Raw genomic sequence first — 72,089 nt, forward strand, 5'->3', positions numbered from 1 at the left:
ATTGTATTTAAATTATTAGTTAGCGTTATATTTTCTAGAAATGGTGTCTATATGCAAGGATGCCAACTGCTAAGATTTCTCCGAAATATTTTATTAAGTGGTAAAGAATGAAGTACCAAATTTAGATAATTTTGGTAAAATTTAAAATGCTTACCACGAGATAATTGAAATGAAACTGTCTTTCACACGAAATTTCAAATAATATATATATCTAGTGGCGGAAAAAATCATTTTATATCAAATTTACATAAACCAAGAATCAAACATTAAAGCATATATTTTGCTACCATAAGAAAAAAATTTCTCATTAAGCCAGTTCGCATTTCTGTACATCTAGATCAGGGGTTTCCAACTTATATGAGGCCGGGGGCCGCAATTAAAAACACCAGTCAAGGCTGGCAGCAACTTTATCAAAATTTTATGCAGGACTCTCTTATGTTTGAAGGAACATTAAATATTACTGTCAGATTTTTATCAAGTTGTACAAAACAAAGGTATTGAATTACAAATTAAAATAAGAAGTAGATTTTTAAAAATATTTCATTGCATATTAAAAAATTCTGGTCACAAAATTTACAAATGTAAATAATTTCGTCCAAAATGAGTGATTTCAAAAAGTTACATCGGAGAATTTCTTCGAGAAAATTTCTGCTACGCACATGCTAAATTATATTCACAAAATACAATAAAACGAATTAAAAAGAGCCACATACACGACAATCTTTGTATTTGTGTAAATATTTTCTTGGATACAAAACCTGAGAAAATTTGTTCGCACCGTTGATATGTTAAATTTCACAAAAACAAAGAAATTAGGATTTTTTTCTTCTTCTTTTTTTTCTTTCTTTTTTTTAACGAGGAAGAAGTATTTTAACCCCATATAGAGTTTTTACGAAAAATGACAAATAATATATTTTAGTTCGCAGGCCACAAAAAAAAGCTTCGCGGCCGCCAGTTGGTAATAGCTGAGCTAGATCGAGAGGTACATTTGCTCTCCCTTCTTATAAGGTTATAAATTAGAATTTATACTATTTTGTGTTTTTATTATTACTGTTTTATGACAAAACAATTAATGTGCACACTGAGTTTTTGGAAATAAAAAACGTAAATGTTGTAGAATTAAATACTCGTTGATGCATTATTATTAAAATTAATAACAACGAAAATTAAAAACATACGAATGTTAAAATTTCAAATGTTATTGGGAACATAATTTTTTAAGTTTCCTGAAAAATAATTGCGATAAATAAATATTATTGTGTATATTACGTAACATTCTTTACATTCAGCAAATGACGCCAACTATTGAGAAATGTTTTTCTTTCTATTTATTAATAGATAGATTTTGAGTTCAACTACTTATAAAAGTTCGATTTTTTTGGATTAAGGAACATATCATCTGTTGTTGACATTGCTTATTTTTTTGTACTCTAAGCCACAGAAGTATTATTCACTCACAATTTTTATTATATTTTAACGCTTTAAGTATAAGTTTCAATAATCCGTATACTTACAATTTGAAAAAAAAACGATTTTTTTTAATTTATAAAGACATGTTTGCTTTGTATTCTTAAATTATATTTAATATTTATAAAACACGCTTCCATAGCATCTCGGGCACAAAATTTTGTAATATTTCTCCTATATCTTTTCTTTTATTTCAGATTGCCATTTTCTTCCTTTAAAAAAAATAGATTATATAATTACAGTTTCTCAAATTTCATAAAGTCTTCTACAATATGTATCACTTACATTACACTTATAGTACTACAGATCCCATTACTTTAAAAAAATGTTATATTGTTTTTTGAAGGGTTCATAAAGTGTCCTTTATTTATATATTATATTTGTTTCCTATAAAATCAAAGTAAAATAGTAACAAAATAAGATTAAGGTTATAATATGTAGTTTATAACCAAATAACCAACAATCAATTGTTTCTCAAAAAGGAGTATCATTAAAGTGACAATAACAGTTATTTTTTCATTGAATAATATCTTTATTTTAATAATATTAAAAAAAGAAACAATATGCATCTCATGTATAGAAAAATTAGAGCTTGTTTAATTATGAAGCATACGCATTCTTATAATGTATTTTCATAAAGATACAAAAAGGCCTCTTTTCCCGAAATATTCCAATGATTTACATTTATCATTTTCTTGAATTTTTTTTTTTAAACTTTAAAAAGTTTTTTTTTTTTAATCTTTTTATGCAGGTTGGTCTAAATTCATGTTTGAACACGGAGTTCGGATTCCTGAAAAATCGAATTTTAAAAAAAGTCGCATATTTAAAATTTGATTTCTCAGGCACTATTCGATCAATTACTAATTTTGTATTTTATGTTAAATTACCTTCTTTTAAAACGATATAAAAATTCATGCCTTACAATTCAAATTTTTTTCCAACTATTATTAAATAAAATAAAAAGTATTTACTGCAAAATTATTTTCAGACAATTCACACAAGTATATACGACCTTTATAATTGTGCGCAAAATTTTTTCAATCTGCTTGAAAAAGCTCTCCAGTTATTTCTCAGATTGCGGCTACTCCCTATATTTTGGAGTCAAGAAATTCGAATCTGTCGAAAAAAAATGTTTATTCAGAGAAGGTACGTTTCAGTGTCCGATTTGGTAACTTAAAATATCGCCCCTGCAGTTATTAATGAGCATATTTGAAGTCTCCCCTGTGAACCATTAAGAATGAGTCCTAAAACGTGAAGATCTGATCATTAGATCAAAAGTTATCAGGGTGGTCCGTTTATTTATTATTTTTTTGCGCACTGAACGTCTAAAAATGCATAATTCAAATCTGCCTAATTTTTAATTTTTTTGCTTTATCTCTAATTTATTCTATTATGATGCTAAGAGGTTTTTTCATAATTTGATTTTACTAAATAGACCAGAATGTATTCTGATCTATTTTTTTACTATTTGCTTTTTTTTTCACTGTTAGTAAATTAATTATTCCTAGATATTCTTAAAATAAAACGTCAACTCCCTCTAATTTATTTCTCATTAAAGAATGTATTTTTGTCTCTATTTAGTCCAGAGTTTTGTGTGTAATTATGTGTATATTTTTTCTTATTATCTGTTATTATATGATGTTTGTAAAACTTAATTATATTAAGAGCTTAGGTTTTTTTATTGAACAGTAAATAAACTAACTAAAATACATAATTTGATTGTAGCTATTTTTTTGTAATTGCCATAACGAATCGTAAATATTTGCACTGTGATCTTTAATGAATTTATTATATCGCGATGATTTTACTGTTTTGATGCTAGCAAAGCATGATTAATTTTAAAAAATCAATTTCCTTCAGTTTTGATTTTAAAAGTTATTGGGTAATCATTCGGTTATTTTAAAGTTCTTCTTTAAACCAGAGCTACATTTGTTGTGAGTGCGTATTTTTGCTACCAAATTATACTTGAAAAAATTTAAAATATAATTGTGCTTATTGTCAAAATTTTTATTGACAACTGATAAAAAGCAATAGAATCTTCTATAAATATGATAAAACAGACTTTTTGTTTCTAATCAATGATGATTATGAATACACTTGAATGCATTACAATTAAAAAGAGACAATTTTATTGTTATAGTTAATTTTCATTTATTTATTAATCTAACTTCATTTAAATACAACGCAGTTTTTTTTTGAAATATTGCCAAAACCGTTAAATAGTTCAAAATATGTTTTTATTTCGTATTGTATAACAAAAGAAAGATAATATAAATATTTCAGGAAGGGCGCAAGGGCGAGATTTGCCATAGGCGCATCTTTCATAGATACGCCCAGGGACTAAGCAAGACAAATTCAGGCCCAAGGCCCACCAAATTGTCCTGGCCCATTATAAAATATTTTGAAATTAAATTTACGAAATATTTCGAGTAATCAGTCCAAAGAATCGAAAAGAATCTATCGAACTTCATGATTCAAGATGAACATTTTAAGAAATTTTGAAAGCAGACAATTGAAGATTATTCTTCTAAGATAAAGTTTACGTATCTATAAATTAAAGTAAAATATAAAACAACAAAACAATGTTGTGTCAAAATAAAAATAGTTTGATGACCACGAAAAACTGAAATCAGTGATTTTCGCTAGAAGTCACTGATTAGCTGAATTATTTTTTTTTATTGTAAGCAGTAATTATTTTTTATTTAGTACTTAAACCAACACAAAGCTATCCTACCTTTCATTAGATTTTTTACTAATTTTTGAGGACCGTCAGAAATTGTGGGCCCTCTAGGCCCATGCCCATTGGGCCTAGGTGATAATCAGGCTCTGAATACGCCTCTGGCCACAGGGTAATCGAATCTCGACGAAGATTTTTCACGTTCCCATCTCAAATGCCGGAGAACAACTTCTTACTTCATTGTACACTAAAGAACGAAGAGCCAGGAAAAAAAATTACATATTTGTCTAATATCGTGTTGGACCCCCGCGAGCACTCAGTGCCATACCACAACGTGCCGTACAAAGTATTCGCAGTCTCGTCTAATATTTGAAGGTATGCTGATAGGCAATCCAAACAACAATGACTCTGACTCTTTCAGGGCAGTCCACAAATAAATCGAAGTGCGTGTTAGAAGAGATCATTTTCATAAACAGCGTCTTACAAAGGCGTCTAAGATATGTCCAATAATGCTCAAGCTTGGAGATTTAAGTGGCCAATGGAAGTTTTTAAAGTTAGGAGAGTGATTCTGGAGAAACTCGGTAGCAATTCTCGACAAATGGGGATAAATATATGCGTGTTCGCATCGCGCAACAAATTTTTATAAAACACTCTGTACTTGTCATTTTTATGCCCTCTTTGCTATTCCTCAACAAGGGAGAGCTGTATTGCCGTAAAATCAAAAATTTAGTGTAAGCGACGAAAAATTCAAAATTGAGATTTTTAAACATTTAGCATTTTTGCATGATAGGCTGCATGTTCAAAAAAAAAAGCTTCCCTTTCCTTTTTCAAATTTTTTTTTTTTATAAGTCTTCTGATTTTAGCCGTGGAACGAAACAAGCAACTTAACCTGAAATTTATCGTGGAGTCTTTGCGACCAATGGCAACACCAGGCGTGCTTTCCGTACATGCGCTGTATAAAGCAACTACTTCAATTACTTTTATCTGGCGCAGTTTTTATTATAATTTTTTTTAAGTTTAAAGCAATAATTTCGTTATCAGTTTAAAATTGATTCAAACACTTTATTTAATTTTTTTTAAATATTTAAGCTGTGATAAAAAGTGGCACTAGACTTGGTATATATTTCGGACATTTACCAAAGGTGTAGTCATACTAGGTCTGGTTAAGTGCCATTGTCCGGTATACCCTACACTGATGTTTCTTTAAGATTCAGTGCCACTGTTCGGTATACATTTTCCCGGTATACCCTACACTGATATTTTTTAAGGTCAAGCGCCACTGTCCGGTATACCCTACACTGATGTTTTCTTAAGGTCAAGTGCCACTGCCCGGTATACCCTACACTGGTGTTTTTTTAAGGTCAAGTGCCACTGCCCGGTATGCATTTGCCCGGTATACTCTACACTGATGTTTTTTTAAAGTCAAGTGTCATTGCCTGGCATATATTTGCCCGATACTCCAAACATTGATGTTTGTTCTAATCTATCGTTAGTAAGTATTAAAATATCGAATAAATGTAATTATATCCACGAATAAATTAATACCAAATCGGATGTGATAAATATGTTTGTTTGGTCTNGCTTAATTTTTTTTTTGCTTTATCTCTAATTTGTTCTATTATGATGCGAAGAGGATTTTTCATAATTTGATTTTATTAAATAGACCAGTATGTATTCGGACCTACAACGCAATATGCAACGCAATTTTTTTGCAATGTTGCCAAAAGCGTTAAATAGTTCAAACTATGTTTTTATTTCGTATTGTATAACAAAAGAAAGAGAATCTAAATATTTCAGGAAGGGAGCAAGGACGTGATTTGGCATAGGCGCATCTTTCCATAGATACGCCCAGGGACTGATTAAGACAAATTCAGGCCCAAGACCCACCAAATTCTCCGCGTCCCTTACAAAATATTTTGAAATTAAATTACTGAAGTTTACATAATACTTTGAGTAATTAGTCCAAACAATAGAAAAGAATCTATCGAACTTCATGATTCAAGATGAACATTTTAAGAAATTTTGAAAGCAGACAATTGAAGATTATTTTTTTAAGATAAAGTTTACGTATCTATAAATTAAAGCAAAATATAAAACAACAAAACAATGTTATGTCAAAATAAAAATAGTCTGATGACCACACACAATTGAAATCAGTGATTTTCGCTAAAAGTCACTGATTAGTTGAATTATTTTTTATTGTAAGCTGTAATAATTTTTTATTTAGTACTTAAACCAACACATAGCTATCCCACCTTTAATTAGATTTTTTACTAATTTTTGAGGCCCTCAGAAATTGTGGGTCCTAGACCCATGCCTGGGCCTAGGTGATAATGAGGTGATAAAATTTCGTAAACAGCGCCTTACAAAGGCACCCCAGATATGTCCAATAATGCTCAAGCTTGGAGATTTAAGTGACCAATGGAAGTTTTTAAAGTTAAGAGAGTGATTCTGGAGAAACTTGGTAGCAATTCTCGACGTATGGGGATAAATATATGCATGTTCGCATCACGCAACGAATTTTTATAAAATATTCTCTACTAGTCATTTTGATGACCTCTTTTTGCTATTCCTCAACAAGGGACAGCAGTACTGCCGTGATATCAAAGTATTAAAAAAAAAGCTTCTCTTTCCTTTTTCAAAAATTAATTTTTTTATAAGTCTTCTGAGATTCTATTTTAGGTGTGGAAGGAAAATATCTTTCTTGCAACTTAACTTGAAATTTATCGTGGAGTCCCTGCGTTTTATTTTATTTTATTGCATGGCAGAATATGACTTTAATTTTTCACTCGCAACCAGCAATACCGGTGACGCATAGCAAAACCCTTTACCAATGGCAACATCAGGCGTGCTTTCACCATAAGTGATAGCGTGTGGATAGTTACAGGAGAAGGAAGTACATTAGTTTCTGTCTTGATTTTCAAACTGATGTAAATTTTTTTAAACTTCGAAACTACATGGAACTCAAAATTGCATTAAACATATTTCTTAATTTAAGCCTTATGAACATTATAAAAAATATTTTTGATAATAAGAACGGGAAAATATTTTGAAAGTGAAACCTTATAATACATTCCCATACATCAGAGCAGAGGAAAGTAGGGAGGCTCTAGACATGAAGTCCCACCGTGGACTGATCGTTAAGACACGATTCCCGGTAGAACATCTAAGTCAAGCATCACTGGTAGCGGTCAGTAAGCTGACGAGTTCCACTTTAATTAGCCTGAGTAGCAACCGAGGGTGCGAGGGATCGGTCCTCATTAAAACTGTTTTACCATTAAGTATTCAACTTCACTTGTAAGTCGTCGGGCTATTACAGCGAGGGACAGGGGCTGCAAAACCGGGGCCAGAGAAGGCTTTAAATTTTTTTGTGTGTATTAATTCTAAAAAAATGTATCTATTTCAAACGAGCTTTAATATTTCCTTGGTGATAACTGCTACAAAATCATCCCGGGGAGATTTCCGTATCTTGATCTGTAGCGGAATAATCGCCAAGTATTGGAAACTTCCGGGTAGCGTCCCGCACGAAACTAAAAAAAACATCACAGAAAGGGAACATATCGAAAGGTATAACTCGTAACCACCAAACATCCACATGTTTTTTTTATTTTTAAATTTCCAAGTTTAAAATCTATTTGGCATGGCGATTGTAGTTGGCGCGAAGGATCACGATACGAAAATATCCCCCGTTATTTAATTTAATTTTAAAACAATTCCATTAGTAGGTAGGTACTTTATTTACGTCGCACAAGAGCTGCACAATGGGCTACTGGCAATGGTCTGGGAAACATCCCTGAGCATGATCTGAAGACATACCATTGCAATTTTGATCCTCTTCAGAGGGGATGGCCCCCCTGCTTTGATAACCCGATGACCTATTCGCGAAGTCAAGCACTTAAATCATAAAAAATTGCTATTTTGGGAAGTTTAGGAAATTCGGACCGGGTTAATACAAATATATATATAGATATAGATGTTCATAGAGAGCTCGCCTCCCAATGAAGTGAAACGGGTTCGAATCTTGGCAATGGCAGGTTAATTCGAATTCCGTATCCGGCTCGCAACCAACCACAGTGCTGACGTAAAATATCCTCAGTGGTAGACTGATCATGGGTTAGAGTCCTCTTGACGTCAGGCTGACCATGGGAGATTTTCTTGGTTTTCCTCTCCATGTAAATGCGGGTTAGTTCCATCAAAAAGTCCTCCGCGAAGACGCATTTCTCTCAAAACTTGATCTAGGAGTTCCCTTGTTTCTGGATTGGATTCAAAATCACAAGGAGACGGAGGTGAGCATTGGTAGTCCTGAACTGAAAATTCGGTCGACTGTTCACCGACGGTTATAAAAGTAAATAAATAGCTGGGGAGATTTTCGTATTCGCAGTATAATCACCAAGGCTTAGCAATTTTCAGGCAGCGGCCTGCTAGAGACGGAAAAAAAANTCATAATTAAAAAAAAAAATAAAAAAAAAAACATCACAGAAAGGAACCAACTCGAAATGTGGAAAACATCTACTTGTTCTTTCATTTTTTTTTTAATTGAAAGTTTAATATCTATTTGGCACCTTGGCGATTGTAGTTGGAGCAACATTGGAAATAATCCCAAAAAGCTCATGGCGCAGCTCTAGTGCGACTTAAATATCTACCTTCCAATCTAGGCATGGAACCAGTCTTCTCTGCAGATTGCGTATTAGAGTGGTTTCAAAATTAAGAAGTAAAGTTCGGGGAGCAATTTCAAAATTTTACATGTTCTTGGTTCCAAACACTTTCAATCAAATTTGAAAAACAAATCAGGAATAGTTTTAGCATAAGATATTGCGAAGCGCCATCTGTAGGCTTTTTCAATAACGAGATTTGTATCCATTTTAGAAAATAAAAGGAGCCAATGAAGTTTCAGTTTGCGATAAAGAAATTCTGATTGGTCAAAATCCTTTTTTATTTTTATTGTGCCATTAGTGAGGCGAAGTGGCGGAATATTGTTTTGTTTACTAAGTTAACTGTCACTGCACGATGTGAACGACGGTTGCAAGAGAAGGAAAGTAAAGAGAAGATGCAAATGTCTCCGTTGTTATTTGGATTCATTTTCTTTTATGCAGTATTCGTGTGTTTATATATTCATCATTAACTAGATATAAAAAATGATTCATGAAAAAAAGAAGCAAAGCCTGCTATCTTGGGTGAGTAAATATCTGTTTTAATAATATTTCATAATGCAGTTTTTTCAAAATGTCTTGTTCTGTTTTATTCCTTTATTAGAAAGGTTATAAATCTTTGTTAAGTTATTCAATGTGCAACTTAAGGAATAGCACTTTGTTTACTATTTGTTTAATTTGTGCGACTGACAGTTTTGATGAACTATGTTTTAATTTCAATATGGCCAATCGCTTAGATGCCTGATTCGATTCGTGAATATTTTGACAGAGCAGTTGTATCTGCTAAGTCCTTATGCAGAATATTTTTTCTATTTTATGAGATTATAGGCCCCGTTTGTCATAATTGTGTGTGTTATAATAGTTTAAAACTAATTTTCCTGCAAATTATTTGTTTTTCTTTATGGTGCAACAGTTGAAACTTCTTGATTAAGGATATTTGTTTGTATTTTTTATTTACTGAGCTATCACATATGTAGCTTTATTTTATCACATTGTAGCTTTAATTGTCAAGATTTATTCTTCTAACACTTTTAAGTATTTTTAAATTTATTTTCTGTTACTATCTTAATTGAGCAAGAACAGGAACTGAAGGAATACTAGAACAAGAACAAGAAGCTTTTATTAAATTGCTTATCATCGTTTCATATTAACATTACAAAAAAATCTCAATGATTTATCAATTTATTACTTTTATTAACCTTCTTTAAGACATTTTGTGTACCTTTTTAGTATAAAATATATTATTCTTGATTTCATTATTATATCTATATTTTTGTAAAATTAATTATGAGTCTTGTCTGAATTATCAATGAAATCAGGGTGAGAAAATTAGTTGTACTTTAAAGTCGCATACTTTTTCAACAAAAAAAGTGATAATTTTCAACTGTAATGAGCAAGTATAATATTTCATATATTTTAATTTAGATATAAGAATAAGGCATAACTAAAAAAATTTATGGTAAAATTTTTCCCCTAGTGATAAAATTGGAGAAACAGTTTAAAATCACATGAAGTATCTTGTTTGTGTCTAATGACGAATTTTTGACATGAATTTGTAAGAACGAAGCGCAAATTCGGGTATACTTCGAGAACGAGAGACTCAAAGAAATATTCTGTAATAAATGCTTTGCCTGTAAAAAAAAAGTATAAAATTGATTGTTGTGTGTGTATAAAATGGAAGTATAAAATGATTGTATTGTGGTGAAAGTATAAAATTGATTATTGAAAAATAATTCTGAGCCTTTAATAGAAACAAAAATAATGTTTGTTTTCTCAATTTTTTAAAACTGATTTAGTGCATTTTGTCCCATACTCTGATTCGATGTGGTATTTTACTCCCCTTTTCTTTGTTTGGTTACAATTTTTATTTAGATAATGATTTTATTAAGAATTAATATTTTTAGTAATATATCATGAAACTGAAAATTTTGGATCCTGTATTTGCTACTGATTTTCATGCGGTCTTTAAAGGCCTGATATTTCCATGCGGAATTATTATGACTGGAGAAATTCTAAACATAAAAATTAGCACATTTAAATATTTTAAATTTGCTGAGTAGATGTTGTTTTTCGATCTTTTTTTCTGTCACATAATTTTTATAAAATACTGATATAATTGAAATATATTTCATATGATCTCGATTTATTCGATGGGAAATTTGAATTACGCATCTGAATATTTGCGATAATTTCTATTTTCTAGCAGCTGTTCGCTTCTGATTTTCACATAGATTTAAAAATAATTTATTTAATCGTTTTATTAAATATTTTCGGTAACATACTATTTATGAATGGGAACCTTGAAACGTGCATTTTATCCCTGTTTTGATGCGTTCAATTCGTGTGATTTCCTCGTAAATGTGGTTTTTTTTCAACCTTCCTTTTTTAGTTCACACTCTTGAATGTGAAGATAACAACTCATCAAAAAAAAAAAAAGGTAATTTCAAAAGGAATAAGTAATTTTTTTTCAAGATAAGGGTATATTGACCTCAATGGTAGTCAACCTCAATCATGTTTTTAAAGAGTAGTTAATTTTTTTTTTCCTCTTTGTTGCATTTGAGAGCAGTTAATAAGGTACTTAAAATTAAATCTATCCTATATTTAAATTTTTATTTTAAACATGTTTATAATTATATTTATTATTGCTCCATGCTATCCTTTTCTCACGCAAATTAGAACTTAAATTTAATATTTTTTAAAATATTAAGTAGACTATCTTTTCCTTGGCTAGAAATTAGAAATTCCTGACAAAAATGTTTTTCATATTGTCACTACCTGAAAAAAGTATTTGTTGAGAATGATCAAATTACTATTATTGGTTTTTGAAGATTTAAAGAAGAACCCTCATCAGACCACAATTAATTTCATGCCTTTGGCCTCTAGTTTAATCTATATATTTTTTTTAATAAAAAAAAACTCATTGTTTTCTTATAGGTGCAAAGTGCTGGAGGTCATGATGTGACATCTTTTTCTCAGCTTAGTGATGGGAAGCTTTTGAATGAACTAGTTGTGACACTGTAAGTTATTAGACTATAGTTATATTGCTATCATTATTCATTGATCTATTAGATGTATGGTTGGCTAGCTGTTTTAAACCAATTTAAAAATAAAAAATAAAAAACTACTTTTTTTAAAGAATTTTTTTTAATAATTAATCCCTAATTAGTGAAGTATTTACAGTTTGATTATAATTAAATGAAAAAAAGATCTATTTTCTTAGAAAAACTTTTTTAATTTGAAGCTTAAATGTAATTATTGCATGAATGTTTTTAATGTTTATTATTTTATATGATGCTGCATTATATTACAGGGTTCCTTAAAAGTCCTTAAAAACTGCTTGATTTTTATTTTGGAAAATAAGGCCCTTCAAAGTACTTAATTTTGGTTCATGGTTTTTAAAAGTACTTAATTTTGGTTCAAGGTTTTTAAGAGTCCTTAATCTTTCAGCATAACTAAGGTTGATAGGAATAATTTTTCAGTTCAAAGTTTTAAAAGTTTCAGTTATACTAGTAACATATCTGCTTATAGGAATTAAGTAAAACGCTAAGAAAAGAAGTATCAGAAATTTTTTTTGAACTGGAATCCATAACCATATCTGCTAACCTTCCATCCTTTCGAGGATAATTTTCCTCAGTGGCAGTAAAATGGAATTTAAATTGCAATTTTAGACAGAAACATTCACTGTAATTTGAAAAAGCTTATGCGGACTACCCTGACAGTATTACGTGCTTAACTTAATTTTTTTAAAAAATAGTGGTAGTCAAAAATATTATGAATTAAGTTTATAAATGTAAGGAATATATAGAAAGCATACATTTTACTACCACTTTAATGATAGAAATAAAGTTTTATGCCAAATGCATGAAAGTTGGCAGGTAGGCATAACGAAAACTATTTCCTAAATTCTTGAAGAATTAAATAAATTTGTATAATATTTCACTTTGTAATAAGTAACTGTAAACTTATAAAAAGCATAAAAATTTTTAAAATTCATGATTGTACTAAATATTAAACAGATTTGCAAGAAGCAGGGTTTGAAAAATCCCAGCCCATCTAGGTGTTTCATCAAAAACCTGAGGTTTATTGGGTTTTTGATGAAAACCTGAAGTTTTTTTTTTTTTCAAGAATAATTTGAATTTTTTTTCCTGAGTAATAACTAAGAAAGCATGATTTGCTTCAAACAAGAAAGTAAAATGTGTGGTAACTAGTTATAATTTGTTTTGTTGCAATGTAAATTTTTTTTAAAGTTTTAGATTGTTACGCTATTATTTTTATTTCTTAAGGATAAGCAAATTGTTACTTAAAAATTTAAGTCTACTCAACTATAAAAGATCCTTAGATTTTAATAATCATTTTATTCAGTTGACATTGCAACCTAATATTCTAATTTACATTTTTGTTCAATTTTTGGTTGTTTTAAAATTCATGCTTTTCGCAGAATGTTTAGCTACATAATGTAAAATTAATTTCTAATAACAAGTTTGGCTAGAAATAATTTTATTAAGGTTCATCATAAAAGTAAATATAACACATTTGCTGGTCTAGTAGCAAAGTATAAAAACTTGTTGAAATAGTTTTTTTTTTTTTGAAATGTTTTACAATTCCATTTAAATGAAATCATTAAAAATGGAATACAGATTAGTTTCATAAATTAAGTTTTACAATCTTGATAAGGTTAACTTTTAACAATCTGAAAATGTTTTTTAAAAAAACCGACACAGACTTGCGAAAATTGCCTGGTACTTTTTTGCCATGCCCTGTTAATAATAAAATTATATCAGTGCTTACATTATAATAAAATCGTATTTTATTATTTTTTTATTTATTGATTTTTTAGGAAGGTAAATAATTTGCACTGTCACTGGGGGCATATGTATATTCGATGGTAAACAATCATACTACTTTTAAAGTTCTTAATTCTTCAAAACAGTACTTAATTTTTTTAAAAAAAGTACTTAATTTTTTAAAAAAATTCTTTAAAGGTGCTTAAATTTTGCTTTGTTGAAAGAATGGAAGCCCTGTATTAACAAGCATATTTTCATACTTAAAGCTCCATTATGTTAAGTTGTTAAGATAATTGACAAAAGATCATTTTATTCATTTATTATTGCATCATTAGTACTAAAGTATGCTTTTATTATTTTAAGATAGATATTATGTAAAATGTTCCATGGTCTATTAAATAAAAATTTGTATTGAACTAATAAATAGATTGTTTCAAGTGTATTTAGAGCAAGAGGAAGAATTACTTTTTCACATTATGTTATATAAATACAGGGATCTGTCCAGGGCAAATTTACTGCCGTTAAGCGGTAGCTTCACAAATTCAATTTTAGGAAAAACGGTAGTTTCACAAATTCAAGTTAAAGGAAAACGGTAGTTTCACAAAATACTTTTAACATATTTNTTTTCACTAGCCGCAATCCGGAAGTTTCAAGAAATCATCAACCACATTTATTTATGAATTCTTGTATATTTTATTTGAAGATATTAGAAATAGAATTTGTACTTGGCATCTCTTATGTTTGTAAATATTTTTTTGGTAGAATAATAAATGTGAGATAAAAGTAAAATTATACACAACTATTCATTTATGCTGCATGTAATTTATTTAAAATTTCATGTTTTGAAGATATCAATGATTTAAATTTATAAAGACATAAATTTTTTGAACTGGGTCATTAATGATTTTACTCCAGAAATTTTTAATGATTTTACTCAAGAAATTTTCAGGATTTTTGAGTTGGGTTCACAATCACCCCTGAATAGAATCAATGATGTAAATTTTTATAAATATTTTTCATGCTTATTTTCTTTAGGTCTGACAAAGACAGTGATCTCTCATACAAAGCTGAAATTGAACCCAAAGAAACTAGTTCAGATAAACCCCCTAGAGTCTCAGTTGGTGATGAAGAACAACATGAGCTTACTAAAGAAACTGTTGACTCTTCCATTGAAAAAATGGAGAGTATCGGACAAGAGCAAGAAGTTGTAAACGGTTTTCACGATTCTGGTTCCAATGAGTTGGATTCTAGTGGCATGTTCAGCTGTTCCGACATCAAGACAGAAGAGGTCTCTGAAAATGGAAACATCTTGGAAAGTAATTCAGAATTAATGAAGGAAATAACTGCGGTTTGTCAGGTGAAAGCTGAAGATAATGATAAACAATGTATTTCTGTGGATTCCTGTATGGGTGTCTCTGTGAATGGCTCTGCCAAGATGGACTGTTCTGCTTCGCAGGAGGATTCGAACAGCGTCGAAAATGTCGACGATTCAGATGTTAACGATACGGCCGATAGTGCTGCCTCAGAAATTCAAAGCCGCTATAATGTTGTGCAAAGATTCATTGAAAGTAAGTTATTGTCATATCATTATTTTTAATATTGTTGGTCCGTACCAAACTCTTTTGAAATTTAGAAATAGAATCCGCGTAAGCGTCACACCGCTGCAAACACGTTTGGAATTTATATAAAATATATTCAGACTGGGTTATATTGTAAATTTATATAAATTGTTATTTTTAGCTATTTAAATTTTTTGTAATTTCACCTCAGTCTAGTTAATTGCTTTGGTTTTGTTAAATGAATTCAAAGTTTGTAACTTATTGACAATGTGATGTGACGACACAGTGTAATGTCACAAGCTCAATGTGACGTGAATGATGCATGGAGAATGACGGAGTAAACGACGACGTGTTTCGTTCACTTAGTTAAGCTTTATACAAATGCAGCAAGATCCTGACTAAGGCAAGGGGCAACCGGGGCAGTTGCCCCAGGCCCCCATATCAGAACGGCTCCCGAGTCGAATAGAAAATTTTTAAGTTTCCTTCTTTAATGAACTTTTTGTAAACAAAATATCAGTACAGTAGAATTCCAAGCGTAACAGAGGGGAAATCACCTGGGTATTTTATCCTAAAAAATTTATTAATTAAATGTGTGAAAACAAAAAATTGTGCCATAGTATACTACTTTAAGGTGAAATGTTTGATTTAATTGCACAAAGCAATAAAAGAGCCTCATAATTTAGTTGTCAGGTAATTAAAAGCGCCCGTAACTGAAGGGGACAAAGAATATCCCAAATTTTTAACATACACTGTCATTTCCGCTATATTCTGTGATTTGGAACATACTAAACATTATTTGTCATTTTTAATTTAATTATCACATTTCAAGGTGAAAAAAAATTCTTATAAGGCTTTTTAAATTGCTTACACATTTTTATTAACTTCAAAAATTGACAGAGGGGACATTTTGCAAATTTGACCAATAGTTACAGGGAAATGTCATGCCATTTAATTAAACATTGCACTTTAAAGTAGCATATTATTGCACTTTTTGTTTTCACATATATTTAATAAATTTTTTATGATAAAATACCTGAGTGATTTCCCCTCTTTTACGCTTGGAATTCTACTACTGGTTTCAGTTGGCATGGAATTCAACTATAGTGTAAAATCCGTCAGTTTTATTTAGCTTCTTCATTAATATTTCGTACAAATACAATCTATATTTCGTAAATCCATGGCTTTCTAGGGCGGAATTCATCTAAATTTTCGCAATTACAGTGAACAAATTTGGCTAATCAATAGCCTATATTTTTGCATATCGTAAAATGTACAAAAATACTGGCTTCTGATTGGCTTTATTAAGCCATAATAATTGCAAAAATTTACCTGAATTCCACCCCAATGGCAGCAAGGATATGAATTTTTCAGAGATATATGAGGAAGTAAACAATGACATTAGTTAAGATGACAAAAAAAACTGCATTCGACATGATGGACATAGAATTGTCAGAAAATGAATAAAATGGACAGAATGACATTTCGTATAGCTATTTTAGGTCCAGTCAATTTTCTTGTTATCTATAATGAAGTGAAAAATTTAAATATCTCCTTAAAGTTCGGTTCTTCATTACTGAAGTAGTGAAACAGAGGGGGGCCCAAAATAAGTTTTTGTCCGGGCCCCAATTAGACTAAGTCTGACCTTGAATGCAGCACTAAGTAAACACTATCTTCATTTGTTTTTAAATAATTGTTACAAAGAAAGGAAAATAATTGAGAGCATTTATTGGGACAGTAAGTTATGTGTTTGTAGAAATGTAATAGACTGAATACTTACGTTTTAGGTATGTTGGAGTTACAGTGTGAGACGCTAGTCAATTTTCCCCAATGTTTGGAAAGGAATGAACTGGAACTTGCTAAGTTAACTATCTTACTTCTCAGTGCCATGGTGCAATATTCTCTCTCCACTAAAAAAGATCACATTATGGCTTCTTGCTATAGCCTATCTCAGGAGGACCAAGAAGAAATAATGGATTGCTTAGAAATTTTCCTTAAAGAACGACAGTCTCCTATTGAACATAAAGAATTTCACAGTAGACTCTCACGACGTGCCAAGTTAAGAAGTAAGTACTTATTTTTATGAAATGTTTTATTCTAAAAGACAGGGTGCGTAGCTTTTTTGAGAAGTACTTAAAGGTCCGTATTTTAAATTTTTTTAAAAAGCCTTTAAAATTGCTTCTTTTTTACCATGTCAACTTTCTCCACAAAATACGCTAGGAGTGTAGTTTTTTCCATTGTTCCATTCAGCGTTTTCAAACTTTAATTCAACCACAATCCATTTAAAGCCTATAGTCAGTCTGTGCAAAATGAAAGCACTAATCATTTTAAGCGTTGCGAGTGGCAAGGATTCGTGATGGATGAGCTAGTTTCAGTGAGTAGAAATCTTACATTCCCATGTGCAAAATTTCCTTTGGTAATCTCTATTCTTTTTTTGTCATATATATATATATATATTGTTGCCTATGCTGTTCTGTCAGGGGTCGAGTAGCTTGGTTAGGAGGAAGTAAGAGTTTGATAATTATAATATGTTTTTATAATTTATTTTACAAGAGCTATATTTACAGACAATAAGTTGTTGCATCATTCTACTTATCAGGCTTACTTTCATTCTACTTATCAGGCTTACTTTCATTCTACTTATCAGGCTTACATTCTACTTAGCAGGCTTACATTCTACTTATCAGGCTTACTCTGTTACAAAATCATCTGTGTTACTATTACAAATCAGGGGTCTGTTTAGAAGAAAACGGACCCTTTGTAAAGTATCTTTTCATAAAAATGGACCCTTCACAAATTTTTTTATCTTCATTATTGTTTTGTTAATCGAATAAACTCTTCCCAGAGGTGGGGGGAGGGAAAGGCGGTTTGAGACAAACTAAGTTTTTCAAAGTTTAAATTCCAAATGTAGTATTCTAAGAAAATATTTCTACTTTTACAAACATCGTGTGCACATTCTTATCAATATTAAATCATTTTTTTTTTGTAAATAAATAATTAATCAATTTATATTCATAAGATTAATTAATGGAATATTATGTAAATAAAAATTAATTTCCAGCAATTTTTTAAATAAAATATTATAAATTTAAGAATTGTTTAAGTTTACTTAATGCGTAACGCATTAAAAGTGATACATTACTAAGTTGTGTTATTTAAAATTTGTCCATTGAAATGACTGAAAATTTAAGTGATTTTGTTTATATTATTCTTCCGAAATGAATATTCTGTGTTGAGCAGTATAGGCTAAATACCAAATAATAGGACTTTATTTGCACAAATTCACAGAAACAGGACCCTGGTTGAAAGAATGTAACTTAACGCTTATTTTATTTTGACAAATTATGAATAGTTTTTTCACAATTTTACAAAAACAGGACCTTTTGCAAAATGTCTGGTCAGGCCCCTGCAAATAATTACTACTGTTATCTAGTGGCTACTCATTTTCTTTTAAATTTAAATAAAATTAAAGCTTAGTGTTTATATATATATANTAATGTATATAGGAAAAACTTTCAACAATAGGAAGAAATTATTTTTGTTGTAAAAATACTTATTTTTTGTTGAAAAATTTGGATACGCAAGACTTATAGGACAGGTTGTCTCTCATTGTCTTGGAGAAGTAGGATGACCACAAAGGATGAAAAAGTTAATACAAATATATACAGTGAAACCTCCGTTAAGCGGACATTCAAGGGACCAAAAAATTTGTCCGTTTATGAGAGTTGTCCGTTTACGGGAAGGGTACCCTAATAACGAAATTTAACACCGTAAATTTTTAGAATATTCTCAAAGATGTAGAAACAATTAAATAATATCTACAAGGATACTGTAAATATCTACAAGAATACTTATTGAAACAATAAGAAAGATAAAAAAGAATATATAAAGAAGTTTGATATAAATACATAATTCTGGATGTAGCTACAGATAAATAAATATAATTTTCCTCTTAGCATAGATACTCAAGTTAGACATATAATACCAAATAGGAGCTTGCTGTCCTCAGTCCGTTTCAATCCTTACCCCTACTTATCATTTGATAGGGAACATGGTTAATACCTTCTTGGAAAATAAACCTCCCATGATTCAAAGAAAAAAAAGTAATGCATACCTGTAAGTCATGAGGACTTATGGAGATGATTATTCACAATTGATAAGCTAGCAAGTGTCTGAATAAATGTTTCATTTATATAAACACCTCGAAGATTATACTTCTGTTCTCTTATTTTTACCCCACTTGTGTTAAATATAGTCTTCAAATTGATAAGAAAATTAAAGAAATTTTCAATGGGGAAGAAGCATTGAGAGAAGTCATTTCAACTTGAGGGGTCTCATAACCTGTGTGGTCCAGATGAAAAGATCAAAAGATGCCGATGTCGGAATTATTTCAGGAGTGCAGTACCATTTTGTGTCCTTTCTTTACAAAGATAAGACAAGGTGACAGGAGAAAGATTGATTTTTCGGTGGTGAAATAGCTTAACAATATTTTTAGTTATGGATAAGGCAAAAATTTTTATTTACGTGCTTTAAAAATGGTGAAAAGTTGTATTTTTTTAGCTTGCAATTTATTTAGAAAAAGTAGTGTCCGGTTTGTAGAGATAAAAAACAACGTTTCAGGATCAAAATGACTGTCCGCGTCCGGTTACGGGAGTGTCCGCTTTGCGGAGAATGTACGTAATGGTTTATTCGTAGAAGATTCCCGGGGAATTAAAAATATGTCCATGTTGAGAGGCGTCCGTTTTGCAGGAGTGTCCATAACAGGAGGTTTCACTGTATTAGGTATTTATATAAAAGTCTGATATTTTTTCAAAAAGAACAGATTTTATAATGATTTCTTTTAATAAAATAGGTTAATTTCAACTCCAATGTCACATATAAATGTTTTGTAAAGGATGAGGTATAACCGAAGAATTAATAATAAAAATTTTGTTTCGGAAAAATGCAAGGTTTTTTTTCTTCACTGTTTGTGCCCAGCCTAAAAAGTCATTATTTACTTAAAGAAAAAAAAGTTCTGTCTTGCTGTCACAAGGAACCCTTCGGGTACTGGATTATCACCCTGACTTAACTGTGTTTGCGAGGATAGGTCACTTTGAATAGGAATGTGAGGTTAGTCATTTTACTTTGGTGCAAGTTGGCATTGAACTATTGACATTGAAAAAAAACTAACGTTTGGAATATTTTTATATTAGTTTGAAGTGAAATGATAAAAACTGATTCTGATATAGAGAAATCTTCTGAATAGCAGTGCAGTAACATAAGGCCATGGCATCAGGGGTCTGTCCAGGCCGAATTGACTACCGTTTAGCGGTACCTTCACAAATTCAACTTTAGGAAAAACGGTAGTTTCACAAATTCAACTTTAGGAAAAACGGTAGTTTCACAAATTCAACTTAAGGGAAAAAAAAATACTTTTTCTTAAAATTTTGATTTTGTATCCCTTAAGAAGCGATAAATCCATATTTTTACCATATTTTTGTGTTGATTTTTTAATATAATTTTAAATTTTTCACAAATTATGTCTAAATTTTCACAAAATAGGTACCTCTCAGAAAAACCTAGACAGACCCCTGGGCATGCTAATCAGGCATTATTGTGAATGGCTATTTGACATAGATCTGTTACTCCAATTTATACTGTACCTATTGTTTAATTTTTAGTAATTTTTTAATTTTTCTTCCTTTTATTTTTATCTTTCCAATAACAGAAAAAGACAGACTATTTCTTGTAGATTATAAAAATTCTCTAATTTCTATAAAATTTTAAAATTGTGCTGAAATGTGAAAGGGTTTCTAATTCAAAAGATCAAATATCACAATGAATCAATTTTCTTGATAATTAATTAAATGTTAAGTTTGAAAATAAATTTATAGTTAATAACAATAGTATAATAAACATAAAGTTAGTAAAGAATTAAAAAGAGACCTCATTGAGCTCAATTTAATTTTTAAAAATTGTTAAACATATTTTTTATGGAACACCCATCAATTAATAAATAGTGTTTTAGTTTAGTTAATTTTTTATGTAGTGTTTAATGTTAGAAACTTTTAGCCTTTTTTGTTTCATTTTAGTCATAATAAAACTTAACACTTTTTTTAATGCTGCAATTTAGATGGACAACTTATTGTTGGTAAGTCTGATGTTTTCATCTTTTTGGGATATATTAAATTATTGAATAATAAATCTCAATTAAGGAGATTTTTTTTTGTCATATCAATTTGTAATAATTATTTTGCAATATAAATTTTTTTTTTTGGTCTATGCCATTCAATGTTCTAAAGGCCATTAGGTAAATTTTTGCCTGTCTGATTGGCAATTTATATTTGTAATGCCATGTTTCCATAGCAGTGCAATCTGATTTGTACAAACCAATTGTACATTCTCTGTTTATGTCCATTATATGTTTCACAATGGCTCTGTTTTTCTTGTTAAGGAATCTTCTAAAATATAACATTTTTATGACTATTTTAGCAGGGTTCCCACTGGTCAGGGGAACAGGGAAAACCTGGAATGTCAGAAAAATCAGAGAATAGTCAGGGAAAGTTGTAGTATTTTTTTTTTTAAACCAAAACCTGGAGTATTCCTATATCCTGGAAAATAACCAGTTATTAAATATTCAAATGTTTGATTTGAATTTCCTTTATAGTCAGAAATATATCCAGGGTTCACACTCCACAGGGAGAACAGGGAAAACCTGGAAAATACTGGGAATTTAAAAATCTCCTAAAATAACAGGGAAAATGCAGGGAATTTTGTTTCTTATTTTTGTCTTTTAAAAAATGGTGACCACTCAAAGCGTAATCTATGGGATGTTTAACCATGATATTTCAGCTATACTAAACTATTACATTTATAGAATTATTTAAGTATGTTCAGCTGTTTTTCCAGCAATTAAAACTAATAAACATAGTTAGCCCAACAATAGCTCACACAAGAATCCAGTAATTAATGTTTTCTCTTAATATATTGTGCATAATATGTACAGGGAATTTTTTTTCCAGATTTGAGTGGTAACCCTGATATCGATTATTGAGGTATTTAAAAATGTGAAAATTAATAACTGACAAAAATTCAATCAACACTGCATGGATTTACGATACTCTCAACATAAATTGAGCATGTCAAAAAAAGGGTTATTTGAATGCACAATTCGAATTCTACGTGGAGAAATAATATCAGTTTATAAATAACCAAAATTTTAGAAACCCTGTAGAAATTGGTAGCCATGGCAATATTAAGCTGAAAAATATATTCCATTTCATAAGATTTACATGAATATAGTATTTTTCTTCTTTTGATTAGAAATGTTTCTGAATTATGCAATATAATCCATTCAATGAATGCACATCGTAATGGATAGTTAGGTATACTGTTAATGGCTGAAAGCAGATGATTCTGATTTCTGATTCTCTCATAGGAGAGAGAGAAATTCCAAATAGATATTTAATATCAATTGAAATATTCAATAATTATTATATATTGTGAACATTTTTAAGAATAAAATATTTTTAAAATTTATGAATAAACAAATTATTATTTTAAAAAAGGGATATTTTATTCTTGATACTGATTATTCCTAGCTCTTAAGAACAGGTTTTTTTACAACAATTTTGGACCCAAAAAAACAATTCTTTTAAGTTTGTATTCAGTGTAATTTATTTTACTATTAAGATTGCATATGGCAGTTAGTAAATATGAAAATAAATTATCTCAGAGAGAAGATTATTATAGAATTATTTGATAAGTACGGCAAAGTGAATTTTAACAATTATTTGTGAGTTTTTTGAGGAAATCACCTGATATTTTTAAATTGAAATCGTCTTCTCTTTTTAAATTGTAATAATACAGGAAACATTGAGTATAAGGCTTGTGAATCTTATCAACACTGATGTAAAGTTTAAAATAACACCAAGAAAGTTTCAAAGAGAGGGCATTTTTCTTTTCAATTCCAATTTTTATTTTATTTTTCTTCTCGTTAATATGTATTAAATCATTTCCTGTAGATGTTTTCAAATATTCCAAATGCCTAAAAGTATATTCATGATTTTACAAGAAGCAGTACACTACTGTAAGATCTATGTTGGATTAAAATTTAAACCTGTTTATTTACTTCAATATCAATAAATCAATAAAAAAAAATTATTATTCAAGGCTGTTACAAAAAATTTCAGAGAATTCAGAAAACTACTAAATCAAGTTGTAATAAGTTCAGGGTGAGTAGCATTTTCAAAAAAGTCCTTAAAGGTGCTTATTTTTGAATTACGTTTTTGAAAACCCTTAAAGGTGCTTTTTTAATTCGAGGTTTGTAACAATTGCTTAATTTTCTATCTTTAAAAAAGACATGGTGTGTAGCTTCTTTAAAAGGTCCTTAAAGATCTCGTTCTTTAAAAGCCCTTAAAGGTGCTTTTTTATTGAGTGTTTTTTAAAAGCACTTAATTTTCCCTTTTTGAAAATTAGATTTTTTTTTCTTTACCATGTCGATTTTCGTCACATACTATGCAAAAGCATGGTTTTCACATTGTTCTATTCAACATTTTCACAATTCATTAAAACACTGTGCATTTCGGCTTACCGTCCGTCAAAGCATGCGAAAGCGTCAGTCATTTTACATGTTAGATTAAATACTTGACGGTTCACATGTGCATTTACTGAGCTGGGTTCGGTTAGATTTTTGCACTCTCATGCGCAATTCTGCTGCATTTTGCAAGATTTTCTTAATTTCAAGCTTCGTTTTCGGAAAAATCTCTTATTTTTTTATTTTTACAATGGCTAATGTAATCAAGAAAAGATTTCTTTATCAGGAACTAGTTATTTTAACCTGATCATTAAAAGACTTGGAAGACTATTTCACATTTTGTTAATGTATATACTGCTTAAAAATATTCCTGCACAGATCCTAATTATGATTTTTTTTTCCCTTTGAAAGTGATTAGAGATATTTTTTGAGTGCTTAACAAGTGCTTAGAGAGTGCTAATTTAAAAAAAAAAAAAAAATCTGGCTACGCTCCCTGAAATTGTATCAAAGGATAAATTTTTACCGTCTTTAAATTCATTCAAAAAACATTTTCTCAGTTTTGTAAAAATGTAAACAGTTTTGTATTGTTTGTATGTGTTAAAAAAATGTGAATTCTGAAAGAGTTTTTTTAATCTAGTAAAATCTTTTTGAAAAATGTTTACAAAAAATATTTTACTATTCCGCTAATCTTAACGCTCCTGAAGCTTTTAACTTTCCTTTGTTGCATTTATAAATGCGAAACATGAATCTACAAGAAAAAAGAACAACTGATAATGTAAACTGGAAAAAGAGAGATGATTAAATACATCAGTGGGCTTGCTCTATTTGTGTTACAGCTCTATGGTAAATTCTTCATAGATGTTAATTATCTAATATTATTAATCAAAAAAAATTAAAAAAAGTTTTTTTTTATCAAAAAAAAAAACTTTGAAAATTAAAAAAATATTTATAATTGCAAAAGTGTTTTTAATGATATAAATGTCAAGGATCAGTTTTTAAAATAATTTTGGGAACAAAATTTGTCTGTAATGAAAAACAATTATATTTTTCTAGAAAGCAATTCAGGGTAATACAATTTACTTCAACATTCTTATTTTTTTTTATTTTTTATATAATATTTATAAATATTTCTTTTTTAATTATTTAAGATAATAAATAAAATATTTAAGGTTTTTTTTTTCAATATAACTTCTAGGAGAATATTCTCCCATAAGAATATTGTGGAGAGTTATACATCTCTAAACGTAATTGATAAAATTATTGCATTTTAATGTGTTTTATTTTTTGCAGTAAGTCCCCGCAAGCATTGCAGTTCTATGTCTACTCCACAGTTTAACAAACCTACAAAAAGAGGCCGTAAAAGAAAAGCTTTTAATGCCGTGGAAGAATTTCTTGACAAGGGTTTTGAATCTCCGATTCAGAACCTCATCCAATCTCCTGATATTAGGCATATAACGCCCAACTCAGAGGTTAGATTTAATTTTTTAAATTTATTTTGGTATTTAAATGTCAAAAATTTATGTCATCAGGAAAAGTAAAAGATTTATAAATTATGTTTAGGCAGTTCTCATTTAATCTCTTGCTAACATGTATGTATGTTATGCAGGCTCGAAATTAACAGTGGCCTGAGACTACTAAAATTTGACCAGTATCTGCAATAGATGTAAAGAGGTTTCATGATATGGTCTGCGGTTTTGCCAAAAAAAAAAAAAAATAGCATATCATATTTTATCCATAGCTGTAAATATTTCATCTGTATTGTAATTTTTCGTTTAAATTCACTTAATTAACTTTTTTAAAAAAAATCTTATAGAAATAAGTAAACAGACCAGTGAAAATGTGTGTGAACTAGTAATATCTTTTAGTAACTGGTCCTTAGAACTGATATTTAAATTGTCTACCCCTGTTTTGCTCGTAAAAGAATTTATTTAGCATGCAAAAAAAAAGTTTTTTTTTTTCTAATTTAAATTATTAAATAGGTATCAAATATTTAAAAAAAAATTTAAACTTTAAGATTATTTTAGCGAATATAATCTAAGTTTAAATTCATGTAATTTCTATTTGACTGACATGTAGAGTAGCAAGGGCAGAATTGATTTACTTACAGTGAATAGGAAGTATGTAAAAGAGTGCAATACTTGCCACCTGTATTTGTACTGCTCTTAGTAGTTTTGGTTGTAAAACAGAGGACAAAATTGATTTCAGACCTTTCTGTAAATTTTAATCATTATACATTTTTCTGTGATATCAATTACTATTGTATTGTCAAAATTGTTTCTTACTAAATTCATGGCATTAATAAATTATAAGTTTTAAAATATGAAATTAATTTCATTCAAATAAATTCAAGATAAAATAAATGTTCAAGATATCTGCCATTTATGCATTTTTTATAACCTTTGCAGCAGAGTTTGCCAAGGTGGGCCAGCTCAGAAAAACTTTCAGTTTGGGCCCACTTGAAAATACCCATCTTTATCCCCAAGTGGTTTTTCTCTCCATATTTTATCATTTCTGATTTTCTTTTCAATTATCTAACTAAATTGTTCTTTGCACTTATCAACTCATTGTTTTATAAATTTAACTTTGTAACTTCTGCTACAAAATTATTTGAAGTAAAACATATTTCTGTTATCTGTTTTTTTGCAAAAAGAATTTAAAATGTATTAAGTATGTAAAGGAATAATGTACATAATTAAAAAAGAACATTGCTAAATTGTAATATAATACTTATCTAGAAAACAAATTATTTGTAATACATAAACACTGCACTAATTACATAATTAATTTAGGGTTTGTTAAAATCTATCAACAGGTCCACTATTTAAAAATGAATATATTTTTAGACAAATAATGCAGATATGAATTTTCGGGTAAAAAAAGTATTTTAAAAAGTATTTTGAGCATTTTAAAAAGATAAGATCAAAATATCCCCATTTTATTTTACGATTTTCAGTATAGACTGTACTTGTTGCCATTTACTATTCCTTTTTACAAAAAAATGTCTTTTTAAAGTTACTACTTTATTGAACTCATATTTTTCAAGTTCAGACTGTAAAATCGTTTAAGAACTGAAAAGCAGAAATATTTTCTGTTATTAAATATTTCAATAAAAGGAAATATAGAGAGACTTTCTGATATTTTAACTTTTTAGTTTGACTGCGACTAAACTCTCTGGCTCTAATATCTTTCTGCAAGATACTTATAATAATAACAAGCATATATGTTACTAATTTAAAATAACAAATATGCTGTGTTTACAAAAAACAAAATTTAAAAAAAAAACAATATATTATTTTAATTGAACATAAATTTTTTATTCTAAAATATGGGTGATATTCTCTCATTTTGTTGGGGGGTGGATATGCACAAATTATTTGTGCATTTTTCTAAACCATTAAATTTTGTAAATAATCAACACAACTAAAAAAAATAATAAAAAATCGTGAAATCTGCAGTAGTAATTGCCCAAAAAACAAAGATTGGCGACGAAATCACAGGAATTGGACTCCTCAAATGAGGGTTTTGTTTTGAGATTAGATTGTTGTAATAAATAATATTGTATAAAAAATATCGGATTTAAAAACTATGGTGAAATTAATTTGCAATAACTGCCGAAATTTCTATAGAATTATTGCTTTAAAAAGTAAATACTCAAATACACAATTTGAATTTTCAATATTGTTTGGAATATATTGGGATATTTAAAAACCATGTAAAAATCTATATCAATAACTGCCGGAAAACAATCGGAACATTACACCGATTGATTGCAAAAATTGAACGCATCAAAAAGTGAGTGCATGATTCAAATATTTTGTGTAAATTTCTACCGAAAAGCAAAGTCAAGTTTTTTACTTTTCAAAAGAAAGATCTTTCTGCAAGAACTCTTAACTTTCTGCAATATAAATCTGTGTTTGATATGAATTAAGGATGTGTTTGTTATTTAGAGTTAATCAATAATATAATGGTTAAAGTCTGAATAAGTAGTATGAATCAGGATTACTTAAGTGATATGAATCAGGATTACTTGAGTGATATGAATCGGGTTCTCTAAATTATTTTTATATACATCTACCTTTAATATTTGATATTTTACTCCAGGAAATTACATGTTATTTTAAACAATTTTAAGAACTGTATTAAATATTTTTACATGGGTGTAATTGTTTCTTTTCATAAAGGCTCGCCTGTTAGAAGCTGTGAGGTGCAAGGACAAGACAATAGCCTCTTTAACATATGATTTAGATATGGAGAAATTTACTGGAGATGATCTCAAGAAACAAAATGAAGATTTGTCATCGCAACTATCAAAATTAAGTAAGGAAAAAATTTTAAATAAAATTTGTAAGGAAAACTATTATCTATTGCTAAGTTTTACTTTTATAAATTAGTGAAGTCTTTTGTGTCAGGTCTGGCCAACGGAAAAGACATAGTGAGCCTCTTGAAGAACACATTTTATCCTTTGGGCCGCCATATATATAAATTTTAATTTAAAAAATGCCGGATATTTACTTTATGTATATTGAAATTTTTGTGATACCGGCAGAGTATGAAATTCCGCCATTCTATAGAATGCCTAGGCATTGTATATGCCGGACATTTATAGGCAAAGCATTATATGGAAGAATTATGACAAACCTTAACTATACATCGTATATAATGCATGGGCATCTTACAGAATGACTAATGCTATTTAGGCAAAGTATAAAAAAGGTTTTGATAAAGCTATTATATAAATGACATGCAATCCTCAAAAATACAAAGATTATTCTGAAAAAATAAAGAGAAATGGAAGTTGTGCAAAACGAAATTTTTGCCTTTCTTNTATATATATATATAAAAGGAAAAAAAATTAAATTGAACCTACTTGGGCAATATGGTAGGCTTAAATGACTTTTTCAATTTTAATTTCAATGCATTTAAAATGAGCTGGAGATGTATTTCCTACTTTTCTGGTATTTTTTTTTTTATTTGGCTTTCTATAATATGTTTAGAAAATGTATGAAACATGAATGGTTTCATACATTGCTGGCTAGTTTTCGGCATTATATACAGTGCCTAGGCCAGGGATGGCGAACCAATGGCACGTGGCAATATTTTGGGCACGCCACCGATCACAAAGTTCATTATGAAGCATATTAACAATTAAATTAAAATTCACAAAGAACAAAAAAAATAGGCAATTATTGACAAAAAATTAACAATTAATGTCAAAAAACAATTAATAACCATAAAAAACAAGCTAACAATAAATGACTAGCGCCGACCAGGTGGCCGAGTGGTTAGCATGCCTGACAGTGGAGTCGATAGTTGCATGTTAGAATCCCGCTCAGGCCATGGATGTTCCTTCTCCTACGTGTGGGCGACGTGGCGAGGGTGATGTGGGCGACACTGCTCCAGTTAATCAATACTTGCTGAAAGTTTTTCAATTGAGATTTTGAGTTTGCGGAAAGATTCTCATTCTATTTAATTCTGTTCAATGTTATTTGCTTGTTTGTGTCTTTAGTTGTAGATACTTTTTAAATAATGGTTGCACTATATTGAGTAATCTGTTTTTTTAGGTTTTTTTGTTGTGTTATTTTCATAAAATCAATTAGTTTCTATTTTTTATTTTAGAAAAAGAGAACAAGCTATTAAAAGAAGAACTCAGTGAAATTCAAGCAAATTTAGAAAATAGTGAACTTGCATTCGAGAAATCTCAGAAAGATTGGAAGAATGAAGTTAAAAAGTAATTAGTACACTTTAATAATTGCTGACAAGTTTCTGCAATAAGCACAATTTTGTATTTTTCTGTGTGAATTCTAATTTATGTGATAAAAAAATGGCTGTACTGCATAAAACGTTTTGTAATATCTTTGTAATTTTGCATTTTTCTACGAAAAGGGTTTTAGACAGTGAAGAACATACCTTTGTGTTATAGCTATTAATCGGCAACATGCATTTTCATTAAAAGTGTAGAAATGCAATAAGAAAACAGCATAATTAATCCTGATACTTAATTAAGAAACTTGTCTTGATATATTAGTAAATGTTTCAATACTTTAAAATTGTTATACGCTCATAATTTTTTTGTCTCTCGATTGTTAATTCATTATTATTAATTGGCTGATAACACAATACTCTAATAATTCAGGGTTTTCATAACATATTAACATTTATTATACTGTCTTTTAACTCTAACACATAGTGCACATGTCTTTAAGATTTTTTCTTTATTTTCCCAGTCTTTGCATAATTTAAGCAAACTCCAAAAAAAATTTAAAATTGGATATTTTTGCTCAGTTTATTGTTTAATTATAAATTTAGATAAGTAAACCTACTAAGTCATTAAGTAAACCTGAAAGTGAAAGTAAAATTAAAATTTTTTTTAATAGTTTTTAACGTTTAATCTTTTTTTTATTTTATTTATAAAAAGTGTCATTGAATTTGTGTATTTGTTTTTAGATTTTTCTATGTTTTAATTCATAAATATTTATTTTTTTGAAATTTTTTAAACTATCTATTATTTAAGAATATAGTTATCAGTATAAATATGAATTTAAAATATATTCAAAATTATACATTAAAAAATATGAAAAACCAGTAAAAATAATTTTTATTGAAGTACATTTATTTAGAATGGCACAGCAATTCATTTAAACTTATAACTGGTGCAGTACATTCAGGGTATTCGCGCACCTGGAAAATCGTGGAAATTCATTGATTTCAACCTTGATCAAAAATTGTTGTAGAAAGTCACAATTTTCAGTGATAAATGCTAAAAAATTATGGAAACTCCCAGTATGTCATAGATTTGGGGGGTATTGGGTCCCTTAATCCTGTCGGGCAATTTGAAAAGCCCACATCGCAATTAGTGCTTATTTTTGATTTATGTTTTTTAAAAGCCCTAAAAGGTACTTTTTTTATTATTCAGTGTTAGTAAAAAGTGCTTAGTTATCTTTTAAAAGGAGATGTTTTCTTTGTTGTATTAATTGTCATTCTAAATTACAAAAAAATGCATGATTTTCGCAATTTTCTCTGCAATATTTATCATAAACTAGTAAACTAGTTACTTTATCATAATCATGTGTAGTTTTAGAAAATGTTTTAGAATTTTATTAATTTTATGTTTATAAAATTAGAACTTTTTTAAACAATAAAAAAAAAATTAGTACTGCACAGATCTTAATGAATTTTTTTTTTTAATGGAATGTGATTAAAAATATTTTTCTAATACTTAAAAAGTACTTTAAAGGTGATTATTTTTTGTTGAAAAATCTAGCTACGCACCTTGATATTTGTGTGATTTAAAAATCACCCAACGTGATCCGCATTCGTGTGATTGAAAAATCCTTCATCACGATCCCCATTTGTGTGATTTAAAAAGATCACACATCAGGAAGAAAGTTACACTTATTATGATCTTTTGACTATATTGAGTAATATGGTATTAACCTGCTTAAGTCATGGAAAGTGTTTGGTGAAAATCATGGAAAGTCATGGATTTAAAAACTCTAGATATAACAGATACCCAGTATACATATTTATTTTAATAATCCTTAATTTATATATAACTGTCCATAAAGTGTATTATGTGAAACTTTGAGTTTTGTGGATTTTTTTTTCTGCTTTCCAGAAATTTAGTCCTTTATTGTGTGAGTTTTTTACTAATTTAAAAATGTTTCTCTTAGCTACAAAAGACAAATTAAAGATTTAAAAGAGGCAGAGAAGTTTTGGAAAGAGAGTAATCAAGTGGTAAATATTTGTTATCTAATATTTGCACATTGAAATACTTTAATGCGTATTCTAACAGAAAAATGAATTGTTTCAGGAAGACACTCCGAAAATTCAGAAAATAGAGTGCACTTGTAGTGAGGAGATTGGCTCGCTGAAGTGTGCTTTGCAAGCAAAAGACGACAAAATCCAGGAATTTCAAAAACAGATAGAAATTCTGAATGTTCAGCTAGACAAACTAAGTCAAGAAAATAAAGATCTCAATAGTAAAGTGTTTTCATTTTATCTTTAATAAAATTTTATTTTTTAATTTTGCAAAAATTTAGAATAAGACTGTTGGCATAATTTTCTATCATCAAGTCTTATGCAATAGTATTGTATGTAAGCTTTGTTTTGTTGTAATTATTTCTGCAGAATTTAAAATTATTAACTAACAGGTAAGATTTGTACCAGTAACCATCTTTTATGAACAAATTATTCTTCTACAATTTCAGGGGTCTGTCCAGGCCAAATTTACTACCATTTAGCGGTACCTTCACAAATTCAACTTTAGGAAAGACGGTAGTTAATTAACCTAAAAATTTTTTTTGTATCCGTAAGAAACGATAAATCCATATTTTTGTGTTGATTTTTTAATATAATTTTTAATTTTCACAAATTATGTCTTAATTTTCACAAAATAGGTACTTCTCAGAAAAACCTAGACAGACCCCTGATTTAATAACATGGTGCATAGCGTTTTTAAAAAGTTCTTAAAGGTGCTTTTTTTTTATTGAGTGTTTTTAAGAAGTACTTAATTTTCCCTTTTCAAAAATGGGATTTTTTTTCTTCATTACAATGTCGATTTTTGGCACGTATTATGCAAAAGCATGGTTTTCACATTGTTCTCTTCAACGATTTTGCTATTCATTCAAACAATGTGTTTCGTCATACCGTCGGTCTATAGCGTATGAAAGCGGCAATCGTTTTACATGTTTAATGAAATACTTGTGGGTCTACATGTGCATATACTGAGCTGGGTTCAGTGAGATTCTTGCACTCTTACCTGAATCTACAATTTGTTTGAATTTGCTCATAACCTAATTCTAAAATGCAAATTGTGAAATGTGTACAGGGTATCTGCGCAACCAGAAGGTCATGAAAAATCATGGAAAGTCATAAATTTCAGTATTGAACAAAATTTGTCATGAAAGCTCATGATTTTAAATATTTTTTAAAAAAAATCATGGATTTAGATTGCTAGCCTAATTTTTAAAATGGAATTACCCCCTCCCCCTAATTTCATGATGTTCCGAATATCTGAATTTGTAACAAAATCCCCACTTACAGTGACATTTTAATGTTTTTATCTTCTTTAAAAAATTATGGCGTTCTTTCAAAAAATGAGAAAGAAAAAAAAAAAAAANCGTTTCAAAAAATCATTAATCACAGAAGTTTCCGGAAATCAAATTTTCAAAGGTGGACTTTAAAAACACAGTTTATTTTATTAGTTTGTAAAAGAGAGCCAGAGAGATACTTTATAAGCTTATATTCATAATTAATATTCATTTTTTATCCATAAATAGTTGTTATAATCATAAACACAAGAAAGAAAGACATATTTGTAAATTTTAATTACTTCTCCAGGTCATCATAGTGTAAATGGTATAGGTATATGTGAAATTATAAATATATTTTAAGCAAACTAAGAAATATTGAGAAAAAGGAAGAAAAAAACCTTGTTTAAATTTTTTTTCTAATTATTCAATTCAAATTTTTTTTTTAAACTCAAGAAATTTTTCCGGAATTTTGACTAGGGCTCACAATCACCTCTGTTCATTACAATGTCTATTTTTGGCACATATTATGCAAAAGCATGGTTTTCACGTTGTTCTTTTCAACGATTTTGCAATTCATTCAAACAAAGTGTTTCGTCATACCGTCGGTCTATAGTAAGGGTGCACAACCTGTGGCCCTCCTACCACTGAAGTGTGGCCTGTGAGAGCTTCTGAACTCAATAAAGAAATATAAAAAATTCGAATACAAAAAATTTCTTAAATTTTTTTATCAACGTCTTAAATTTTTTTATCAACGTCGATGCTACTCTAGTAATGGTCGTAGGAAGCCCACTTGCGGTGATCCTCCCTTTCCTTCCATTAATGTCACATTGTTCAGTGTGACGTAATGGATTTCTCCTCTCTTCTACCAATGAGAGAAGGAATTCTTCTGTTGTGAGAGCTGTTCCAGTTATCTCATGACTTCCTGTTTGACGGCGCGAAAGCAAATGTTAAAAGAAAATGGCTTCTGTAAAAGCAAGACAGCAATAGATTTATGGTGATATTTATTAGCTCATTAGATTAATCTTGTTAATTTCAGGGCTGATTGTGCTCCGGAAAAAATCCGGATTTCCAGTTTTTTCGCTAACAGTGATCCGGAAGTTTCAGGAAATCAGATTTTCAAAGGTGGAACTTAAAAACACAGTTAATTTTATTTGTTTGTCAGGGAGAGCCAGATACTTTATAGGCTTATATTCATAATTAATATTCATTTTTTATCAGTAAATAGTTATTATAATCATAAACTCGAAAAAGAAAGACATATTTGTAAATTTTAATTACTTCTCCAGGTCATCATAGGTATGTGTAAATGGTATAGGTATGTATAAAATTTTAAATATATTTTAAGTAAGCTAAGAAATATCGAGAAAAAGGGTAAAAAAAAACCTTGTTTAAATTTTTTTCAATTACAATAATTTTTTTTTTAACTCAAGAAATTTTAACGGAATTTTGACTTCGGCTCACAACTACCCCTGTAATTTATTATGGCTGAACGAAAACAATCCTTTAAGGAGTCTTATTCTCTTGAATTACCGTTAATTTCTAGATCGAATCTTGGAGTACATGATGTACGTTGCAACATATGTAAAAATGACTTCAGCATCGCACATAGTGGTAAAACTGATATAGTCAGACACGTAAAATCAACAAAACACCAGAAGAACATTTTTTTTTTAAATGTAATTCTTTTTCTATCATTTCTATTAAGTTTATATATTGTGTATACTATTATATTATAATTAAACTAATGTTAATATAAGTCTTAAAATATTACATATTTCCCTTTAATCAAGAATTAATAAATGAATATTGTACCATCAAGTAGCTGGTCAAAAGTTTCTTAAAAATTTCTTTCCTATTCTTGTTTTAAAGAAAATGTGAGTATAGCTTTTTTATGCTCATATTATAGTGGATTTATAAATAAATAATTGATTAAAATCCTTTTTTTTTATATAAATTTATTAGTAATTAGTATGCAATTGCGAATCTTCTGCATTTTTTTTTTGTCTATCTTCTGCATTTTTATAACTATAGGTTGGCAGCTATGCTAATCTAATTTTTAAAATTGAATTACCCCCCCTCCCCCAATTTCATAGTGTTCTGAATATCTGAATTTGTAACAAAATCTCCACTCGCAGTCATATTTTATTGAAACCAAAGTTTTTTTTTTCATGTTCTTAAAAAATTATTTTTAGAGTATCTTTTAAACTTCTGTAATTTTTATTTTATCAATTTAAAATTCTAGCTGAAGCAAGCCAGTCATTGGCGAATTTTTTTTATTCCGAAATGAGAACAGAAAAATTTAGGAGTATTACTTTCCTTTCTGAAGAACAAGAAAAGTATCTTTAGAATATAATTCTGCAGAAGAAGAAAAAAATTATTTGCTTTTGTATTTTTTTTCACTTATTTTATTGCATCAATTCTTTCTTTACTCTGTTTTTTAAATTTGAAATCTACAAATATGAAGATGCAAAGTATAACAGTTTTGGTTATACGTATCATTTCAATTATTGTTATTCTAATGCTTTTTTTAATTTATTGTTTTGTTTTTGTCAGAGAAAATAGTAATTTTGTTAAGTCATGAAAAATTCTTGGAATTAGTCATAAATCTGAATGTCTAAAATGTAGCAGATACCCTGTACAGACGTGCCAACTCTCCCGCATTTTGCGGGAGTCTCCCGAATTTTGAGTTATTCTCCCGCCCTCCGGAATTGATTTGAAAAACTCCCGAATTTTACTGCGATCGACGGCCAAACTCAAAATTACCTAATTTTTCCGAGAGTGCGAAAGTAAGTTTTTCTTTCAGCTTGAATTCCATCCCCTCTTATCAAACTACCATCTGCCTGAAGCGTAGCTGAACATGCTTTATTTTCCCCCTCTTCAACGTTACCTCTTAACACTGGGGGCGGGTGAAATCTTTCTCTTCTTTCGTGTGGAGTTGAATGCAATGACGTCACATGTCGTTATCGAGTGACGTCCGTTCAGGAGTGGGGAAACTCGTACTCTCGATAGTTGGAATTGATATTGTATCTTGCTGTTTTTATAGTTTTTAATGCGTATTTTTCCACGGTTGGCAACAAGCTCGTAAACTAGCAACGTGATATCAATTATTCGTTTAGTCTTCGTATATTTCAAAAAAAATTTTCAAGGATGTCTTAAGTCGAAACGGAAGTATGGATCAATTTCAACAAATCATGTACCAATGACTTTAGCAAGAATTAATTGCGGAGAGCTAAGTCTGCAACTCTTTTTTTCATGCATACAGTAGAGAACCATTTATCTGGTATCCAGATAATCCGTTAAAAAAATTTGCTTTGTTCTCCCGCCATTTTGAACTAAAACGATATGAAAAAAAAAGCGGAAACTGGACTAATCCTTGAAGTTGAGTAGAGGAAAATGTGAGGAAGGGAAGAATTTTTTTCCCCGTTTACCCAGAGAAACGTCATTTCTACCGCGACCTTGAAGATTTTAGATCTTTATTCTCTTTTTAGGTCGTTAAACTCAAAGGAGTGGCATGATGATTTCGTTAGCTGTTTGATTTACGAGGGGGTGGGGAAAATGCATTGCACATGCATATCAGTGAACAGAAGATGAAAGAGAAAAATATATTTATCTATTTGACATCGTTCAATAAAAATAAAATGTTTTTCTTTTGAATAAATTCTGATTCTTTGGAAGTGCGGTATCATTCGCAAGTTTTTCTTGATGTGGAATCACACCTGCTTTAATTAAAAATCGCGTTTTTATAAAAAAAAAAAAAGGAGAATTGTTTATTAATTTAAGCATACAATTATTTTATGAAGCAGATTGCAGTTTCGTTTTTCTGATTCCACTACGTTTTTTTTTTCTTTTTCATGATAAATTTTGCACTCAATAAAATTATTTGTATTACCAAATTTTTTCATTATTTTTTTTTTTTTTTTTTTTAAAGTCCGTTGATCTTGCCTTGTTCTAGGTTTTGATATTTATTAGCATAAATATTGCTAATAAATATTAAAACCTAATAAATATTAAAACCGTGCCGTTTTTTAACTATCGTTTCGGTTCGATAATTTTCAAGTGTTGTTTTTATTTAGATTAATAGGTTTTCCTTTTATTTAATCATTGGTTTTGTTTATTAGTTGATTTAGGAATCGTAATTATTTTTTAAACTTGTTTTTCTTGTCTAAACTTGCAAATTTTTTTATTCTTTTAAATTTTATTTTTCTACAATTTTTTTCCTTTTTAGATTTAGGAGTGCTTTTCTTTTTTCTCTTACATTAAAATGTGTTTACATTTTTTCCTTGTAATTTGGGTTTGATAAGACATCGATTAATGACACTTTTTTGTCGATCCAGGAAACCGGGAAATTAAGACATCCGGGATAGCGATGGTNCTTTCCTTTCTGAAGAACAAGAAAAGTGTCTTTAGAATATAATTTTGCAGAAGAAGAAAAAAATTATTTGCTTTTGTATTTTTTTCACTTATTTAGTTGCATCAACTCTTTCTTTACTCTGTTTTTTAAATTTAAATTCTACAAGCATGAAGATGCAGAGTATAACAGTTTTGGTAATACATATCATTACATTAATGTTATTATAATACTTTTTTAAATTTATTGTTGTGTTTTTGTCAGAGAAAATAGTAATTTTGTTAAGCCATTAAAAATTCTTGGAATTAGTCATAAATCGGAATGTCTAAAATGTAGCAGATATCCTGTATATATGATTTTTTCTTTTCTAGGTCAGCTAGAGGAAAATGTCAATTCAGATAATAAAACAAGCTGTGGGCGGTTACCTACTCAAGAAAAATGCTTTAATATTTCTGATTTATCATTAAGGAATGAGCTTAAAGACAAATGCGAGGAACTTCAAAATGATCTTAAACAGATGGAAATAGAATATAGTGTCAATATTCGAAGTCTCGAGGAACTTTTATCACAGAAAGATAAGATCGAAAAAGAGTGTAAAGTAAGTTGCGCTTGTATCAGTTTGCACGATACTTATTCAGTTATTACTTCTTTTAAATTAGTTTAACTTATTATAATTGTTTTTTTAGGCTAAGTTGCGTAAAAGTGATAAGGAACGTGAAGATGCTATTAATAATCAGAAGAAGTTAGAAATTGAAAATTCAAATTTAAAAGGTCAAATTGAAGTTTTTAAGAATATGCTCCCAGTAAGTTTTATTTTCAATTTTAAGGATGCAATAAGAGTTTTAATACTTTTAGAAAGATTTTAATACTTTTGTCATGCTTTGCTGATATGATTGTGCTCCGGACAAAATCCGGATTTCCGGATTTTTCGTTAACTGTGATCCGGTATTTTCTAGAAATCATCGATCACATTTATGTATAAAAATTCTTGTATATTTTATTTAAAAGTATTAGAACTAAAATTTATACTTAGTATCTATTTCATTAGTAAATATTTTTTTGGTAGAATAATAAATGTGATTAGAGATAAAGGTGAACTTATTCATGATTATTCATTTAAATTATACTGCATATAATTTATTTAGAATTTCATGTTTTGAAAATATCAATGATTTAAATTTATAAAGACATAAATTTTTTGAAATGGTCATTAATGATTTTACTCAAGAAATTTTCAGGATTTTTGAGTGTCTCACAGTCAGCCCTGGCTTTATTCTTTTTATGTAAACTGGTGGTTGTGATTTGCCATAAGACTGCATGGTATTGAAATCAAAAGTTTGTTTTAAATTTTTTAATTTTATTAGTCTTATTCTGAAAGTATTTAAGGACAGGAAGATCCTTCTTTATATTCAACTTTTGATTTTTCAAAGATATTGATAGTAATCTTCCTCCTGAAACTTTTCTATTGTACTTTTTAAAAAATGCAGTAAAGCTAATATAAAACTTTAAAATCCTGTATTATTTTATAAAGAGTGAAGAAAATCCTGGCTATTTTGATTTTACAATGTGACTTATTCTGAAAGCATATACATTCATGACATTTCTCTTTGGATTGAATCTTTTTTTGTTGACATTTTTTCTAATTTTTCAAGTTCGAAAATATTCTCCTGTCTGGAAATTTTTTATTGCAGTTTTTTTTAAATGTATAAAGACTCTGATAATAAAACTTTAATCCACATATTGATAAGGATTAAACTGAGTGCTGGCAATTTTTATTCTTCAATATCGCTTGTAAAGGGTTTCTTTGCCTGTAGAGTTATGTTTTGCTATTAAACTAAGATTTTTATGTCTGTTTTTATCCAGTAGTTTAATCTAACTTAATTAAAACTTAGTTATTATTATTCCATTTCTTGAAGAGAATTAGAACGTTTTAAATTGCCATATCTTTTGACCTAATAGGAATATGATTTTTAAATCTTTTGGTTCAATTTAATACTTTTCACTCTACGAAACAGCACTTTAACAAATCTGAAGATTAAGTTTGCTATGTGCAAAATAGTCCTAGAAATTGTTTAAACACATTTTCCTTTTTTTGTTTTCCCTTTTTCTTTAATTTTATGTCTTCATCTAAACTAAATATTATAAAATGTATTAATGTATGAAAGCTTTATCTTAAGATGTAAAAAAAAAAATTTTTGTTTTAAACAGGAAATATCATCTCCTTTGGTACCGAAAAGTGCAACTGCTTCTAATTCAACTCCTGCCAATAGAAGATCTTCTAGAAATCGAAATGCGTGTGATTCAGAAAAAATAGGCCAGCTGTGGCAGAACTATGACGATGAAACGGAAGACGTTGTGATTGCTAACATCAGTAAAACTAGACTTGAGCCAGATGAAACATCTTGCGAAACCATCACTACGGAACCCCCTCCGAGTGAGAACCGAAAAGTCAGTGAGAAATCTCAAAACAAACTGTGTCGATCTCAAAGTGTAAATAATGTCACGTCAACTAAAAATACTTGCAACATTTGTTCTCAAAATGATTTCTGTGAAGTTCCACCTCTCATTCAAAACCTATGTAAAATAGTTAGAGAAGACAATATTCTTGATACAGATGTTTTGTTGGAATTGCATAAATACGAGAGGGACTTTTATATGAATGATTTGGTAAGGGTGCTTACTTTGCTTACCAGGATTTTGTTGAAAGATGACGGGACTTGCGGTCGAAGTCTTTCAAAATATAGAAAAGACTCTGGCAGTCTTGACTTGAATAGTGAAATAACTTTTGAACCCGTCTCCAAAACAAATGAGCCAGAACAACCTCGTAGAAAAAGCGTCCAAGGTAGAAGGTCAGGAAAAAGTAGTCAACATTCAGATTTAGATGCTGGATCATCTAAAAGTGATAAAAGTTTAGAAAAGAGTAATTCTATCCCGTTTTACCGAGAGCTTTTGAGAAGGGAAAAGAGAAAAGTTACTTGCCTGCAAACTAAGTTAAAGGTAATGTAATTTTAACCATCTCTTTTTCAATAAGATATTTTGATCACACTATACAAGTGAAAATATTTTGTTTGTTTATTCCATTTTATTTTACTATTTTAAGCTTTCAGTATCAATATTAAAATTTACTACAGTAAAAAAATTAGTTAACAACTGTTATAAATATGAATACAAAAGTTTCACACTAGCTAATTATATTATGAGTTGAAATCTATATTCACAAGTAGAGTTCTTTGACTGTGACTGACGAATTTTGTCAAATCCCCCCCCCCTTAAAGTTGCTCTTAACTCTTTGGCAATCTTTAGCAAATGGGCGATATTGACAGGATGTTTCTCCCCTATATTGCCCATTTGCTAAAGATAGCCAGTGGGTTAAGAACAAACTTCTGGAGGGAAATTTTTTTTACTGGGATACAATAATACAAAATGACATTTATTCAATGTAATATTCTTGTGCTATTTTCTTATTTAATAACATAGAAAAACCGGTTTTGCAATGCGGATAAGATTGCTAGTTAAAATATGACTCTTTACGTGCCATTTGGAAATGTGAAATTTTTTTTTTTAAACTAACTAAATTTAAAAAAAAAAAAAAATTAGACCTCTTAAAAAATTTTTAGATATTTTTTTTCTGATTATAGTATATATAAATTGTCATGGTTGTTAGTATCTGTATTTATTTATATTTTTAAAAAAATATCTTAACAGTAAGAATGTAACGAATATTCATCCAATATTCAATATTCGGTTGAACATTTGGCAAAGTTTTGCAGTGAAACCACTCGGAAGAGATCCCTCTCTATTCCACAGTGAAATGGTCGTTAATGGAGGTTGGTCGTTCTTTGGGCTTCCATTGATTTCAAGATGTTATACAGGGTGCGTAGCATTTTTAAGAAGTGCTTATTTTCGATTTTTGTTTTTTAAAAGCCCTTAATGGTGCTTGTGAGACATTTTGTCTCTTGGTTCGTTTTTAAAGACTCCTCAATAAGGATGACCAAGGATTATTTCAATTATAGCTTATTTATTATTAAATTCTTGATTATAGAATTATTTACAGAAAAGTTACAAATAGATACATGACCTGTTGAGTATAATGTTCTTGGAGCGCAACTGCTCCCTTTCTTACNATCAGGGGTCTGTCTAGGTTTTTCTGAGAGGTACCTATTTTGTGAAAATTTAGACATAATTTGTGAAAGATTAAAAATTATATTTAAAAATCAACACAAAAATATGGATTTATCGTTTCTTAAGGGATACAAAAATAAAATTTTAAGAAAAAGTATTTTGTGAAACTACCGTTTTTCCTTAAATTGAATTTGGGAAACTACCGTTTTTCCTAAAGTTGAATTTGTGAAGGTACCGCTAAACGGTAGTAAATTCGGCCTGGACAGACCCCTGCCTTAAGTCACTTCACTGTCGATACTCCTTAAGTGGGCGGGGCCACCGGACTCTCCCCTATAAGTTGTCATGGTTGTTAGTATCTGTATTTATTTTTAAAAAAAATCTCTTAACAGTTAGGATGTAACGAATATTCATCCAATATTCAGTATTCGGTTGAACATTCCGCTAAGTTTTGCAGTGAAACCACTCGGAAGTGATCACTCTCCATTCCACAGTAAAATGGTCGTTAATGGAGGTTGGTCGTTCTTTGGGCTTCCATTGACTTCAAGATGTTATACAGGGTGCATAGCATTTTTAAGAAGTGCTTATTTTCAATTTTTTTTTTAAAAGCCCTTAAAGGTGCTTTTTCCCATGGGTGTTCTTAAAAAGTGCTTAATTTTCCCTTTTCCGAAATGTGATATTTTTCTTCACCATGTAATGATTTTCGCCACAGATTATGCTAAAAGACATTGTCCTATTTAACATTTTTGCAATTAATTCAGCCCCAATCTATTTCGGCGTACCATCGATTTGTAGTGTATGAAAACGCCATTTGTTTAGAATGTTTGACGAAATACTTGCGGATCTGCACTTGTGTATACACCCTTTGTAATAGAATCGAATTTTTCGAAAAGTGCTTAAAAGGTGCTTATTTTTTTTTGAAAAATTTGGCTATGCACCCCGTTATGGAATGTACATGATTTTTCGCAAGATATTTTAATTTTACTCAATGTCATTTTCTTGATGCGGAATATTTGGCTATTCAGCCAAATCACTATTTGTTACATCCCTACTTAAAAGTTCAATTTACCATGTGCTGAAGGAAAATGAAACATAAAAATAATTTTCCATCCAATGATCACAATTTTCATGCAATCTTCTTGATTCAAAGGATTGAGTTAAAATATGCTAATTAATTAGTTCGGATGATATTTTATGCTGCGAAATTGGACATGAAAACATACTTTTACTGAATAAATATTAATATTTTTATGCAGAACTTCATCTCCAGAATATAGCTGTCAGCAGCAATCTGAGAAATATGTTCCCAACTGTTTATTCATTGTTTTCTACTTACAGCTGTAAGCCTCATGCTATACTTTGTGGTGCATGAGGAGTTTTAAGTCGTTTAAATAAAATTTAAAAAAAAAAGAAAAGAAAAAAAAACTGTTTATTCAGCAGAGTGGTCAAATTTAGATTTTGAGTTTTTTCATTTAAAATAACCTAAGGAAAAAATTTTATAAAAATGAATATACCTTACTATTTTTTGCTGATATGTTACTGAGTCTTTTTATTGTGTGCAAAAAGTTAGCAAATTGTTAAAATAGTTCAAGAAATATGAGGAAATGCTTATCAAGGGTAATTAGCAGTAAGATATCTAAAGACTTGACAACTTTTTTTTCTTTTTGATCTTCAAAGTGCGTTTTGAGGGTCAAGAAAGGATCCAAATCTGTTAAAGGCTAGGAATGCTTATTCTAGGAAATCAGATTTTGTTTCTGATTTAGATTATCGTCGACGATAATTAATTAGTATATTCCAAGTTAATCTAATCATCAGGACAAAAGTTATTCAGTTGTTCTCTTTTTAATATTGCTCACAATGAAATAATATTCACTAAAATTTTAAGTAACTATAGACTACATGCAAAAAATGTCTTAAATTTTAAAATAATTCTTTAAAAATTATTGCCCTTCATAAACATGGAAGTATTGTTTTAATTAAAAATGCTGTATTAAATTATTTCATATCACAATCTGTGATAATAACATTTTAAACTATGTTATTTAATATATAAAAATATGATATTTAGTCTCTATATATCATATAGAGACTAAATTAAAGAATAAATTAAAGAAGTGTATACAAAATTAAAGAATTATTTATGTTTTTGTAATGAACTTGTTACTTGAAATTTTTTTATTGAAAATATTTTGTTGTGCTACAACAAAGATTGAAAAACACTCATACGAAAACAAGTGTGAACAAAATTTGTGTGTTGATTTTCCATCATTTAATATTATACTCATAGGTACATAAAAAGAAAACAGTAGATGTTAAAGTGATCCTGGAATTAAAAAAACTTCTCGAAGAATCAGGGAAATGCATGACATCCTAATCAAAGCATTATTTTCTCTTAAATATTATTTTATTCCATTGTGTTCTGCATACTTAAAAGTAATAACTTTTTACTCTGTTTGCTGTATAAAGTCCATTTTTTTTTTTTTTTTTTTTTTTTTTTTTTTTTTTTNTATATATATAATATTTAAAAAAATAAAATAACTAACTATTACACTTTTTCCTAACATTTACCGTTTTGTAAAATTTAAGTTCAAGGTGCTGTTACCTTTCTAAAGGAGTAACATGTCCTTTTTGTATACTTCTAAATATTTATTTTCGGAAAGATGCATACCACTGAACTTGTTATTGTTTCATTATTTTAATGACATACACAATGCCTGGGATATTACGAATCGGTTCGTGACGTAACTGTATTGTGTATAAATACTTCGGATATTGTGTTATCATTGCTGATGTTCATATTATTTATTCTGTCATGCTGTAGTGTGCTATCTTGTTTATTTCTCTTAAGATGTTGTAACCTTTCTCAGGGAACCTCTTGCTCTCCTTCATAGTCATTTTCGTATTTACTCGTAATAAATGATTTTTTCAACCGTTTTAACGATGTTTTGTCCTTTGAAGTCCCTCAATGGGTTATGAATGCTTTTGTGAATATTGAAGCAGCAGAGGTTTAGATTCAGGAGAAATTGGTTGAACTTTCAACTAATGAAAATTTGAAACAGTGATCGTCTCACAGATGTTTGGCTTTAGAGTGACATTAGTCACCTCTACCCTGAACTGTAGACTATTGCCTTCCCTTCCTCCTACCTTTGCTGAATAAAGATTCAGTGTTTTGACAGATCTAGTCACAAAAAAAGAAAACACGAGGACTTGCATCCTCACCTCACTAAAAATATTGAACCGAACGTTAAGAAACATGCTCTGAACAATCTGGCACAATCATCCCACTGACATAGATCAAGGTGCGTAGCGTTTTTAAAAAATGCTTAAAGGTGCTTATTTTTGATATTTAAAACCCTTAAAGGTGCTTTTTTCATTGGGTGTTTTTAAAAGTGCTTAATTTTCCCTTTTTTCAAAATAAGATTTTTCCTTTACCATGTTGATTTTTGCCACGAGTTATGCAGAAAGACACTTCACATAGTTCTATTCAAAATTTTCACAATTAATTCAACCCTAATCTATTTCGCGTACCGTCGGTCTGTAGCGTATGAAAACGCCATTTTTTACAATATTCAAAATTTTATAAATTTAGACAATTGTCAAGAGCTGGGCCAAAAGGCTTTTTTTTTGTTTTTTTGACAAGACGGATAAAACTGTCAATTGTCGAAAACTTGCCCACCCTGCCTAATTATGATATTTCTTTTAAAGTGCTGAAAAATATTTTTTGAGTGTTTGAAAAGTGCTTATTTTTAGTTGAAAAATTTGGCTACGCACCCTGTAGTTACTTGATTGTTTCGTTGATACTACTTTTCAGAGTAGACAAAAATATTTGGGGTGTCTTTTTAATTATCTAATAAAGAATAAATTACTTTTTTTAACCATAGGTTTCTTTGTTGTATTGTTCATTACCATATTTATTTTGATTGTAACAAATAGACTGCCATTGCTTGCTGGTCGAGAAGTATCGAGTTAACGTGCACATAAATTTAAAAAAAGAAAAAGAAAATCAATCAAATTTAATGAGTAAAAAAATTGCTTAAAATGTTGCGTCTTATAATTAACTCCCCCCCTCTCCTACCCCATACTCTAAATAACTTGACTTTCACTAAGGGGGCATTTAAATTTTTTCTGCTTCTTAGGGGGCCTCCAACGTTAAAAAGGTTGGGAATCTATGGTTTAGAGAGTGCATTAATTTCTCACGTTAACAAATTTATAATGTGAGAAGGATGAGTTTCTCACGTTGTTGCGCTGCAGTAATAAACACTGTATATATGTGTGTGTTGTAAAGGAAATTTTTTACTCATCTGCCTTTCTAAAAAGGCAGTTGTTTTCAGTAAAAGTGAGAGAGAAAGAGGTACATTGTATTTAATTTGAAATTGCTTTTTTAAACAATTTGCAAATATTAAACAATTTTTACAGGTTTTCTTAAAAGCTTTAACAATTTCAAAATGAAATTCAATGCCTTTTGATGCATCAGTTTTATTTTTATTTATTCATCTTTTGTGCGAATAGCAAATTGCCAAATATTATGTTCTATCAACTAAAGTTTTTGTTCATAAAATATTCAATTCTGTATTTTTCTGCTGGATTGCTATATCTATATTGTTGTTGTATGTATATTGAATATATTGTTACTTATTATACTTTCCTTGCAGATTAAGTACAATAAAAGAGAAAATGCATCAGGAACAGTCTCCACCAATCATTCAAAATGTCATAAAAACAATGCCACCACCCCCTTGTCCAAAGTGTCCAAAACTGAATGAGGAAATTATGTCTTTAAGGATAGCTTTAAGAGATAATGAAAAATTAAGAGATACTTTAAGTAGTGATTTAGAAAGTCGAAAAGTTATTAATGAAGATTTAAAACGAGAGCTTCGTAAATTAAATGACAAGGTTTGTGTTTAAATGATCATAAATCTATTTTATTAAAATATGCATGTTTTTATAGTAATTTTATCTGTGATTTTCTGGAATAACATGTTAATTGCAGTTTTTTATTAAGTGAAAGAAATTGTATTCACTTGTATGCATTGTGATGTTTTTAATAGCTCCTGTATTAATCTAGTAAAAGTAAACTCAATGTTTATGTTCAAGTTCAATGCAGGTATGAGACTTCTGCAAAGAAGCGAGAATCCGTTTTTTCTGCTAATTTTTAAAATTTCCGACCATGTTCCAAACACTTACTTTTTTGGGGAGTCCAATTAGAGAAACCCAAGCTGTGTGCTTAAAAATCGTGTGAGTATGCTCACACCATTTTAAAATCCAATATTGCGATTCATATTCAAACGATTTTAAAATCCAATATAGCGATTCTTGAAAGAAGTTTTTTCTTGAATTAGTTACGATAAAGATATATATCCTTCATTCCTATATTCTTCATTAATAAGTAATTCAGTAGTCGCGACATCCTATAATTGCTTAATCTTCTTTCATATAGTAGTGGTCAAAATTTTACAATTATATGTAAGAAAAATTTAAATTACACTGTCTAAATGCTTTTCTCACTTTAAATATTAAATTAAAATCTCCCAGCAGAGATAAAAGTTGCATTTATATATCTCATCGATATAGCAGTATAATATCGAAGTGTGCTCCTCCCCGTGACTGTGTTTACTTTTTTTTATTTTTGTCCACTTTCATGCCTGTCAATGGGTAAAAGTAAATTAGACTCCAGATGATTCATTGTAAAGAAATAAGTCTAAAATGATTGTAAATGTAATCATTTCCTTCACTCAAAGTCATTGTGTTGGATTTAGTCTTTGCTTGTCCAACATAATCATTAAAAATTTATTTGTATTATAATGTTAATTACTAGTTCATTCTATTAACTTTAAATTTCAAATAGTAACATAAATTAAATTTCATATAATTTCAAATGAAACAAATTAAATTTCATATGGTTACGTTTGTATTTTTAAAAAAAAATTATTTATTATTGTTTTAAAGAATTTTGAAATCAATGTATAATATTTTTTAAGAGTTGGTTTGAGTATTCAGACTTAACATTATTTGCTTAAGGTATCCGTACACGTTGAAAAAGTGATTTTTAGCCAAAAATGACAAATTTTTTTTATTTTATATTACGAATCTCCGTTTATTCTAGTTTTCAAAACAGTTTAAATTTTAACTGTGCGTCAATTAGAACAAAAGTTATGATTAAAAGAATATTAGTCGATGACTAAAAAATGAAACCGGAAATAGCATTCCGAAACCGGAAGTGGGACAAAAACAGTTATATTTATCTTTATTTTGGGATAATTATCTTTCTTTGACTTAAATAATTATTATTTTAATGTTGCTAGAAATGAACCTCTCAATTTATCATTTATATTAGTAGCTTTAATTGCATTATTTGGAAATTTGTCTCTAAGGAGGTGTTCGTTGAATTGCAAACATTACAATTTGGTGTGTATTTGGCTGTTATTCAGTTTAATAAAGGTTTTCTGGGACTGAAAAGCATACTCGACATAGTTGGAGTCAGCCGTGGCAATAAAACTTTAAAAGGTTTTACAGAACTTGATTTTGAGCCTGTGTATGAGTCTCAACGCCATTCATTAACTAATGCAAAAATTGTCAGAAAAAAAATAGGGTTGCAAAAAAACAAAAAATTTGTAAAATTGAGAAAAAGGAAGGTATCACATACAAATCGGGAGAATTTTAGAAGTATTGAAGCATTTTTAAAATAGAAATGATATAATTTATACTTTAAATGCCTTTTTCTCAGAATGTAATTTCCCGCAAAAATAGTAACTTTCAAAATTCATTATTAAAAAAGTTGTTGATATATTTCAATAAAAAGTTGTATGTGTATTATGTATAATGTTTTCTAGTGCTTGTGCTACAATTGATTAAAAATACTTAATAGTTTTTTATTATTGGTCTGAANAATTTTTCCGCCATTTTTTAAAAAGAATGTTTTTTCCCTCATAAGATTTTAGGATTTTTCTTTCTTTTTTGAAAGATGTTTACCTTACCATCATTTTGGAAATAATCATTTGTGTATAACTACGTTTTTTCAAGATTATTTCCAAATATTAATATTTTTAGTTTGGTTTAACAATAAAAAAAACAGCTTTTTGTAGCGATTCAGAAAACCGGCAAAATCAGTTATCCGGAATAGCGATGGTCCCGATCGTTCTGGATAATCGGTTCCCTATTGTATAATATTTTTTAAGCGTTGGTTTGAGTATTCAAACTTAACATTATTTGCTTTAAAAAAAAAAAATCAGTTTTCAATGTGTGTTTTTAGTAGCATATATGTTTAGTATGTGATTTGTTAATTTAGTGGTATTAATAAAAATTGATTATGTTATTTTAATAGTTCTTTTTATAATTTTAAAATCAAGTTTTACTATACTCTAACATTAAATTATAAAGAACTTCAGAAATTCATTAAAAAAATTTCTAGCGTTGCTTGGATGCATGCATATGTTCTTGAGAATGTAGTTACACCAATAATAAATGAAATTTCTTAACTGCATAGGAATCTGCATAAATAAAAAAATAAATAAAGTCTTATTGTTTTTTATTCTTGATTCTGAATGCCTTATTTTGAAGAAAAATACTAATTTCTTTGTCATTTTCTATTATCATTTCTTAATATTTCTAAAAATATAAATAAAAAAGGTTGTAAATCAATAAATTTAAAAAGAATATTTTTGAATAAATGTTTCTTCAAGATAAAGTTGAAGGCAAGAAAGGGATTCCAAAATAAGGATGAATTTCAAATGAAAGATAAAATTGTAGTAGAAAATTCTACGAGAACTATATGTCCATTTTTTTAATATTATCTCATTATAGCTGATATAACCTAAATTTTTTTTTTTTAAATTATAAAATGTTGAGAAAACTTTGCAACTAGAAATAACTAAAGTAAATGAGAGATTGGAATGAATGAAAAATTTTCATCACTTTTTAAATATTTTAGATTGTTTGCACAGCTGTTAAATCTTCAATATTTTAATTTTTACAGAATAATGAGCTTGAAGAAAGTCTAAGTGATCCAAGAATAGTAAGTGCTGGTGTATACAGTCCAAAACTGAAGACATTATGTGAAAAGTTTAGAGAATCTCTGTATAAAGATATAGATAGTGCTGATACCGGTAAGAGTTTGTTTCTTTTAAAAAATTGATGTATATATATGAACCATAAAAAACTTAAATTAATATTTTTATGTGATTCCTTTTCTGTAAATCCTATTATTAAATTATTATTCTAATTGAAACACTTTCTCACAATTTTCAATTCACATCCTGTCCTTAAATCTATTTTTGGCTCAAGCATGCATTAATTAAAAGCAAGAGATTTTCCCCTTTGGTTTTTGTGGGAATCGTGCGACATATTTAATAAACCAATTATAATTACTAAGATTTCTCTTATTCCCTAAAACGAAGCATTTTATGGATTTACTTTGCAAAGCATTTTACGGATTTGGATTTATATAGAGAAGCACAACTTTTTGTGACCACTTTTATAGCTGTTCTCTGTCTAATAATTAATACATTTTGTACCCTCCTTTCCTGCCTAAGACCTGTTTTAATCCTTCCACTTGGCAACAACGTTATATATATANGCTGAAAAATAAATGGTGCGTTGTTGGGGAAGAGATCCCGGATGGAAGGTATCAATTTTGGTTTCAGGATAGTTTCGATGTATTTTTTTGGCATTCAGGATGCCAAGAATCACTTGAATTCGGCCCACAATCATAACATTTGTTGGGTTTTTTGTAGTTGCTTCAATGCAATCAGGATGAAGTGCTTCACCTACTCTACGTCTCACGTATTTTCTATCATCACTACCAAAGAGCGATATTTTACTCTCATCGCTTCAGATTACTTGCTTCCATTGATTTTCTGACCATTTAATGTGTTCTTTTGCCCACTTAACTCGTTTTTCGTTAACTCGTTCTAATGGCATCTGATGAAGTTTTTCTATCTTGAAGGCAAAGCCGCTTAATTTTTCTATCGGCGGTAGCACTTATGCATTTTTTTCGACCTGATTTGGCTTCATTTTCCACTGATTTCGTTTTTTCATAACGTAAACAGAACTTTCGTACACCAGAACAAGTCACTGAACTACTAACTTGTCTTGCAATTTCAGAGAGGCCATTTTCTCTCAATATGACAATTCGTCTTTTTGTAGGTGTCCAATTAGTTCTTCTTGTTGATGACATTGTTTAAAATTAGTTTAATTAAAAGAAAGGACTTTAAAATTAAAAAAAAGCAATACTCTAATTGTACTAGTATGCATCATTCCGCAAAATATTTCCACAACAATAACTCTTTTGCCATCCAAATAACCTAAACTATAGTTACAGACATTTGATTGGTCCTAAGAACAGTGTTTGTGATTGGCTAGTACGCTTTTATTACAAAACACGTCTTTATTCAAAACGATTTATGTTTGTTTGTTCTACTAAAATAGGCATAACTTTTTTTGTAATACAGATATTTTAATTCTGTTTTTGTTATTAAATTACCTTCAATTTGATATATAAACATTTGTATTTAAGTGAAAATTAATATATTCTACAAGCACACAAAGTTGGAAAATATGAAACTTTCAAAAAGTGTCCACACTTTTGGCCACCACTGTATATGTGTAACATAAAAAACTTAAATTAATATTTTTATGTTATTCCTTTTCTGTAATTCCTTTTAATAATTTATTATTCGAATCGAAACACTTTCTCACACTTTTCAATTCACATCCTGTCCTTAAATCTATTTTTGGCTCAAGCATGCATTAATTAAAAGCAAGACATTTTCCCCTTTGGTTTTTGTGGGAATCGTGCAACATATTTAATAGACCAATTATTAATTACTAAGATTTCTCTTATTCCCTAGAACGAAGAATTTTACTCAATTACTTTTCAAGATTTTCCCAAACTTATGTAGAGGAGCAAAACTTTTTGTGACCATCCCTAAGACCTGTTTTAATCCTTCCACAACGTTATGTATATATGTCTATATAATAGTGGCAGTCACGTGAGCAGAAAAAACAGGCACAGGGTTTTAAAAAGAGCAAATTAATTTTATTTAATCAATATGTGATGATTGAAAAAAGATAGTGTGACACAAACTTGTCGTGCTGCTCCATAAAAGTTAGGAAAAATCTCGCAAAGAAAATTTGTAAAATGTCTTGTTTTAGGGAATAAGGGAAATCTTAGCAATTGTAATTGGTTTAATAAATAGAATGTGCGATTCCCACAAAGAGCCAAAGTCCCAGAAATAGATTAGAGGACAGGATGTGAATTTAAAAGTGTGAGAAAGCTTTTCGTTTTGAATAATAAATTAAAAAAAGGATTTACAGGAAAGGAATAACATAAAAAGATAAATTGAAGATTTTTATGTTTATTTATATGTAGTATGTGGTTTTGTATGCAAAAAAAAGTAAGTTCTCCAGAAAAATAAAATAAAAACAGCGTAAAAAGCCCAATTTCATTCAGTTCATCTGTGCTGAGATACAAAACGAATTCAAATGTAACAAGAAGTTAACAAAAAAAAAAAAATTCCCGAATTAATTTCTTGATGCAACTCTGATCCTGTATTTTCTCTTAATTCTGTGTCAATTTGTATATAGATTATGCATTTTTTTTTCACATGTTAAAACATTATTCGATGTTTTTCTCTGGGTCACTCAAAATTTAAAAAATTTATTGGAATTGATAAAAATAATTTTATCTAAAAAAATGAGTGGAGGGGGGTCCTTTTATATGTGCACATGTAATTTCCCATTATCTTGCCTAATTTTTTAATTATAAAGTTTAATTATCATTTGCAAAATATTTTTTAACTAGTAATGTGTTCAAAAGTCGAATGTTTAATTAAATATTGCTCTGTGTTATGATGAGATCCATGATAGTTCTTATCAAAATATACCCAGCACAGTTTTTGTTCAAAATTTCGTTCTTGAATTATTATTTTTTTAAAATTTTCTTTGGCAACTGTGTATGTCCTCATTTATTGTTGTATAGTTAAGTATTTTCTGAGACTCCACTGTTACCCTGTAAAAATATAATTTAAATGTAATTTTGTACATTGAAGCTTTCAAGATCATTTTTTGAGTTGATCAGTCCCTGGAAACATGAGAACACTGTGCAATTCTAGATATTTGCAAATAATTTAGAAAGGGATACATCAGTTCACTTTGCATCCTTCTTTTATAATTTGTGAATATTGCAGTGATACTTTATCAACTTTCTGCAAAGCAGTATTTAAGAACAACATTAAAAATGCTTTGTATTAGATTAAATTGGGTTTAATTAATTAGTTAATAAATCAACCTGATTGACACTTGTGCTTTTTTTCTCTATAAATTGCTGCATTTCTTAATTACTTTGGGTTTTTATACCATATTTTTCATTCCTTTTTATAAAATTGTTTATACAATGTGTAAAATAAAAGTCGTTATTTATTGTTGCACACTGCAATGTTAAGGAAGCAGCCTTTTTACGTTCCATTCATCAGTTTTATTTCATAAAACTAAAAGCATGCTAAATCTACTAAAAAGTAAAGAAAAAGATACAAGTTTAAAGTTCTTTTAATGCAAAGAGTACTTTATTACTATAACATAAGGTAGAAATTGAAAAATTTAATGAAGACCGCCACTGTCCATGATGGCCACAGATATCTGATTTGCCATTGTTCCGGAAATCTGTGGAATTATGTTTTTTTTTTTTTGCTTGATTTTCCTCATAAGATTTAATTAAGAATTCTGACAATGCAAAAATAATATATATAAAACTTGGAATAATAATATATATAGAATATAATATATAGAATGAATATATGAAAAATAATATATATAGATTATAAGTTGAACTGGGATACTATTCAGGAATTGTGCTCAAGAAGTATCTTATCCATTCTAATCAATTTGTTATTTCAGAATTCTTAAGACTTTTAAACGATATTATTAAGAAAAATACTTCATAAGGGATTCATTTCGTTGATTATTTCTTACTGTCACTGATGTTTTCCTGAAAGAAATCACTGGAGTTTAACTAAGTGAAGTAATTTGAACATTGTCAAAAGATAATACAACTAGGAAGCAAAATGTTGTACCTTTGTGTTCTGCAGTGTGTAAAAAAATTTTATAAAGGAAAATTGGGGGTCATTTATTTTTGTTGTTGCTATTTTTAGAAAATGAAATAAAATCTTGTGTGTTAAAGATAAGTTATTTAAAAATGGATCTCTGTACAGCTTATTTAAAATTGTTCGTATTTGATTAATGATACAGGGATTGCGAAATTTTGAAAATGGGGAATGACTATGGGATAATTCACAAATTAATTTTTAACGAAATATGTTTAGTTGCATTTGGAAATGGTGAAACATAACAAACATTATGTTCTGTTTAAAAAATATTAATCAAATTACAATTTATTAACAGAATATTGCAGATTCTTTATTTAAAATGATTCCAATTGAGAAATAAAAAAGTAATGATATGTTGAAACAACTGACAGAAGCATAAAGTACTTTTTAAATTTATTTTAGATTTCATATAACAACTCTTTTGAACTGTAATTAAGAAGTTTCTATGGTTGAAATTGTGTGCTAAGTTCAGTTTTTTCTTCTTCTTCTTTTTCCAAAAACCTTATGTGGCGTATCTGTTTTATTTTGATCCAAATCAAATTTTAGTGCTCCTGTGCCACTGTTAAATTTGAACCCTGTCTAATAGTCTAGATTTATGTTAGTGGTAAGTTTTTTCTCCTTTAAATCACCTTGGATTCTAAAATTATTCAATATTGTTAATCTAAGTGTTTAAAAAATTTCTTTATGTATTTTTTAATGAATAGTGAGTTAAGGAGCTGCCTGTACCCTCTTTTATGTCATAGTGCACATATTTTTGTCTTAAAGTATTAAGAAATGTAGATTTAAAAAAAAGATCCTTAATTTATATTCTATTTTTATACTAATTTGTAGCTCTGTCTGAATTTATGTTAAGCGTTCTTTTTCTTTTAGGTTCTCAAGAGATGCTAAGTAATGTCTCAACTGTTACAAAGTAAGTACATTTTGAAGCTGATTATTAAAAAAAAATTTTTTACACCTTCAACATTTTATCTAGAATATATAAAGCCATCTATGATCTATGCTTACTTTATTGGACTTCCCATTTAGATACAATTGCCATGATCTTATGTTTAGAAGCAATATGCTGTATACTTAATTTTTATCTACATAAGTTTTATTTTAAACTTTGACATTTTGTATGTAAAAAATAAGGGGGGGGGGATGTCTCGTAAGATGTAATAATTTCCACTGAGTTCTGTCTTTTTACTTGCTTGTTCTGATTAATAGCACCCATGAAAAATGATTTTATACTAAAAGCCAATCATGGACTGATATTGTGCTTTGCTTCAGCTACGAGGAAGGAATAATTAAATGTGCCATAATTTTCTCAAATTTCATCCTTAGTTACAAATAAGAGCAGCTCTTCCTTGCCAATACAAGGTAAAAAATGCCTTGTGTTTTGCGACATGCTTACTATATTTTAAATACTTAATATAGTTTATTCAGAGTTCTCCCTACGAATTAAAAAGGGCAGGATGCTTCCTTACAGAAAAGGACTCGTTCAATTTTTTGAAAGGGCACTCACTTACTACCGTTAAAATTTATCAAAATGTGTAATATGTTATAACTAAATTTAATTCTCAATTTTTAAATTCCATTTTATACCACTATATGTCTATATTTCACAAAGTAATTTTCAAAATATATTATCAAAATTTGAAGCTTTAGAAAAATAATAGAAGTTAAGCTAAAAAACAATTTCTGTGTATGAAATTTCTTCAGAAAAAAAAAAATCAAACTATCGAAAGTATTAATTGATAAACAGCTTGAAATATTTTTTTTATATTTTAAACTAAAAATTATGAGAAAATAAACATTTAAAGGTGCATTTTTAGATAAAAGCTATTTATTTAAAAAACTAATGGTTAAATTTAAAGCCACCGAAAAACTCAAACTCCCCGCCCCCCACACTCATAAAAGTGTTGAAGATCTCTGGGGACTAATATAATGCGAATTTTAATTATATAACAAGACAATGTAACAAAAATATTACTAATGAAATGAAAATTTAAAGTATTCTGAAAGTTAAATATATATCAATAACTAAATAAGTCAGAAGAGAACTTTTCCTTGAAACAGGTGGTTAAGAAAACCTTTTCCTCAAAAAATAAAAAGGTAGCATTTTTTGAGGGATGGCTTATAATTCTTCAAATATTGACTATGTCCTTTTGGTTTCTTTCTTATCATCAGATGCATTTTTTTGATCAATTTTCATATCTGCAAAAGACTGAAGTTAAAGTTTATAACTTCAAAATTAAGCTATTAGTCGCAGTTATAAAAACTGATACGAGGCGCATCCAGAAAGTAAGTTTTACTAATTTATAAAAAAAAAAAACCTCACACTTTCAGAATCATATTTATTGGCAATGAGTACACCAATGTTTAAGCTATTTTTCAACATAGCCACCACCAGAATTGAGACACTTGTATCGTGGGATCTACTTTTGTATCCCTCTGTCATAGAACTCTGCCGTCTGTGACTGGAACCAGCATGTGACAGACGCCTACCGTTACTGTGACCGTTCCTGCAAAACACTGCGGAAATTGTGACTTGCCATTCAAAACAAGAGTCGTGGAATGTTAACTGCAGGTTTTGTTTACTGCGCTCCTCTATGATAATGCCTGTCCGCATACGACATGACGCACAGCAGCTGTTTTTATGGAATTTGGCTGGGAGTTGTTTGATCATCCACCCTACAGCCTGATATTGCTCCTAGTGATTTTCACGTCTTCTTGCACCTCAAGAAATTCCTGTCCTGCGGTGAGTGTTTTGGCAACGACGAAGAACTGAAGACGTGTGTTACACGTTGGTTCCATTCACAGATGGCAGAGTTCTGCGACAGAGGGATACAAAAGTTGATTCCACGATATGACAAGTGTCTCAATTCTGGTGGTGGCTATGTTGAAAAATAGCTGAAACGTTGTTGTACTTGTTGCCAATAAATATATTCCTGAAAGTGCGAGTTTTTTTAAAAATATAAATTAGGGAAACTTAACTTTCTTTATGCACCTCGTAATATTTTAAATGATTTATAAATATTTGTAAAATGTGGTCATAAGCATCTTATTTTATTTTTGAAAGTATTATAGTCATTACTCAGTGATTCCGCTTTAAGAACTATAGCTATTAAACACACTGAAAATCATTGGTGGATCAAAAAAGTTACAACATGCAGAATTCTCAGTTTCAAACATAAAAATGGTGTACCAGAAGATTTATATAGGCAATGCATCTTATGGGCTTGTAACTTCCTAAGTCTAGCAAAATCACTCATCCTACTTTCATACAATCAAAATTTATTTCTGTTAATTACAGAACAATTAACTGAAAAAAATAAAATTCAGAAAAGTGCCTCATTCCTATTTTATGTTTTTTATTGTAACTAGCATAACAAGGTTAAGAAAACATCGAAACTTTTGATATTAACTTGCTCTATAATTGCTTTTATTGAATAATTTTTAAAAACTATCAGAACGTGAAATTAGTGGTGGTTTGTTTTATTTAAAAAAATTTTTTTATACACTATGACCTAACTTAAAATTTGCTCACATTAGTTAATATTAAAAACGATCGGCCATAAATTAAATATTTAAGTCAATAAATTTTAGCAGAATTAGTAAAGAATTAAAGAAAGATTTAAAATATTTTTTAAAATTTAAAATAAAGCTGTTTACAAATTTCCTCAAAGTGTATGTACATACATTCATCTTACCTTATTTAAAATAATCAATTATGCAGGTCTGTCTCGCTTTTGGTTTCATTTTTCGAACAATGTTTTTTAGATTTTGTAACTTCTCAAAATGTTGCTCAGCTCCTTCATGATTTGTAAAAAAATTTCGTATGCCATTTATTGCATTGAAGGCTTCTACTTGGGTTACAGCTACAGTCTCAGGATCACTGTCCATATCTTGTGAAACAATTTCAGAAATTGTAGCTTGTTCATTGGCTGGAACATTTTCATAGAACTGAAGAGGGGTAATTGCCTTGTAAGGAAGTTAAATAGGCTTTTGTTAGAAAAGAGCTCCCCTCGCCTCAGATAAAAATGACCTTATAAGCGATAACGATTTTTAAAACTCGACTATATATCTGATAATCTGTGACAAAGAATTCCTATTCAGTGAGCCGGGACTTTGGAAAAGTGACCTTATATGCGGGATGACCTTATATCGAGGTCTGACTGTACCTATGAAGTTATAAAAGTTAAATACCTATTAGAACTAACAAAATATATTTCTGACCACTTTTACTTAAATTTGAATAATATTGTGTTACAAAAAGTATTTTTTTTCACGTTAAAAACTAAACTAGAAAAACACGGTACTTCGATAAATAGATTGTATTGTTCTCAAAGTTATAAAAATATTTTCATTCAAATAACTAATTTTTTTTAGAAATAATTATACTAGACATGTAAAAAATTAAAAACAAAACATTTTAGGCTTTTTGTTTTTAATTTTCCTGTAATCACTTATTTCTATTCCAGCAATTGTTCATTTACTGTACCTTCAACTAGTGGATTTGTTACCAACAACAGAAACCAGTCACAGTTAAGAGGTAAATAAGTTTCCTGTTCGTTTTAAAATTTGATGTAAATATATTTTCTTTTGTAAACACTGGTTTTTCTGGTAGGAAATTTTAATTACGAAATTTAAGTATGAAATTTGTTACAGACTCGGTTAAAAAAACTCATACCTAATTTGTTTTTTTAAATTAATATAACAAAAACTTTAATAATGTTATTTTTCTGCTAGCTAGTTAATATTTAATATGATTATAATGCAGATGAAAAATACACAAAAAATAAATTTAACGTAAAGGGGTTCATACTTTGGACCACTCTCCTGACAAAAAACTATGGAGGCCATATTTCCCAAATTGCTTCTACCTCTATATTTTAAGGGCCAAAAATAAATCCCAATCCGTTGAAAAAATGGTATGTTTATTCAGTGAAAGTACATTTTTGTATCTGATTTGGTAACTTAAAATAATGTCCGCACTAATTAATTGGCATATTTGTGGTCAACCCTCTAACAATTTAGGTAAAGTTCTAGAACGTGAAGCTCCGATCATAGGATGAAAAGTTATTCCGGGTGATCTGTTATTGTTTATATGTTTGCTTATTTTTTTGTGCCCTCTGCAATTCTATTTTAAGGACTGATTATATAAAAATTCGATTTTTCTCAGTTTCTATGTGTATTTGTAAACAATTATAAAAAAAACTTTAATTTTTAAACTTCTCATTCCTATATTTCTCAATATCTACTAACATTTACTTCTTCGTAGCGTACTTTATTTATTATTTAACACTGTATTTAATTCTTCGATATGAAATTCCCTTAAAATTTAAAAGAATAACATTTTTACTATGTGCAATAATGTGTCATTTTTTAATATTCTTATACATTTAGTGCGGTTATCCGGTTTTTCAAGTTCAATTGTAGGTTTTTAAAAGCTAGGTGATAATCTAATAAAATTGTTTTGAGCACATTCTTTTGAAACATGCCAAAAATTGGTACGCTGCATTTAAAATCAATCAGTAATGTAAAAGGGATATTTCTTATGAAATGAAATTGATTGGTTAAAAATTACAAAGAATAATAAGTATTTTATCACATTTTACCTAAACATGCATACTTAAAACATATCCGAATAAAAATTTAAAGTTCCTGACAAGTTGAAAGTTGTTAAATGCTTTAAAACAAAACCAAAATCTTTCAATAATTACAAAAAATAACCAGGTCTTTAAAAATTAATGTATAATAATTGTAATAAAAACAAATTATACCATGCGATGAATTACACTAAATAACTAATAACCACATTTATGAACTATATTAATACTTCTCGTTTCATCAAATTAGTTAAGTAATGATCAAAATAATTTTAAAGTTCATTAATTGGTTTATATGATAGCACTTACACCAAAAAGTGATAAGTATAGAAATCTTTCATTGAATTATTTATATTAATTTTTATTAACTTAAAAATAGTTTTTTTAAAAAAATTTATTGAGGGGTCACATGTCCCACCTTGACACTATGCGTACGATCTCTACTAAAGAAAGATTATTTTATGATTGAAATATAATTGTAGTAAAGATTAATAAATTAATATAAAATGAATGAATTAAATTTTAATGATTACTGTGTTTACTTTTTTTATGTGCATAATTATACAATCTTTCTACATGTATGTAATTGTCACCCATGTATTTTATTGTTAGCATTTTGTATGGCTGAGGATGAAGCAGAAATGTTGAGCCAAAGCAGTATATCTGAAATGCAAAGTGATACTCCTAATCAGAGACTCAAGGAAATTAATAGGCGCAACACTTTGTGCCTGCCTCACCTGAAGAGTCAATACCCTCTTGAATTGAACACAACACCTTCGCAGCATAAATATTTTCGACCACCGGCCACGCCATCATGTTCAAAAGAAAGTAATCATTTGGCCAAAAAGGTAAAGTATGGCAATCTAAAGTATAAATATATCTAAGTACCTCCTGCTTCAGAATTTGTACACACCTTAAAAGTGCTTAATTTTGATAGGGTACTCTTAACAGTATGTAGCATTTTTAAAAAGTGCTTATTTTCGTTTTTTTAAGAGACCTTAAAAGTGCTAAATATTCCTTTTTTAAAATATTTTTTACTTCGCCATGTTGTTTTTCGCCACGGATTATGCAAAAGCATGCTTTTTGCTTTGTTCTATTCAACGTTTTCACAATTCAATAACAATCTATTTCGGTGTCCTGGCGGTCCATAGCGCATGAAAGCTCTAATCATGTTACATCTTTGTTGAAATACTTGGGAGTCCACATATGTGTCTTCTGAGTTGGGTTCTGTGAAATACTTGCACTCTCATGTGCAACTCTGCAAGATATTCTCAATTTCAGGCTTCATTTTTCACAGTCTGATATCGAACCAAAAACACCTCTTCAATTTTTTATAATGGCAAGAAAAGAAATCTTTATCAGAAACGGGATATTTTATCATGATCATGTAAAGTGTTTGAGAATAATTTTGCATTTTCTTAATATATATAGCGCTTAAAAATATTTTTTAATGCTTAAAAGGTGCTTATTTTTTGGTTGAAAGATTTGGCGACGTATCCTGAAGTGTCAAAACCTAACTTTGTATAAAATGTCGGTATTTATCACTCCTAAATTAGCAACCATTTCTATCTTGCAGCGCAAAATTTCCAATGCTTCATCAGTTCGCTCTTCATTTGCATCTCTCATGTCAAAGCCGTCAACTTCAGGAATAAAGTTTCATCATTCTTCTACACCAAAAGTGAAGAATTTCATCACTAAAATGCACAAGACCAATACGAGTGCTGCCAGGTTGCATATCCGCCGCACATCTAAAGATTCCACGCAGAAGTGAAAATTTATATTCCTGTTATCATTGTCGTTGTATACATATTGATGTGTAAAAATTTATGCCATTGTTGTTCTTTTTTTTTGTCATTGTTCCTAAAAGCTATTGTGATTGACACTTCAGGCCCTCTACTGTCTATCATCTTTTATTTTGCAGTTCGAATTTGATTTTGTTATCTTAAAATTATTTTAAATTTGGAATATTTGAATGAATCTTTTTGTCCATTGAGAAAAACTGTGCAAGCACATCTGTTGAAAGTTACGTATTTAGGTAAACAAAGCTAAAGTTACTTGCTATGTAACATTTCTTAAAGATAGGACACTTGATTCAAAATGAAGGCAGCTGCGGAGGGCCTAGAGTAAGATTTATTGTACTTGTGTTCTTTTTTTTTTAAAATCATTCTCTTGATATTAATAAAGATTAAAAAGTATATGTAAAATTTTTTGTGTGGTTCGTTTTAATTTTCCGGTTCTTGAGTGCTGGATTGGTAAACAAGACTGGTATCAAAACACTTATTCTGCTATAGCATATTCTTTGCAGATGAATTTTCTTATAGTTTGATTAGGGTGGGGAAATTATAATTTTGTTGAAGACAATTAACGGGTCTTAAAAAAATTAATATGAGTATCAACAATCACAGCTGCCAATATGGATAGGAAAAAATCCAGTTAATTTTACGAAATAATATAAATTTCACGATAGCTGTTAATATTTTTTCTCATCTAGGGAATTTTATTGTTATCAAAAATTTTATTACTCTAATAGAAATATAAATTATCTGCAATAATTTCTAACTTTCAACTTTAAATAGTAATGAACAAGTAAATCTTTATTGATAAAAGATTATGTAATTTAAAAAGGAAGTTCTGAATAAAAATAAACTGAAATTTTTAAACCGATTACTATTAGAGAGGCTCGCTTCATTATGTACTAAAAATACTTATTTAAATATTCATGCAAGCAATTAATTGTGTAGTAATTCTATTCCAATAGGAATTTTTTTGTTTTGAAAACTTCAATATTATAGGGAATTTTCTAAAATATACAAAAACCGGGAGAATTATTAGTCCAGGAGAAAATGGCAAAATTCAGTAGAGTTGGCAGCTCTGAATATTATTTGAAGTGTCTATAGGATGTCTTTCAATTATACTTCCTTTGTATAACCAAATATTTAGTGGGTGAAGTCTAAAAACAACATAATTTAGAAAAAAAATCTATAGGAATTGGCCACTTTATTAATAAACATTTAATGACACATGTTCCAAAAAAATATTCCTTTTGTTGTCTTCCAAGTCTAGTTAAGTATGCAGTAAAGGCTCAATATAACGAGTACAACAAACTAGCTATTACTACAAATTTTCTCACTATCAAGATGAACTAAAATTACTCTAGATATGTAATTTAAATCTTATGATAGTTCACAATAGTAAAAATTTAGCTCTATTAAGACTTTTACTGTACTTAAATTGCGACTATTCTTTATAGATACTAATCATTCAACCTGCATTATTCTTAATTTAAATATAACTGCATACAAAGTGAAGTCTGAAGTTCAAAACCAAATATTTTTGTTATAAATTTCTTGATCACAATAGTTCTTTGGAAACGATAAATGGACTTAGCAATAGAATCTGGTCTAGCAGACAGAACTAGGGCATATAAGAATAAAATCGGGTACTAAGATAGTTTGAATTTTTTTAAAATTCTGTGCCAACCTTGCGCAACTTCAAAAGTAACTAGCATCATCAAAATCGCAAAATTTGCAGTTCTGATAAGACTTATTAACCTACAAGATCAACTTTTAACTATCTTGAGTCATTTACTGTCAAGCCAATTTTTTCTATTGTTATCTGTACAAAATTGAATTAGAATCAAACTCCATAGCCCCATTTTTATCTCTTACAGTATTTCCCCCTATCAGTTTATCTTAACTTGTGGGAGGGAAATCAGTTTCCCAATATTTTTTGAAACTAGCAAACCAACTTTAGTGAAAATCAGTTTGAAAATTTTAACTATCATGAGTTGACCTCTAGCAACAGCTATAGTGAATGATACTGATTACATTTATTTTGATGGCTTGAAGTCCTAAAAACTTTTTTTGCTTGATCTAATAGCATAAAAGGTAAATAATAATTGAATTATTAATTGTATTGATATATGTTTCATGCAGGAAGTGTCCTTCAGTACTGATTTATTATTAACTTTTTTTTTTAATTTGTACAAAGAGTAGGTTTTCAGCTAGTGTTTAAATATGTTCTTTATATGGCTAAATATTGAAACACTTGTCAATATGAGCTAAAAGAAAATGGCGAACAGCAAAATAAAACACATTTTTATTGAAAGTTAATTATTTTTGTCCATAATATTTTTTCAATCTACTTGGGTTTAACATTTGTTTCAATTACTTTTTACAAAGAAAAGTCTGAAAACACTGTTCACAAAATTATAAATTTATCACATTGGTAGATAGACAAAAATATATCTTTTTAATTTGCATCGCTCTCTTTATAAGTTAAAATACATAAATACTTGGAGAGAAATGCAGGTAAAAAAATACAATCACCTAGTTCAATAACTTTTTTTCTTCCAGAGATAAACCTTAGTTAATTAAAAGGGAAGTACTAAATGCTTTGTAAGTAAAGAACATTTAGAAAATAGTATAAAAATGAGGTTGTGTATCAAACAATTATTGCTAGAAAAACTTTCCTTGATACAAAAGGATTCCAATTTCCTTGAATGCTGGCTATTAACCAAACCATACAAAGATTTCTTTGTAAGTCTGATTGAATGTACAGTTTGATGACGGAAGTTACAATGCTAAGCCAAACCGTATGTACATGTATAAAATAGGATTACTGTATAAAAAGTAACAGATAATATAAAAATACATTTGTATTCCTTCTTATTCGTGATGTTAAAAGTAAATAAATAATAAAATATTAATACTGATACGTTGATTTTAGGGGGAAAAAAAGCTAATTCTAGAAGACTTTAAATGCAAAATAGTAAATTGAATAACTGGATTCGTCCATTTTGTAATAAGGCAGGCCGATTGGAAAAAAATATCTAGCATTTTTCCTGACAACTGGCACATTTAGGGTTTAATAGTTCACACATCTGAATAATGCATAATTAATTAAAATATTCATTGCTGAATTAGACTAATTTATTTCAGACAATTTGCAATATTTCCAGAGTAGTGAAGACATATTGTAAATGGTCTTTCAAGTTTATTGCTATTAGTCTAAGCCAGTGGTCGGCAAACTTATTAGCCCAAGAGCCAAATATGAACTTTACAACAATGTAATAACAAAGTGGGAGCCAAATTTGCTTGCAATGCAAAACATCGGCAGAAAGCTTACAACATTTGGACAAATAGAAGTTATTGAAAAATCGATGAAAAATTTTGTACCGGAACCACAAACATACATAGCATGTGTAATAAAATCGTATAAAAATACCTGTAAGATGACCAGCTGGATTGAAAAATAAAACTTTTTAATAAGACAGGACAACGGCAGACACGGTGGATAAGACATAACTGTTCACACTGCAAGTCTGTGATGCCAATTTGTACCCCCACTATTTTAAAAAAAGTATGCGCGCATGCTTGTGGTACCTTTGTATCACACCGGAGTACACCGAAAACATACGAACAATTTCAGCCGGTAACTTGTGCATGGTTTGCGTTTACGTTTACAAAAACTAATAAAATTAAACTCTATGTTCGTTACGTATTATCACAACAATATGAAATTCTAATTACCTATCTATCTATTAACTTAAACAAAAAATTATGCATGTTCTCGATTTATAAAAGAATTTTAACTTATCAAAATAAGATGTAATTTTTTTTCTTACCAAGTTTTTTTTTAAATGAAAATATTATTGCGCCTTCCGTGGATATTTGTGCCAGAGCCGCAATTAAGGAGCCAAAGAGCCACATGCGGCTCTGGAGCCGCACTTTGCCGACCACTGGTCTAAGCAAATAAAGATTATCTGAACTAACGTCACTTCACTCCTCTGTCTACTGAAAATTCATCAATGATCAATCAGTTACAAATAGCAATCAATAGGAATAATGTCAACAGCTGGTTGCCATTCAAAACTATAGCAATAGAATTATACTTGTCAAGTGATATAGTTCAGCCTTTGGCTTGAACATTCCGTCTGATTGAGTCATTCTTTTTCAAACATTTCCTATTTTGCTGAAAGGAATATTAGCTGATAGTAATTAGCTTAAAAAGCAAGAGCGAGATTAGATAAATACTTAAGAAATTTTTCAATTAGTCTGAAGCATTGCAAGAGTTGGATTTTTCAATTAGCCTACAACATAGAAACAGTGATACCTCCTGGAATGACCACTTTTATGTAGCTACCTCCTCTATTTATGACCAGTTTTGGAAGGCACAATATTTTATCCATAGACTTGGTGTTGAAGGAAATCTTTAGGAGAGACCTCTGCACCAAATGCGAAAAGGGTCAAATAAGGAAACACGAAAAATATATTCAAAATATTTGTGTGAGGCTCTTATTTAGAGAACTCTCTTAGACAATCTCTTCGAGAGATCTACAACCTCATGTTGCAGTCAGACTACACTAAAGACTATGCTATTATCAATGATTTAATTTTAGAGTTGAAAGTTAAATTCGAAAATAATTTATTTTAGAAAAAACGAAGCATCTCAAATAAACATATTTTAAGCTAATTTTTATGATATAAAGTGAAATGCAAACTAAAAAAGAAAAAACATAATTGTTTAGTTATTTAAAATAGTTATATGATTCATAGTTGTTAAATTTGTTTTACACATAATTATATCAGTAAAGGTTATTCCTATTGATGCTAAATTTTTATATATTTATCCGGTTTTCAAGACGCCAACACAAGTGGCATCCCCAAGAAAATGAAACTGACTAAAATTAAAATCATTTGAAAAAAAAAATCATGTACCTTCAATAACATTTTGAAATCAATGGAGCTAACCCCTAAGAATGACCAACCTCCATTAACGGCCATTTTACTGTGGTTGCAGACAGTGGTCGCTCCAGAGAGGTTTCACTGTACTACTATTTCGTGGAAAACAATTGACTACACTTTAAAAACAAACATTTAAAAAGTTATCACTCTATCAGAAAATCTCTAATTAAACAAGATTTTGGATCCATATGGAAAATCGATGAATAATTCACATTTTTTTTTCATACTTCCTAAAACAATATAGTGAAAATATTTAAAAAATTTAGATTAAATTTTACATTTAGAAATTTTTTAATATTGAAATTTTACACTATTTTCATTCGAACATTTCCTAGAAGTGGATAAAACTTAACAGTTAAAAGCTCACAATAAGCATTATTTCATCTAACAAAGAGAAAGTGAGGTACAACCTTGGAGAAGACAGTTAGAGAGAGCATTAGAATTGAGCTTAGAATCAATATATAATTTGCACAACCAAAAATTTATAAGACTTGAAAATTTCTTATCAAAAAAAAAAAACTTTTTTTGTTGAAACCAAATATTTACATTAAATAAACAATAATATTATTAGACTTTTCTAAAGTAGAAAATTTGATTTTCATTTAAGATATTAAAAATAATTTTTGATTGTACATATAATTTCAATCATTCAAATGAATTATTTAACCTCTTACATAGACCATATATAGAAATTTGAAGCAATAACCTGAGGTACAGCATACTCTATACCATTTCGACATGTAGTTGTGTTGTCGCTAAATGTTTAAAGCAATATATTTATAATTAAAATACATCTATTTCAAGTTTAAAATGATATTTTTTGTGATAAAAATACCCTTGCTATATTTTTTTATAAAAAATATTGTTAGATTATGTATAAAAATAATTTTAAATGCAACTACTTAAGTAAATAGATTCTAGGTAACTAAATACTTGTCTGATAGATAACTGAAAGCAAATAATTTTTCAATAAAGAGATGTTTTTTAAACAACAATAAACCTTTAATGTCTATCAAATTCACAAATGTTAATTTTTCTTTAAAAATATGAAATTAAAAAAAAATAAAATCATAATTTCACAGTCAATCATGAGTGGCCGAATGACAAGAATTTGAATTTGTCTGGCAATAAATAATTAATTCTCAAAAATGCTAGTGCTAATGATGCAGATGTGTAAATTGTGCTATTTTGTTTGACACAAATAAAAAGAAATATAAAAATATACATGTTTTTAATTCTTAGCCTATGAGGAAAATGATTATTAAATTTAGTTTTTTAGGGTTGAAATCATGTTATGCACAGTACAAACACTTTCAAATTACCAGATTTTTATTAATAATTATGAAAAATTGGACATAACAACTTTTTTTCTCTCTTTCTTAAATAATAATGTTAAAATGAAAATTAAAAAAGAAGTTGTGCTAAAAAAGTAATAATTCAAAATACATTATTCTTTGGACATTAAATATTATTAAATAACTTTGGTAACATCTTGTGACTGAGTTACAAACTTGCACCAGAAATTCTTAGTACTTTTCAGTGTTCTTAAAATATACAACCAATTATTAAACAAAATTAGAATATAATACTTTAGGGATTTAAAATCATAAGCACTGAAGTTATGATAAAAAGGACAAAAAAATTATTTAATTAAACTAATTACGTTAATAATCTTTCGGGAAGAATAATTTATGAAACCCCTTGACATACGAAGACATCTGGGAGACGTGCCATTTGTTTCTTATGTCAAAACAATAATTGACGTGTTACAGACGTCTTCAACACAGAGATGCCAACTTGTTCCAGACAGCGAATAAATATTTTAAAGTGGTAGTTTATCAATTGTGATTCTTGGTTTAGTAAATTCAATTTAGTAGATTTTTATTCACCACTATTTCTAAATAATTTGTAGGCTTATATAATTCACCACTTTATAGTAGTTATGTCATGCTATATCTGTAGTTATTTAGCGTTTTATTTTGGCGTATCCGGAGCAGTTGGCATCTCTTTCAACATTCCGTTGCGAGCTGTTGTTTACAGTACAATCAAAGTTCATTTCTAAATGAAGGGGTTAAGTATATGTATATACAAAACAAGTTCTTTCCAAGAATATAATATGAAAATTTTTTTATGGTATGGATAGAACATAGTATATTGAATGAACTGCTTTTATTAAAGATTTATTTATAAAAACTGGACACACTTGGTGTTGTTTTTTACTTCAAAAATGCCACCACTAATTATTTGTGTTTTTAGCATGGTCCTCATTCAAGATAATATTTTCTATTTTTATTTTTCAAAATATCAAATATGCTATAAACATATTTGTTCCCCCTATAAAAAATAAATGCTAAAAATTACCTCCTAACAATAAAAAAAAAAAAAAAATTACAATTATATCAAATAAAAGGCACTTGAGGAAGGATACTTGTATCAAAGTTAAAGCAAATTTCTAAATTCACATTATTGTCTAATTTCTGAGTACTTTAACTAGCACAATATTTTTTTTTGCACTTTATGAAACATATGTGAGTCAATCTCATTAAATTATAAATACAAAGAAAAATACTGCTGAAATAATATTCATTAAAACTATTTGACATTAAAATTTTGTAATACCCTTTCAAAAGGTACCAATCATACAATTAAAAGTACACTTCAGCTCGGAAATCAGAGCAATATTAAAAATAATTTAAAATTTACAATTACTAAAAGAGTTAAATCTATGGATGGAAATAAGCCTATAACATGATATAATGGAATGAGAATACAAGTGGTTTATCTACAGTTTTCTATGTTTAGCCTTATTATTTAACATTGGCTCTTTCAGTTTTATTAATATGCATTCTATTCATATGTTTAAACATCTACAAGCATTTCCTCTTCAATCCTGTCTTTTTTTAAAAAGGACTAACATTACTAATATGAATGTTATTTATCAAAAGCAGAATTATGAATTCAAATGTGATGCTTTAAGTAAGAATTTTGTAATCATGCTTATTAGAGAAATAATTATATTTCAGGTTTAAAAATAATGGGCAATGATTTTTTAAGTTTAAAGAATCTTTGAGTTTTAAGAGACCTTGTGTTTTTGCATAAGCCGTTTTTAATAAAACTTGATTGACCAGTATAAAGGAATGTACTAATTATGCAAAATGTTCGTTTAATTTTTAAAAAAAGGATAAAACAAAAAATATTGAGCGTTCGCAAAAGAACCTAACTAAAACAAAATAACTAAATTTTTAGTTAACTATTATAATAGTTTTTGAGAAACGCTTGTTTAAAAAATTTACACATAGTATTAAAGTAATGAAAAACAATCTGAAGTGATTATCTTGAGTTTAATATACAAGTCTTGAGTATAATAACAAGTGATTATCTTGAGATGTTTATCTGGTTAATTTTTCTACAAAAATTTTGAAAAATATATATTAAGGGGGATTTATCATGGCACAACTCTCATACAAAGCTCAAATTTGAGCTGTGGTCCAACTCAATGCTTAGAGGTAAAAATCTAAAGAGTGTATTTTTTGTTCTTTTCTTTTGTTAAGCAGCAGAAATAAGCTTGACATTTAATAGCTTTTGAAATAAGATTTTTTTAAAAAAACTTAGCATTAACATAAAAGTAGGGCTTAAACCCTTTTTTTAATATGTGGAGTTGGCCCACTACTGAAATAAAAGCTTCTCATGAAGTAGAAACAAATCATAAAGAAAAAAAAAATGGCGATAGCACACTTGCATTCTCACTCAATGAAAAACAATTATGTATACATTTACATTCACATAGCAAATGGCAGCTCATAAGATCTATTCTAAATATGTTTGACATATTATTTCTGCGATGATTGCTAAATCGAAATCACTTTGACTAGTATTTTTTGCAATACTTCATTCAATGGAATGGGAGAAAATATAGGAATGCGAAACTTAACTCAAAATACTTTTTGGATAAAAGCGCGAAATTACTTTTTCAGTATAACTCTTGCAGCTCTTATAAGCGGAGTCATCGAAGAGAGACTGCCAGCTTTCTGGAGGAATGGGTGTTTCAAAAGTTCGGCAGCCGAGGCTCGCTTCTCGACGTCCACTTCCAGGCACTTGTCTAAAAAGTCACTCAGTTCAGCAGACAGTTTTGCCCTGTCTTTCAGTTTGGGCTTTCCTGTGGTGGCAATAAGATATAAAGCTTTTAAGGGTGTTTCATTCAAATAGGGTGGCTCCCCGTCAATCATTTCAATCACCATGATACCAAGGCTCCAGATATCGATTTTATTCCCGTACTGCTTACGAGTCACGACTTCGGGAGCCATCCAGTAAGGCGTACCGACAACTGTCTGCCTCTTCTCCTCTGGCGTGATCTGAGCACAGAATCCGAAGTCGGTCACTTTCACAGTTCCGTCCATACCGAGTAGGACATTGTCACTTTTAATATCCCTGTGAATGATCCCTCTGGAATGAAGGAATGCGATCGCTTTCAGGGTTTCTCGACACACAGATGCAATCTGGCTTTCGTTCATGAGAACTTCCATGACGACATCTGTAAGAGGACCTCCCTCTAAATATTCCATGACGACCCACAATGATCCATCAACAAGGTAGCTTTCCACAAAGTTTACAAGATTAGGGTGTCTAAAGAAAAATAATAAAAACATAATCAGAAATAGAAAAAATAAATCAAAATTATTACCAGGATAGTCACAAACCCTCACTCAGAAAGAAAACAATTTCCTGACTTTTCTCTATTTTTTTTTCTTTTCAGAATGATTTTATTGAATTCTCCTGATTTTTGTAACTACCGCCATAAATTTCATTCTTAATTTTTCAGTTAGGCCATCATATTCTGATGGCTTCGTCTGTTGTTAAATTAACATTAATAACATGGTACAAAATGCAACAAATGCAGAGGTGCCACATATCTGACAAGCTCAAGCAAGAAGAAGAACATTAATAAAGTCTTTATAGAAAACAAAAGCAATATTTATTGATAATATAAGTACACTCGTAACTGACTACATTCACGTGCATTTCGTATCGACGTTCTACAAAATAATAATGCTTACATCACAAAATCGAAACTGAAAATAAAACATAACCGCTGTTGCCATTCTTCATTTTTACAATACATATGCACTTACGGTGGCCAAGGAGTTAACATGCGAACTAAATAATCGTTGTGGCCATTCGTAATTTACAATTGCGCTTACAATTCTTAAACATCAAATATATTACAAAACACCTTTATGTGCGATACAGTTGAAAATAATTTTTAAAAAATTGTTGCAAGGCCAATTTTTTAAGAAAAAATATTTGACATTTAGATACCTCAAATATAAATGTATTCATTTTTCCTGACTTATCGGCATTCCCAGACATTTCTCTGATTTTTCCAGATTGATAACGTTTCCTAACTTTTCCTGTTCTTCCCAATTTTTCTGCTTCGCGACTAATTAGGGTACAATTAGTTGAATTTATTTTAAGGCATATTATTTCAATTGTAAAATAAATAGGAAACATTTCAGGAAGATCAACATTAACATATTATTTATTCTAGTTAAATATATTTAATTCTTAAATAAATTAAAATGAATATAAAATATTTTATTAAAGCCCAGAGCCGTAAGGAATGGAGGGCTATCCCAAGACATGCTCGAGTCTTCAAAAGGACTGGACTGCTAAGCCAATAAGTAGTAGTAGTAACGCACATTTAATGGATTGCCCAAAATCAATTCTCTTTAGAACTTAACTGCCTTCTTTTAGTTAAGAAATTCAAAACTAATTAAGTTTGTATTGACGAATTAATGACCGATTTAAAAATTAGCGTTTCTATAAACTTCATATGTAACTCCAATTAAACAGTAATTCAGCTGAAACAGAAAGACAATGAAGGTGCTATTAAGTGTAGATCCTTTCAAAGTTAAAATTTTCAGAATATTTATTAGTGTTCATTGATAAATCTATATTACTCACACACATTGAAAATCAAGTACCTCACTTAAAACTGAAAGTATTTGTTAACTTTAAAAATATTTGAATTAGTTTAAATTCTGTTTATTTAAAAAAAAAATCCTACTTTTATAAAGTAACTAATTTTTTAGACCATTAGAATATAACAATTCCTCGACCTTTACAGAATTGACTTAGCCAATAATTGACAGGGTGCGTAGCCAGATTTGATAACAAAAAATAAGCATCTTTTAAGCACTCAAAAAATATTTTTAATCACTTTTTTAAAAAAAATCATAATTAGGATCCATGCAGTACTAAAATTTTTTTCTTCTTCTTCTGCCGTTTAAAGTTCTTAATTTCAAAAACATTTCAAAATGATTTTCAAAAACTTTACATAATCATGATAAAATAACTAGTTTCTGATAAATATTACACAAGAAATAGTGAAAATCATGCATTTTTTGTCATTTCAAATGACAATTGAAGCAACAAAGAAAAAATCTATTTTTAAAAGTTAGAAAATTAGGCACTTTTCACAAACCCTGAATAAAAAAAAGCACCTTTAAG

The 72,089-nt window shown here is 29.1% G+C and overlaps 3 protein-coding genes across 9 annotated transcripts in view; 2 read left to right on the top strand and 1 right to left on the bottom strand.

Annotated features, from left to right (window-relative positions):
- Window positions 1-8,716: 8,716 nt before the first annotated feature.
- LOC107437344 (putative leucine-rich repeat-containing protein DDB_G0290503) lies at window positions 8,717-40,049 on the top strand. 2 transcript variants are annotated; one of them, XM_071179484.1, is made up of 13 exons: window positions 9,125-9,318; window positions 11,728-11,810; window positions 14,613-15,145; window positions 16,921-17,199; window positions 21,246-21,263; window positions 24,939-25,117; window positions 27,830-27,965; window positions 29,265-29,376; window positions 31,319-31,382; window positions 31,459-31,627; window positions 37,400-37,626; window positions 37,715-37,831; window positions 39,237-40,049. In XM_071179484.1, the coding sequence occupies exons 1-13, from the start codon at window positions 9,280-9,282 to the stop codon at window positions 40,032-40,034; spliced, it is 2,754 nt and encodes a 917-aa protein (XP_071035585.1). In that variant the 5' UTR covers window positions 9,125-9,279; the 3' UTR covers window positions 40,035-40,049. The 2 variants fall into 2 exon arrangements, with proteins under 2 accessions (XP_042908157.1, XP_071035585.1); XM_043052223.2 differs by lacking the exon at window positions 21,246-21,263 and having other exon boundaries at window positions 8,717-9,318.
- A 5,731-nt stretch (window positions 40,050-45,780) lies between these two features.
- Window positions 45,781-61,040, top strand: LOC122268317 (uncharacterized). The gene is made up of 6 exons (XM_043052225.2): window positions 45,781-46,040; window positions 49,120-49,249; window positions 54,116-54,155; window positions 57,709-57,779; window positions 59,449-59,684; window positions 60,413-61,040. Exons 1-6 carry the CDS (start codon window positions 45,822-45,824, stop codon window positions 60,605-60,607), a joined length of 891 nt encoding a protein of 296 aa, XP_042908159.1. The 5' UTR covers window positions 45,781-45,821; the 3' UTR covers window positions 60,608-61,040.
- Window positions 61,041-66,798: 5,758 nt separating this feature from the next.
- The window catches only part of LOC107437347 (serine/threonine-protein kinase PAK 1), a 17,985-nt gene continuing 12,694 nt past the window's right edge, over window positions 66,799-72,089 (bottom strand). For all 6 annotated transcript variants that reach the window (XM_016049314.3, XM_043052224.2, XM_016049316.3 and 3 more), the window contains exon 8: window positions 66,799-70,205. In XM_016049314.3, coding sequence (XP_015904800.1) covers window positions 69,545-70,205 — 661 coding nt within the window. In that variant the 3' untranslated portion in view covers window positions 66,799-69,544. The remainder of the gene's footprint in view (window positions 70,206-72,089) is intronic.

The sequence above is a fragment of the Parasteatoda tepidariorum genome, chromosome 4 (genome assembly GCF_043381705.1).
Source record: "Parasteatoda tepidariorum isolate YZ-2023 chromosome 4, CAS_Ptep_4.0, whole genome shotgun sequence".
Classification (NCBI taxonomy): Eukaryota; Metazoa; Arthropoda; class Arachnida; order Araneae; family Theridiidae; genus Parasteatoda; species Parasteatoda tepidariorum.

Coding starts and splice junctions, on each gene's coding strand:
- LOC107437344 (XM_071179484.1), top strand. CDS start 9,280: ATGATTCATGAAAAAAAGAAGCAAAGCCTGCTATCTTGG. Junction 11,811..14,612: donor AATGAACTAGTTGTGACACT/GTAAGTTATTAG, acceptor TATTTTCTTTAG/GTCTGACAAAGACAGTGATC. Junction 31,628..37,399: donor AGAAAATAAAGATCTCAATA/GTAAAGTGTTTT, acceptor TTTCTTTTCTAG/GTCAGCTAGAGGAAAATGTC.
- LOC122268317 (XM_043052225.2), top strand. CDS start 45,822: ATGCATCAGGAACAGTCTCCACCAATCATTCAAAATGTCATAAAAACA. Junction 49,250..54,115: donor TATAGATAGTGCTGATACCG/GTAAGAGTTTGT, acceptor TTTTTCTTTTAG/GTTCTCAAGAGATGCTAAGT. Junction 54,156..57,708: donor AATGTCTCAACTGTTACAAA/GTAAGTACATTT, acceptor TTTCTATTCCAG/CAATTGTTCATTTACTGTAC.